This window comes from Setaria italica, chromosome III (genome assembly GCF_000263155.2).
Source record: "Setaria italica strain Yugu1 chromosome III, Setaria_italica_v2.0, whole genome shotgun sequence".
Classification (NCBI taxonomy): Eukaryota; Viridiplantae; Streptophyta; class Magnoliopsida; order Poales; family Poaceae; genus Setaria; species Setaria italica.
This window is the reverse complement of record NC_028452.1, coordinates 14477059-14538492: the sequence shown is the minus strand read 5'-3', so window position 1 is coordinate 14538492 and position 61434 is coordinate 14477059. Positions and strand designations below refer to the sequence as shown.

General features: G+C 47.7%; 5 protein-coding genes across 10 annotated transcripts in view; 2 read left to right on the top strand and 3 right to left on the bottom strand.

The window, feature by feature from the left end:
* Window positions 1-3306: 3306 nt before the first annotated feature.
* Window positions 3307-4564, bottom strand: LOC101763218 (ethylene-responsive transcription factor 8). Its single transcript, XM_004961571.4, has one exon. It carries the CDS (start codon window positions 4359-4361, stop codon window positions 3633-3635), a length of 729 nt encoding a protein of 242 aa, XP_004961628.1. The 5' UTR covers window positions 4362-4564; the 3' UTR covers window positions 3307-3632.
* A 6904-nt stretch (window positions 4565-11468) lies between these two features.
* On the bottom strand, window positions 11469-22369 carry LOC101761994 (zinc finger CCCH domain-containing protein 36). 5 transcript variants are annotated; one of them, XM_004961570.4, is made up of 7 exons: window positions 22056-22369; window positions 20071-20134; window positions 19722-19906; window positions 18306-19630; window positions 18064-18225; window positions 12474-12565; window positions 11469-12139 (listed from the first exon to the last, which is right to left on the bottom strand). In XM_004961570.4, exons 1-5 carry the CDS (start codon window positions 22195-22197, stop codon window positions 18196-18198), a joined length of 1746 nt encoding a protein of 581 aa, XP_004961627.1. In that variant the 5' UTR covers window positions 22198-22369; the 3' UTR covers window positions 11469-12139; window positions 12474-12565; window positions 18064-18195. The 5 variants fall into 5 exon arrangements, with proteins under 5 accessions (XP_004961627.1, XP_004961625.1, XP_004961624.1 ...); XM_004961568.4 differs by having other exon boundaries at window positions 12433-12565; window positions 18064-18211; XM_004961567.4 differs by having other exon boundaries at window positions 18064-18211.
* Window positions 22370-41834: 19465 nt separating this feature from the next.
* LOC101761584 (putative E3 ubiquitin-protein ligase RING1a) lies at window positions 41835-46844 on the top strand. The gene is made up of 10 exons (XM_004961566.3): window positions 41835-42233; window positions 42382-42493; window positions 44242-44300; window positions 44681-44762; window positions 44905-45025; window positions 45104-45145; window positions 45265-45792; window positions 45984-46091; window positions 46178-46378; window positions 46477-46844. The coding sequence occupies exons 1-10, from the start codon at window positions 42044-42046 to the stop codon at window positions 46513-46515; spliced, it is 1482 nt and encodes a 493-aa protein (XP_004961623.1). The 5' UTR covers window positions 41835-42043; the 3' UTR covers window positions 46516-46844.
* A 9065-nt stretch (window positions 46845-55909) lies between these two features.
* On the top strand, window positions 55910-58411 carry LOC101761197 (ribosomal protein L11 methyltransferase). Its single transcript, XM_004961565.3, has 7 exons — window positions 55910-56302; window positions 56422-56505; window positions 56623-56763; window positions 57062-57127; window positions 57258-57425; window positions 57528-57857; window positions 57950-58411. Exons 1-7 carry the CDS (start codon window positions 55976-55978, stop codon window positions 58046-58048), a joined length of 1215 nt encoding a protein of 404 aa, XP_004961622.1. The 5' UTR covers window positions 55910-55975; the 3' UTR covers window positions 58049-58411.
* Window positions 58412-58554: 143 nt separating this feature from the next.
* The window catches only part of LOC101760512 (glyoxysomal processing protease, glyoxysomal), a 5158-nt gene continuing 2278 nt past the window's right edge, over window positions 58555-61434 (bottom strand). For both annotated transcript variants that reach the window (XM_014804956.2, XM_004961564.2), the window contains 6 exons: window positions 61121-61206; window positions 60954-61048; window positions 60185-60875; window positions 59865-60066; window positions 59508-59596; window positions 58555-59311 (listed from right to left, as the gene is read on the bottom strand). In XM_014804956.2, the coding sequence (XP_014660442.1) occupies window positions 59082-59311; window positions 59508-59596; window positions 59865-60066; window positions 60185-60875; window positions 60954-61048; window positions 61121-61206 (1393 nt within the window). In that variant the 3' untranslated portion in view covers window positions 58555-59081. The remainder of the gene's footprint in view (window positions 59312-59507; window positions 59597-59864; window positions 60067-60184; window positions 60876-60953; window positions 61049-61120; window positions 61207-61434) is intronic.

Here is a 61434-nt window from a genome sequence, read left to right as displayed (position 1 = left end):
GGGCATCTCGTGTAGTAGTACGAGTATAAAATGTTTTTTGTATACTTTTTTGTACTGATAGCAGTCTGTACTTTGGTCTTGACTGCGGCATATTTTCGCCAGGTGATTCCTTCGCCGAAAGCCTGCTAGTCCGCCAGACGCCGCGATACGACCACACGGGGATGCATCATGGCATGGCTCGCTTGACATCAGCTTGCGCGAGCCTAGCTAGCTGCTACTGCTACCCCAACCATCTTCCGACCCCTCTCTCTCGAGCCTTCCTTCTTGCCGTGTGCGGCTACGCCGGCCGTACGCGTCATCTGTCCAGGCGCGCGGCGGAGCAGCAGCCGTCGCCTCGCCACCACCGTGAACCGGCGCACAGAGCCTAGACGACGATGTGACGAAAGCGGATACGACGGGTCAGGGCAGAGGAATCCGCAGCACCGGGAAGGGGAAAGGAGGACTGGAGGAGCATAGCTCGTAGCTGCGAATAGTGCATAGCATAGGGTCCGAGTCCGACGGTGGAGGAGCGCTGTGCAGCTGGAGTGGTTGTGTGCACACTACCCCATCGGCCCTAAAAAAGGCTTCGGTCAGGCGGTTATGGCGCCTACTCCTACTTCCTAGCCGTCTGGTCAAGTGGAAGTGAGGAGGGGGAACTAGTACAGTAGTAGTTAGCTTAGCGGCCATTAGGCCTAGCGTGCCGTGGGAACGAGGCAGAGGTGGGCGGCGACCGCGAAGACCAGAGCGTGCGCATGGGTGTCTCCCGCTCGTGCGAGGGGGAAGCGGCTGCGGCGCGCTGTCTTGCGGACGGGGAGTAGGCCTGTTTAGTTAAACACGCAGCAAAGCAATCCATTTCGAAAAGCATAGGCTTGCTGGTGGAGTGGTGGTCTTTTGGACCTCGTGCATTATATCTTTACATGAATATACAGTGGCCGTGAAAGGCGCGATCAAGACCTAGAACTTGTGTCATTTTCCAGCTAGATTTATGATGTCAACTAGGATAAATCCCGGTTTGAACCATTTTTGCACAGGAGTGCCACCATTTTTCGCTATTGAATGGGTTATCTAATATCCACCATTTTTCGCTGATGAAAAGGGATCGTCAATGCGCTGGACATAACAGTACTGTAACTTTATTTTCTAACCAGGGCCTCGAAAGTACTGTGAACAAATGAGTTTCCTACTACTCCCTCCATCCCAAATTATAAGTCGCTTTGACTTTTTTGATACATTCACTTTGCTATGTATGTAGATATAACAATATGTCTAGATGTATAGTAAGGTGGATGTAAAAAAAAGTTAAAGTGACTTATAATTTGGGATGGAGGGAGTACTAGGAATTGCAGAAATAGAAAAGTTAGAAGCAGCCACTGGATCAGACCGTAATCAGCGTGGGATGGACCAACGGAGCACTGTACGTACATAAAGACCAGCGGCAAAAACTTTTGACCGCCTGTCCGGCTTTTCTTAGTCTTCTTGGGATCCACGGCCCAGCTAAGTTTTTGGGCTAAGGCCTACTCCCTGCTACGGGACCAACCCAATGTAGGGCACCTCCGACTTTTTGGTGCGCATGGCATGCAATCACGTGTTGCTCGCTCTAGCGCGTAACCGTATACTACAAGGCCGCTCCAGTAGTTCGATGGGCCCCGCTCCACATCAGGCCAGCTCGAGCGTGGCCGTCCACAGGGATACAGCTCAACTTTTCTCCTTCAGATTCCCTAAAAAAAATTATATTCACCTTCAGATTTCATAAGAGAAGTGAAGCTGCAAGCCTGCACTAGATAAACCGAACATTGAGTTTGCTGCCGTCCTCAAACGGATCAGCGGTGGTGTGTCAGGGATGACGGTGTCAGGAGCAGCAGCGCCCGCGCCGCGAGTTGGTGGCGGCAGGCCGGCAGCAGCGCAGCGAATTCCCCGGATCCCCTCTGTGGCGAACACGTACAGCGAGGGAACAGCGGTCGCCGCCAGGAAAGCAATAGAAAACGCACGCACCGCGGGTGGGCGCGCAGTGCGCGACGAAAGCGGCGACCTCCCGATGGTGGCCCGGCCGCCGCGCGCGGGCCCCGCCCCCGAGAGCGAGGGCGAAACGGCCACCGCGCGAATCACCGCGGCCCGGTGCCGCCCCCACCCCGCGTGTCGGGCCCGCACCCGCGTCTGTCCGCCACGGACCACGCACACGCCAGGTCCTCCCCCTTACCTTTCCCTCCGCGCGCGGCGTCGCCCACGCACCACGGGCTCCGGCCAATGGGCGGCCGCCTCCCACGCGGGGCGGCCGGCCTCCTCCCTATCCGCGCGCGCCGCGAGGCTGGCTGGTGCGTGGTCGGGCGGGCCCGGATCCCGCCCGCGCACCCCCGGGCCGGCAGCCGGCCGCGGCAAGGGGCCAGCGTGGGGAGGGGAGTGGCCGGCAGCACCGCGCACACGTGGCCCGTGGGGGGCGTCGCCCACACGCTCACGTTACTCCCGAGATCACGAGCGGAAAGGGCAACCCCCGCCCGCCAGCCCAGCGCACGCACAGGCAGGCAGGACGATCGCGCCGTACGCGCACACCGACGGGGTGCGCGCGAAAGATCCACACCCGCCCCACCACACCACGCACCGCCGCTGCCGCCCGCCGTCCGTGCCGCCGCTGCCGCCGGCTTAAATTAATATCACCCATTAAACTAATCCAACCCTCCTATGTTTACTCGTTCGTTATCCACATGCGTCACCTTGAGAACCAGCGGCGGCACCCGCGCCACCAGCACAGCACAGCACGCACGCACGCACGCACGCCCTCTCTTCTGTCCTGTCTTCTCCACAGCACCAACAGCCTGGCTGGCGGCCATTCGTTTTCTTTTTCTCCCCATCTGCATCTGACACTGTGCAGTCCGATAACGCTCGCAGCGCCTGCGCCGGGGAAGGAAAACGACTTGAAAAGGGCACGGCGGCTGTAGCGGGCGGCGGGGTTCTCCTCTCCTCTTGTGTTACACGCGTGAAATCGACAGCGATGCCGCCGGCGGCCGGCCTCCGTCCACTGGTGGTGCCAACTACCCGGGGGTAAAAAGTTGGGGAGCGCAATGATGCGGATTATTTTTTGTGATCCTGCTGTGGATTGTGGAGGGGGTTCCGTGCTCGTTGTTCTGAAATGGACACGTACGTGCGACCTAGTCCGGATGGTGAGCGTCTACGCTGCCGCTGGGTGAGACGACTCCGCAGCTCGCCGCTTGGATAATCTGTAACCGGCCAATAAAGGAGACGTTGCATGGATCGCAAGCAAGCGCCTAGGCGAGGCCAGGAGGATGCTTGTAACCCGTACATAAATGAGAATGCCTCGTTGATGCTTGGCAGTTCGTAGTAGATCTCACTTCAGTTTCTGATAGAACAGAGAAATAAATGGTTCGAATTTTTTGGGATTTTCCGAGCCGTTTCTCATGACTATCAAAATACATAATATAATCCGGTCCATGACAACGCCGGCAGGACCTGTCTTGGGTGACAATACAAGCTTTTATCATCAGCTAAAGCTAGGTCCCCGGCGAAAAAAACTATTTACAAAAATGTCCTCGCAAGAGGGCCTAAGCGTAAACATACAGCGAATTTTTCTTCTACGGGGGAAAAAGGCGAAGAAAGAAAAGAGAAGAAACTACTGCCAGTCATCAGCTAAACTCCGGCGACTAGGCCTCCGCCTCGGCCGGCGGCGGGCAGTTCAGGTCGAGATCGAACGCGGAGGCCTTCTTCGCCGCCACGGCGGCGGGCGGCGACGGCGACAGATCCACGACCGACGAGGAGTCGGAGGAGTCGCTCGGCGCCACGGCCGCCACGGTCACAGTCGGCGCCAGCTTGAGCTGCATGTGGCAACCCGCGGCCGCGGCCGCCGCGGCCTGGCCGAAGAAATAGTAGGGGTGCGTCACGGGGTAGCTGTTGAACGGGAAGCGCACGCTGGCGCCGGCGTGCGTGCCCGCGGCCGCGGCGCGGTGGAACAGGTCCAGCTCGAGCGACGGCGGGAGCGGCATGGCCTGCATGGGCGCCTGCACGTCGCCGCCGAAGGACTCGACGGTGCTGCTGTCGCCGCTCCGGCTGCCGCCGGTGGCGGCCGCCGCCACGGTGGCGACCGGGGGCATGGACGACGACGACGGGAAGGGGAAGTTGGTCTTCGCCTTGGCGCCGCGGTACTCGCGCGCGGCGGCGTCGTAGGCCCGCGCGGCCTCCTCGGCCGTGTCGAACGTGCCGAGCCACACGCGGCTCTTCTTTGCCGGGTCGCGGATCTCCGCCGCGTACCGGCCCCACGGGCGCTTCCTGACGCCCCTGTAGTGCGGGCCGCCGGCTCCGCCGCCGCCGCCGAGCGCGAGACCCGTGGCCGCCGCCGCCGGTGTCATCGTTTTCTCCGACGTCCTCGGCGCCATGGCTTCTTCGTTCTTTCCTTGTGCGGGAGGCGCGTGCGGCGTGTGTGTAGGGATGGGTGGCGTCTAGGATTGAAGTGGGAGAGAATGGGAGGGACTTATAGCTGGGTGGGAGGAGGGGGTTAAAAAGGGAGGCGATGGCGAGAGCCGAGAGCGGGTGGTGGAGCGGCAACAAGGAATGCGCAGTCAGGGAGCGGTTTGACTGTCCGCGCCGCCGCCCCTCGTCTTTAGCGTGGCGGCATTACAATTCGGCAGGGCGCCTTTTACCCTCCACACCCCTGGAGGATAGCAAATTGCGCAGCATGACTGCTTGAGGAGCGGCCTCGTTTGAAAATGAAATGCTTCACGGCCATGGCGCGTGTGGCTCGTTCCGTCCTGCGCGGAAGAACCCTTGTCTCATAAAGCCTGCTTGCCAACGGTGATGATTCAAAATCTAACAAATTTTTGTTCAGTTTCACTAATCAAATAATTGGATGGTACAAAGTAATTCCCTCTTCCAAGCATGCATATTGCAATTTTTGCGCTGGAGGTCATTGTGTGAGTTTTGTTTGTTCAAAGTATGCATGAAGGCTATCAAGAGTCCTTATAAAAGAAAATTGCCGTTGTGACCATTTCAATGGTAAAGAATCATGGTAAATTATCCCGCAGAAGTCTGTTTTAGAAATGAGTCAAACGATTTGCTTGTCTTTTCATGGACGTTGTTATTTCCATTTCTATCGTGTGACAAGTCTACAACAATCAACTAAATTATACAAATCTAGAAAGAGATTCTACTTAGCTAAAGAAAAGTATTTGTCTTCATTCCTTCAGCACACTATTATGTGATTGCTCTTAACAACGATATTGTCAACCCAAGTATAACAACACAGGATTTTCGCATTAGAACATTGAAGTTAGTTTACATGTTTTTGTCAAGTGTGTGATCACTTACGAACATGAACTCATTGGATGCGCAGAGTAAATCCAAATATGTGCCCCTGGAAGGTTATCTGGTGTTGCTCCAAAACAACTCACAATGTCCTCATAGCCCCATGTAATTAGTACCTCCAATTGTGGAGTTACTAGTCCATCGGATTTGGCTACATAGAAGGTGGGTACTTCGTTCGGGCGATTGACCTACATTCAATCCTTCGCTTGTGTTTCATTGTCGTTCGTGGAGCTTGGATTAGAGTGCAGGGGGTCCCTGAGTCCATGGATATTGAACATGTATGCACTTCAGTGGAGTCTCCGCAAGCTTTTCACTAGCAGGCGATCACATTTTTTATGAGAATTCTCGGTACTCAGATCATCAATCTCACTATGATATTTCTGTGAGAATCACTCCAGCCTTGATATATTTTTGGTGCCTTTCCAAGCCCACCTTTTAGATTGGGTAGCTCAAGCTAGTGTTACGTGCCCTACACATGTCACAATACAACGTATGCCTAGCTAGTCGAGTAATTTCATGTACTCTTATTCTATTACTATTATACTCTATTTTGATCATACTAGCACCTTATAGTTGTGTAAAAAGCATAGTGGATGGCAAAAATATTGGTTCTACATGATATTTTTTACAACGATCTCTATATACTACATAGGTCTATATTAGATGTACATGTGACCTCCTTTTCATAATCATGTAACTCAGCTGTGTCTTGAACCTTAAATGATTTTTTAAAAAATACTTCAACTCTATGTTAAACAACTGCTCATGAAATTCAAAGCGCCTTGGAGTGAGTTTCAGACTGTCAAAGGTTTATCTGTTTCGAATTCGAGGGACTCGACAAAATAGAGTCTGGTGCTTGTAGTACAATAAACGCCGGACCGAGGTACCGGGTTGCAAAAGGCGCATGATCCCATCCCATAAACAAAAGGCATCAAAGCCGCCGCTCGCTGGCCCACCGCGGGTGCGTAGGGCGGCACGTTGTGGGAGCACGTCACGGGCGGCGTGGGCCCCCGCGCAAGGACGCATCACGATCCGTGCGTCCCGAGCCGCGGTCTGCGCGGCACTCGCTCGCAGCCGTGGGGGCAACAAACCCAACCAACCAACCTCTCGCCCTCGCCGCCCGCGTGCGCGCACAGGCACGTGGACCCGCCCGCCCGCCGCGGGAGGGGAGCGCGCGCTGGCTGGGAGTGACTGACTGGACGCCACCTCCCTTTCCGCTGGGCGCGGCACGGCACCTCCTGTCCCCCGCGGCCGCCCCTCGCGTCGCGTCGTCGTCACCCCGGATCGTATCCCCCCAACCGCATCGTCGGCGCGGCGCGGGCAGGGCCAGGGGGTCCGCGCGCGTGACGTCCAATGGCTGGGCACAGCTGCGCAAGCCGATAAAGCCGCCCGCCCGCCGCTTAGCCCGTAGTCACCACGTAAAGTGGCTGGGCGATAAAGTAAAACGACGAGTGGGACAGGAGGTGACGACGGCACGGCACGTTAGGCGGCAGCGGCCGGGCCGTCCGAGGCGCGTTCCGGGGGGTGGTGGGCCCCGCCCGGCCAAGTGTCGGCATCGGCCGGCTCGGCTCCGCGCTCGCCGTGCCCGGATCGCGTTCGCGTCGCGTCGCCACCACCGCCAACCGTTTCCTCCGCCCGCGCCCTCGCATTGAAAGCGGTGGAGGCGCGCTCTCTCGCGGACCGACAGCCTCGCGCACCGCCACGCGCCGGTCGCGACGTGCGCCCCGTGGGCGTGGCGCGGGCCGCCGCTGGGCCAGCGCGCGTGACGACGCCGACGCCCGCTCGCCCCCGCACCGCGCCACCGCACGCTCGCGACGCGATGCTGCTGCCGCTCTTCCGCGCCCGAGGACGAGGACCATTTCCCGTCCCGATCCCGCCCGCCCGCGCGGGGCCGGGGACCGGGACGGCGCGCGCGCGGACGCCGAATCCCGTACCACCAGGGCACGGGCGCCGCACCGCGCACCCTTGTCCGTTTGCGAGGTGGGAGCGGCGCGCGTCGATCTGGACCTCGGGCGGGGGAGTAGAGCTCGTGCTTTCAGACGGGGGAGTAGAAATCGGACGGGGGTTTGCGCGCAGAGCACACGCTGTCGGTGATGGAGCTACTGAGCGAGTAGAATTGTGTCATTGTGTGGTCTCCTGGGACAGAAGAATTGGTGCAGACGTAGTTGCTCCTGTAGGCTGTAGCTGCATAGAACGCGATCTGACTGATCCAATCGTTGAACTCAGTTGGCGGCGGGGCGCTTCAGTGGCATGGCACAGTGGTGCATGAACCAAAACCTGAGACTCGCAACCATACAGTGCGAGTTGCATAGGAATGGTGGTCCAGCGAATTTAGCCTGGATCGAATCTACGGAAGACTTTTACATGGAGCATTTCGAAGCAAAGACACGATACCCTAAAATTTACTTTAGAGGGGACGTTTTCTTTCACGTATGTTCCACTCTTGCACGAGATGGAGCCTCGTGCAGAGTTTCTCCATCTTTCTTGAAAACATTCTTTCCCCATGCGTTCCTCTAATTCTCGCTCCATTCATGCTAAATATCTCCTTCATTTGCATACTCCTCCGTGCTCTTTTACCCATTATTTAACTGGAGTAGACTGCAGACATACATTCAAAATGGACTAGTACTTGTATTATATTAGTGCTTATTTACCGTAGAGCCGTTCCAAGACACAGCGTTTATTCAGTACGAGTGCTGTGCTTTTACATGCAATGATTGTTCCTCCTGACAGTCTCCGTACGTAATTTAGTACTGCCATGGAGACTGCACAAAAGCCGGCACCCGCTGGCAGCTGCCGCAGCGTGGAACTTTCGTGAGGAGGCGGGCGGGTGTGTTTGGTAATCAATCCCCCGGCCGACACACTTGCGCCTAAAGAAATCACGACGCCTCCGCCAGGTGACACCAACCGGCGGGAGGACCGAGCGCCGTGCGGGCACGGAAGGACGCGGGCCTCCCGGCGGCGCATGGTTGGCGGATCACGCAACGGATCCGGTCGCGGGAATGATTCGTGCGCTGCCGCCTGCCCGCTGCCCGCTGCGCGCGCCGTGGAGAAAAAGGAGGAGGGGAAAGCGGTGGGGACCCTGGACCTGGACCCTGGAGTGGAGGGAGCGAGGGTAAGGGGGAGACAGCGACGGCCCGCGTCTGCCGCCTGCGGCGTACGTGCCTGCGTGCCGCCCCGCCCCCATCGAAACCAAACCCCGTCAAAATCTCGCGTCGGGCCGACGGGGACGGGGCGTCAGGCGGCCGCACCCCGCACCGAACGTGAGTGCCGGCGCGGCGCCCGCCTTCCGCTGGTGATGGGTACAGGTGGTGAGGTCTACGCGAGCGGTGCTGCCGATTCAGTGGGCGTCCGGGCGAGGGGGGTGGAGAGGTGAGTGGGTCGTCGCTGCCGTGTCTGGCACCAGGTCGCCGCCGGGTCGCTAGCAACTGCCCGTCCTCTCGACGCGTACGACGCGGGGTCGTCGCGCGCCGGCCGGCCGGCGTTTTCTGCTTGGCGGGCGGGCCACGTCTGAATTCCGGACGCCGCAGCTGCGGACTCGGTCGCGAGTCCGCCCGTGGCACCCAGAATTCAGACCTCCGGGTTCCGCGGATAATCCGTGGAAAAAAAATCGTGGCACAGGTCATGTTTGAGGTCCGTAGCATCCATCCCCATCCCCAACTGTTCTTTTTTTTTCCCCCGGTTTGTGTACTGTAGACTGTTTTCAACTGGACCTGACCTTTTGAACCATGGATGCGCCCGTACGTGTCGGCCCGGGGCACCGTACCGTGTCGCCGGGAACGTTCGTTCCTGGCTGCGATCACCGACCGGGGAAGCAGTAGTTTACTGTGTGGAGTGTTGACTAGTGGCCATGAGCCCATGACGCTAATACGCGTAGTAGTTGCGATCGTGTGAACCCGGCGAGTCCAGCGCGCGGGGGCGCGGCCGAGCCGGTGCGCCTGTTAACTGGAGGCCGCCGTGACGACGGCGGGGTGGGGGTGTGGGGACGCACGATCGCAGCGGGAGGCAGCGAAGGATCGTGATGGGCCCGGCGGGGTACGCGGGTGGCCAGCGGCTGCTGCTTCCACGACGTGGTGTGCGTGTTGTGTTGGCTAGCGCGCTGGGTTGCATCTGATCCGAGGCACGTTGGAGAAAGATTCGGCTTGTATCAGAACACGGCCCACCCTCAACGGCCATAGTTCGGAAGGCGCCATGTGGTCGCTTCCCGTCCCGTCTCGAGAAATCGGATTTCCCGATCGCCCATGGCTTCCCGTCGTTCGAACCTTTTGCCTGAAAACATGTGACCCTTCTTCGTTTCGTCCGGCGTCCGCGCAGGAAGAATGCTGGGCTCTCAAATGGTCCATGAACCCTGATGCCGTGCCACGAGCACTTCGCGAACGGGCTGTGCTTGTTTGCGCGAGACCGATCCCTGACGGATGCAGGACTACCACCACTGTACAAAAGTCGCGATGAAGCAACAACACCCGCGCGGCTGGAAGCTGGATGACGAGTGACCTACGTTGGCGAAAGGCGGGCCGCCTGCTTGTGCTTGGGCTCTAGCAAGCCAAGGTCAGCTTGCTCGCACTGACCCGACAAGAGATAACAGGCCGGCCATAGCGACAGGTTCCATGACCCGGAGGATGTAAAAGCGTCATATATGCTACATCAATAAAAAGACCACCTGGTGCCACAACAGAACCCAGCACGCACTGATCTGTGCCATGTCCAGATACAAAATAAAAATCATTAGAACGCATTATACCATTTGATCTGATGTGCCAATGGCAATGTGACGGACCACAAGCATCGGGCGCCAGGTCCACATTAGATAGTAGTTTCCAGTTTATAAATCCATGAAATGGTACCAGGTTCATAAATTCCTTCTTTATGCAGATGGGTGACTATATTCTCGTCCATATGAATTGTGCACAGATTAGCCCCATCTTAAAGTTCACATCTTCAAACTAGCACTGTAACATGGAGATCCTCACTCTGTCAATGGACACAATCTTGACTTTGGCCAAAAGAATAGTAATCAGCTAGCTGTCATGGGAAGCATGACCATTCAGGAACTAGTTTCAAACAACACAGGAGAGCTGCACATCTTCATATTAAAAAAAGGTCCAAGTACAAACACACAAAGGGCTTGAGGCACTGGGGTTAACAATGCCCCGTTGGGCAAAACAAACCTAACAAACTCAAAACAGTAAAGAAAATGACCGAAAGAGAGGGCAGCGCCAAATCTTCCAGAGACTACCCAATTCTTTAGTGCCTGCTCCAATCCGTAGTTAGCTAGTTACGCCTCAGTTTCAATCTCTTGGAGCATCACCCTTGGTGAGGCGCCCTCAAGACAGTCGTTATGGTAATACGGTGCTTCCACAGTTAGCTCCAGTAAACTAAAATGTAGAAGATAGGCTAAGCAGAACACAGTAATAATCATATAAAGAAAGAATAAAATAACACATGAAATAAGATAACGCCTAGATGGTTTCATAAATTCTTACTACAAAAGGTTGCAAAATCACATACATGGTTCAAAGTTACACAGGAGAAAGAGGGGGGGGGGGGGGGGGGGGGAAACCGCCAGAGTAACATAAGTTTTTTCACGTATGTAACTAGACTGACGTTCCATCAGGCCGCCGTCTAGTTAGATTACTAAATGAAGTCATGGATTGAAAAGGAATTGAAACGATAGTAGAATTCCGAGCTTTTTGATTCAGCAAGCAACAAATGCTGCCAAGGCGTTTACCAGAATCAGCACCCCATCAGTGTAGCTCTATCACAACAACAATTACATCCTGGAGCACTAATAGAAGTATCCAGTAAAAAGACAGTAAATCTGCCAAATCAACGTCTTAAAGAGCCTTTAGAGAACTATAAGTCAAAAAGTTGATATTTGAAGCAAATTTACATGTAAAAGATAAGGCTATGAGGCAGGGAAGAAAGGAGTATAAGTCAGAAAGTTGATATTTGAAGCAAATTTTCAAGCAAAGCAAGGAAGAAGAGATGCTCTACCCGTAAATAAAGTCAAGAATAGAAAAGAATTAATTGATACACCATACAAAGTACATCAGCTACTCAAAGAAAAACCGCCAATGTAATCCAGGCAGCATTCCTGGAGGAAGTTGTAACATGAGGAATGAATTGTCAGGACCTGTGTGACAAAGAACAATATTCTTAATGGCTAGGCCTAAACAGAATGGTTCACAAAGCAAGAACAATATTCTTAATGTATTAAACAGAATGGTTCACAAAGAACAATATTCTTCATGGCTAGTCTGAACAGGTTCACATACACAACAGAATCTGATTACTCCTGAACCGTTCTTCCTCTTGTGGAAATAACAAGGCAAAGTACATTCGGTACTAAATGCTAGCGATCTACATTTGCTATAAGTTCATGCATCCCGCTAATAAGTAAATTCTGTACCTAATGCATTTTATAAGAATGCGCATTCAATTATCTAAATTCTAACAATTCACTCAACCCCGTCACTGCAGGAGAATGGACCGTCACTGCAGGAGAGAGTGTGGACAAAGTTTACTTCAGTTGAGCATCCTGGGAGCAAAAGTTTATATGCAAATATCCATCTGAACCACAGGAATCTGAAGTTTCCATCAATTGCCACATTGAAATCTTTGGGAAGCACAGTGTGCCTGTACATACCATCCAGATCAATGAGCACGATTAAATGGGTACAATTCACTCAACCTCGTCACTGCAAGAGAATGGAGCACATGAGAGTGTGGACAAAGTTTAATTTAGTTGAGCATCCTGGGAGCAACCAGTTTATATGCAAATATCCATCTGAACCGCAGGATTCTGAAGTTTCCATCCATCGCCACATTGAAATCTTTGGCAAGCATCGTGTGCCTGTACATACCATCCAGATCAATGAGCACCATTAAATGGGTACGTTGTAGTTGGAAACAGTTACGAGCCAAATTTATTCAATACTCCATCTATCCATCTTTGTAAGGTGTATTTCATTTCGTTAGGACAAGGCTTTGACCGACAGTTACTCCATTAGAAAGTCATTTATGTGATACGAATTTAATAACATCAAGTTTGTGTCACAGAAATAATTATGTACAATAGAGAAATTGACGGTAAAAGGCTTGTCCTAACAAAAGGAAATACGCCATGAGAAATGAACGGAAGGATACCATTACTGAAGGGGGTAGAGAAGCAATCAATCACTACTTACACCAAGTATCAATTGCTCTTTCCTATGGCAGCTCCCCTGAGACTTTTTGGGCTTTTGCATCTGTTGTCAATTAAGAATGCTCAATCTTTTTCCTGTGAGGAAATAAACACATTAGAGCACAATATCTTTTTTTTTCTATATGAATTAACAACACTAGTACATGATGTAGATGATAAACTGTGATAGAATGAGATTGTAAAATTATTAAGTAGAATACAAATGATATGATGGGCCCCAGAGTAAACAAATCAATGGAGGTTGGTAGGGAAACTATCAAATGTGTTGCAAATAGAAATGGAAGGTTCAAGGTTCCACTAAACTTGCTAACATTACATTTGTTTTTGGTAGATAAAACGCATAGTAAATGGCACCTAGAACAATTCACCAGAGGCTGCATAGTGGAATTCTTCAATAGAACGTGAAGCTATATTAACATGAAATGTTCATAATTGGTTACAGTTGTAAGGTAATCTGGAAATGAGCTCCATGCAATAACAACCACCAAGCCTTTCAGTCCCATGCAAGTTGGGGCAGTGTATAGTTGGGATTTCACAGTGGAATTTCAGTGTCAGAATCTTTTGCAATAATTATTGCCTAAGGCTCACCAACTGTATGACGACAACAAACTCATGCCTATAATGCCCTGCTTATGATCTTATTCTCCCATCAATAATCGCAATTATGATACCTGACTCATAAATTTATGGCACAGTTGGTCTAGATAAGGAAGTAACTGAAATGTGAAAAGACAGGTTCAAAATGCTGTCCTCTAAAATTACTGGCATTATTTCCTTTTTTGGAGTCCAAAATAAAGTACATTAAATGCTGTATAGGAAATAATTAGGCAAAATTAAAGGTATAGGGGACCCACAGGACACATGCATAATTTAGTCTGAAAACGAAGAGGCAGGACTTAAAAGGGTAAAATCAATATGTATACTCTTTCTTGTTCATGGGCTCATAGCACAATCTCTACTTTATATGCTTCCCGGTTATCGCTAATACTCCATCTAAAATGCAGGTCTTTTTTCTTGGGTAAAGCCATTTTCCAACATACATACCCATGGACAAAATAGCGAATTTTATTAGTTTATATGTTTTCCATATGATATCAAAGGAGTATACATTTGGGTGGCTGATTTTTATGAGGTAAGAATCACAAATAACCAGAGTCCATGACTTGAATTGGAAATCGTCACCAAAAAATTGGCTAACCACCATGAGGGTAAAACTTGTCAACGAGAAAGAACAAATCATGAGGACTATATATGCTCCAATACAATCTCATGATTCAGATGAACAAGAAACAACAATATGCTCCAAACCAGCACTTTCTTAGCAATGAAAACTCCAGATAATTACTATATTGACATTGGAAAGTCCAAAATTGAACCTGAATTATTAAAATTCAATTGACGATCACCTAGCCAATTCATCGCAATGATTTTATAGTGAGCAGGGAACTCGACATGGTATTTTAAGAAGCTATAGTAGAATGATATATCCTTATATTTTTTTTATCTTTAACATGTTACGTAAGAGCATGTAACTATTTATTGCCATACCACCAAGGAGCGTGTAAGCAAGACCAAGAGACATTTACTCACTAAATATTCTTAAATTTAATTTTCAATCCTTATCCATTGAAGATAGATTCATGCAAGTAACCTTTTCAAGCAAAAGCATTCAACATATAAAAAATAGCTCGTGTTAGGATAGCAACAAATAACCCATATGATGAGAAATAGGATGAATTACTTGATGACAAACAAAACCAATCAAAATTCCTTGGCCATGGATAACTTATTAGATGTCTAATGGTAAGGTTTTGTGATATTACCAAGGAAATTATTTTTAATTGGGAATAATTTGTATATGTTGAATCTTGGTGCCCTTTAAATCCTAACTCCCTCATACACATGTACAAAGTTTTAAGTGGAAATTTGGATGTAGTTGCTTGGGCACTAACTAGTTGACTAGGCGTGATGAGTATAGAGCTAGTCGATCAAGTAGATCGGTTGACTCAGGGCGAGCTATGGCCTTAGTTAGTTAGCTATTCAGAGCATTAACATCTTGCAAAGCATGGAATAGAGAATAGAAAGAGTAGAACACAATATATTGGTTTTGGTTTGAGCCCAGCATGCTGTTGTTCTATGTGAGTTTCTTTGCTTAAAAAAACCAAGCTATTGTGTGACATCCTTGCCCAATTTGAATTAGGATCATGGTGGCCCATATGCGTTTACATGTGAGGTTGTGGTTCAACCTTGCTAGTTAAGGCCAAGTTACACCAACATATAAGGTTCCTAGAGTTAATGTCGATTAGGAGGTAAAACCTTTTACACAAGGAAAGGACGAAAGCATAAGCAGGATGGTGAGAGTGTGTTCACTCAGCGTGCGAGTTGATTGGAACCATATGGACTCCGATATCATGGTATCAGAGCCGACCCTCCAGGTTACACGGGTGCTTGTGAGCCCATGGTTGAGACATGTTGTGCATGTCGCTTGTAGGCCCTGCATGGCACGTGTACCAGGAGTGGATGCATGAACGTGCCCCAAGAAGGAATGTTCCTAGTGATTTGGTCGGTTATGAGCGTGTCGGGCCAACGAAGATGTCATGCACTTCAGGGGAGGGGAGAATCTTGGCACATTTCGATTTAGGCCCTCCCCCGACTAGACTTGTCCTACTCATGACTAGTCAATGATAAATTGAATGATCGGCCGACTCGAATCGATCCGCCTAATTGGTGTGAGGAATCGATTTCTCGATTAAACAAACAACTCAAAAACATTGCACATGTCATCTATCTCATCTCATGTCAAACCTAATGAAATCTCAAAATCCTCTGGGGAATAAAACACACCAACAATGCCAAAGATTCCTTGATTATAGCATCCGCTCAAGTACAATAAACATGCATAGCAACAATAACGCACAAGATTATTGAGATGCATCACAAGACGATCATTCGACACATCATAGAATATGTGATTGTAATATCAATAACGCACAAGATTATTGAGATGCATCACAAGACGATCATTCGATACATCATAGAATATGTGATTGTAATATCAAATTGGCAATGAAGAGCTTTATACATGCCACCAAAGAGGAATGGTTAGACCATAGAGTGAAGATAGGTTTGTATATAATCACTTTTGCATGATTATTTTTGCAACAAACCTCTAAAAGTTTTTATGTGAGATATAAGAATGATGTTATATACAATGGTAGAAGCAGTCGCATGACAAGGATTGGAATGAAGCACGTCACAAAGTCGGACAGAGCAAGGAAGTTTGGCCGATTTATGAGCCTAGCGTCCAAGATTTATGAGGCGTAGCATTTATATTGGTTATGGCTATGACTATGAGACACAACATGACCTTATACAAATGACGGTTTTGCCCTTCAAGGTGATCAAGAAGTTGACCAACGATAAAACGGTCAACAAATGCGACGTCATGACTCATGATCATCTTGCCTCAACTTGCCAAGTTCTAGCCCATGACAAACACACTTTCCTTTCTTTAGAGTCCTTCGAGACCATCAAGGGTTGTGTCTTCGTGATAATACATCGCCAAACGGGCCACCCGACACGGAACGGGCCACCCGACACGGAACATAACAGCCCACTTGGCACGGAACAGAAAGTGCCCGTGATGGCATGGCTATGATATCGGTCCGTGCCGCCTCATTGGCCCAGGCTTGGCTAATGGAGACCTTAAACGTGTCGGGCTGGCCCGTGAGCCCAACGAGCCTGATAGGTCGTGCCGCCCATCAACGCACCAATCACATTCACATGCATCACAAATTCATCTCACATTTTACAAGTTCATCTCACAAATTACACATCACACATCACAAGTTCATGCATATCTCATTTCTCAAAGCAGTCATACAAATCAAAGCACATCAGACATTCAGATCACACCGTTCATCGTTACTTACCTCGCATATCCAAGACATCAACTTCGTTAGTGATGCGGGACTCATGGGGTTAGCCACCATGGTGCCGCGCACTAGTTGCTTCACTTCAACCTTCGGCTACTCATCCTAGGGGGGGCACGCACAAGAGCGGCGACGAACGATGCAGCGAGAAGAACAGTGAAAGCTTGTGGGGGATGCTTCTAGGGAGCAGGGAGTAGCGGGAAGTTGTTGCCGGGAAGGGGGAAATTGATGGGCTAGGATTTGGGGAGCCGATGGGATGGGAGCAGGTCGTTGGTGGGCTGCCGGTTAAACGGGCCGTGCTCGGGCCGACATGATGTGCTAGACTTGCCGCCAACAAGCACGACAAACCATACAGGCCGTGCCGACCTGGACCGGTCCGTGCCAAAATGGGTTGTGCACCGTGCCGAGAGCCCTCTTGATCATCGAGTCCTTAGAGCCCGACTTGGGTCTACATAGCCTGGAGAAATATCTCTTGCACAAGAATATTGCATATTGGTTATGCTTATTGATTAAGGCAAGGAAGGTAGGGAATGCAATCATGCAACTTACTAGCTCAAACCATTCAAAAGCTTTGATAATAGGGTCAAAGGGTAAGTGATATTGGAGAAAGTAGATTATGTGGCAGCATGCCAATTTGATGAATTTCGAAGTGGTGATCACAAGTTTAGGAAGCTAGATAGAAGGATGCAGCTACAGAACAAGGATGGGAACACGGAGAACTGCACCGAAGCAAAAGCGCCAGGCCGCCAACAACACCATGATGCCAACAAAAGAAGGGTAGCCGAAGCACATGACAATGTGGGTGGGAAAGGAAGCGATATTCACTCAACACAGACTTGAACTATGATAAGACTCATTGCCTCATTGGAGTTAAGGCAATGAAGTGGTTACAACGCTCTAGTGAGGACTTACTGAAAGAGATCTCTATCATTTTGCTATTCGTATTGCTAAAATCGACACGACAAAAATTGATCATAAACAATTAGGTCTTGATCTGATGTCGAGTTGGGTTCAAAATGAGGCTAGATATGCATTAACAATGTATAAGCTAGGTTATCACATGGATAGGTCATATCCTCTTATTTTTACATCCTGATTTGCACTAGTGCTCCATGTCAAAGTTTGATGCTCCCCAACCTGTTTACTTATGATATTGAGAACTATGAAAAGGTTGCAAATAAGCTCCTGCTATCGCCCTCTTCCTGTATTATGTTCTATAATTGTGCACGTGTACTAAGAAAATGAAAAATATGGCCTAATATATCACTAATAATGTTGTTTCTTTACACCATATTAAACTATTTTATGCTTAGTAAATCTAACAGACAAACAATCATGTAAGAGCACTTGAAGAACATGTCTTCTTTTCAAATCCTACAGCACCAAATACGAAAGAACAATTGACCAAACAAAAAAATGGAGATGGTACACCAGGCAAGGGGGAGAAGAGTAAGCACCATCCATATTCCACAGATTATCCAGACATGCAAAAAGGCTTGTCCTTAGCTGCATTAGATGCTAACATGCAAACATAAACTAAATGTCTACCATGTCAGTTACTATTTGGGAGTTCAGACTGAAGTCTACAAAACCAACCAGGTTCAAGCAACAAAATATCTTATTCAGAAACAACTACCATACCAATAAAAACTTCTTGCACCTACAAACGTAGGTCAACCAGATTGGCGGGACATGAGGCTCAAGCTCCCATCGACATCAAGTCTAAGCTCCAATCTTGGTCGAGCAGTAATTCAACATTTAGAAGCTTGGATCTCATGCTGTACGATGCCTATCAACATATGCCTGTGATGAAATCGACGGAAGTAAATAATGCGAGGCTAATGGATAGATTTGCCATTGAACTGGAAGTTCAAGATATTTACCTTCACAAGTTTTTCTATCTTTGATCCATTGGTGGTAATATATTTGGCAATCATCTCTTTAGTAGTTGGTACTTGATTTGGCTCAATTGAATCAACAACTTTTTCAACACTTTTTTTCACTACCTGTTTATGAGCATCTTTACTCAGATTACCTTCCTTCCATATTGGTTTGATCAAGTCCTTTATATGTTCTGCCAAATGAAAACGAAAGTCTCTTGCTTTCTCATCGCTACTACCTACATTATTTTTTCTGTCACAAGCTTTCACCCTGTTATTAACGTCCAGGCTAGAGCTGCGTCCTCTATCAGATGCAATCAAGCATGCAGGTCCATTTGCTCCTATGGCAGACATATTCCTGGTTAACTTGTCATCGCGATTCAGTGATTTATCAGTGATGACATCCGGATTTGTATGCTGACTTGAAATACTGAAGGATATATTGGACGACTTCAGATTATCTGTATTCCCAACTTTAGGAGGTTCAATACAGTCAACGAATGGGTCATATGGACTTCCTGGAGGTGTTGGAAAACTAAAAGAAGGTACAAAAGGCACTGACGTTTCCCAGACCTCATCCTTGATTGGAGAAAGTGGCCCAGCTGATATGATAGAAGGGTCAAGTGAACTGCTTGAAAGTAGTGCAGGTCTAGAAGTACCACAGCCCTTGTCAACATCAATATGTCTATGGAGATTAACCTTCTCAATACCAGTTCTGAACAGATGATGGGACTGTATTCCCAGCTGAGAAGTTGCTCGGAGACTTGGGCTTCCTAAGGAAATTTCAGAGGTAGCATAGCCTAGATTTCTGAATCCTGTTAAGTTACATGAACTATATGAGGCATGGCTTGAACGATGTTCTTTCTGATGTGTGTTGGGAAGATTATCTGTTGTTCCACCATAAGCTGACAGCTTCTCACGGAATTGGAGAGTATCGGACGAAATAGACATGCCAGATGATTGAAACTGGTGGTCTGAATTTAAGGTGTTCACGTCAAGGTATCTTCTTGTTTCAGCAGCCAAACCAATAGGGTGTCCCATGAAAGGTTTGTGGTTCTTCTCATGAACTACTAGACTCCGCACCAGCTCATTTATAGGAGCAGTCGGCCTTTTAGTAAATGAATCATCAATACTGCCAGGGAGCCCTTGTGAAACCCCTGGAGTGGTAAGGTTTTGTTTATCAGCAAGATGTGCCAACCTCTCATTATCTTCACCATACACATGAACAAGGCTCCGATATAGCTCATGTTTCGATGAACCCTCTGCATACTTGAACTGAGGCACTTTCAAGTTGGATTGATGTTGTACTTGGGATCCTTCTTCAGAACCTAAGCACAACAGGGAGCAATAAGAAGTTGGGAGGGAAGTTTGTGCTAGCACGTTGCTGCCCACAGATTTTCCTAGTTAGGAAGCTCATACCTCGATGATTCCCAGAACCAGCTGGTGCAAGCAGACCAGCCTTTGCAGAACCAAAACCCTCTCTGTCATGAAGAAAAGTGCAATTCTTTCCATTCTGGCACCAACCTTGAGCGTAAAAGGTACATATTTTGGTGACCCTTTTTGTTTTATTCTCCGGATATTCACCAAGAGAAGGGCTACTCAATCTATGTTATGAAATGAATAAAGCGAGTTAGATACAAATTTGGTTGTTTTAAGTATGTAACAGATAAAAACAATATGTTGTTCATCAAACAATACAATCACCAAAGTTCTGTTCAATGGTTGAGACTCCGACTAATTACAGTAGAAGCGGCTATAAATAACATACCTCAGAGCATTAACATGAGGTTGCAACATTGGTTTCTTCTCGGCAGTAGTCACTCCATAAAAACCTAGACGATGTATGGTAAGAAGTCAGAACAAAGATCCAAAATTTCAATACTTGAAAACATTACATCTGAGAATTCTTTGGTGAAGATTTGCACCTAAAGTCCCCTTAGTCCCACAATGTTATATTCTATCAACCTGTCAAACCACTCCAAGTATTATATGTGCCAACACATATACCACGCAGCTGGCATCTCGGCTAAAGGATTTTTTTTCATAAGATTGCAATTAGAGTATCTGTATCATCCATGAAATCACTTAACGGAGATTTCATGTAAGATCTCCCAGGCACGCTTAGATTTGAACTTGGTGGTTTCACTATTTATTTCGAATTTTTCTGGGTGTTAAACCTTCCCCAGCACATCACATCCAACAACACACAGAAAAGGGAATGGAATATGCCTTGAGTAAGCAAAGAAGGATTATGGATATAACGGCCAAGATAAAAAAAGCAATGTGGATCATTCATTCAGTCTGATACCAATGATCCAGAAAAAGGATTAAAGCTAAAGGATGGATAATAGTAAAGGCTTTAGTAATTACAATAACATGCCAAATTTGATCTGGCATAATAGTGCTTGTCATAATACTCTGTTCTTAAATACATGACATTTAGGCATCTTATCCTAAACGCCATATATTTAAGAACGGAAGCAGCACAAATTATGCATTTCAAACTTAAAATTCCCGCAAGGCAGGCAACTTTTCTTTCTTGCTGTAGTGCAAGAGAGGTTATCAAATTTGTCCATTTCATCAAAGTATTTGTGAACTACAATGGGTCAATGGAGTGAACTAAATCAAACATAACCAAATAAACTTCTGATGAAGGAACAGTGACTCAGGATTCAGGAACTTAACATGCTAATCTACTGAACCTCTGTAACCAAGCCAGGGGACATGCCCATTTTCCTGTCAAGTACCTAAGATGTAAGGAGCACAAGTAACACTTTCCCCTCACACCAGCATATCAGGATCATTTGATTAACAGGAGAACAAAAGATGGCACTTCTGACCTATCAGATCAGTTGGTCAACTGGTTAGTCAAAAAAAGATGATGCTCCTTGAAAGAAAAACAACAGGAGGGTTTTCCTACACCTTTTTCATGCAAAACGGTTGGTTGATTTAATCAAGAAAAGCTGGTTCATTATTGAGAAAACTAAAATAACAAAGGTAAACAGTTTATATTCAATAATCATTAAGACCCTCGAGGAAAGGTATGGTTTTAAAAACAAAGTGCATGTCTCACGTACGTCATCACTTAGACCAACTAACGAAAACTAACGTGATGGCAAAACTGGCATAATCCGGATAATAATGGGAAACCGACAACTACATGCATCAAACATGCCACATTGCTTCATGCACACATGGCTCACAGACTACTATCAAGCCCACTCTCCAAGTTACCAGAACAGCTTCCAGCTCCTCTACCATTATGGAACTAGCAATACCGACAGCATCACCGGTAAACAGTCGTTCAATAAATCTAGTTATTACTGCTCAGCTGCAAGGATTTATCCAGATCCACCTATCAAGACAGTATAGCACGCAATAAATGGATCGGCTACGCAACTCAGGTCAGCATGCTGGGCAAACCCTAGACAGCTGCATACCGGAACTATAGCCGCTACCCCTAGGTATACTCCACAGCTTCAAACCCACATTGCAAATCCCCAAATCACCCACGATCACTCCTACACACAACCAAGACAGGCCCAAAACCGAATCGACGCCAACAGCCATAAAGGAAAACAAAAAAAGCAAATTTCTTACATTCGCACATCCCATCCGCATCGTGCTCGCGCGAGCCTACCGCAACCAAGCCACAAGCAATCCATACCATGCTCGCACAAAGCCACCGCAATCACCACAGGCAACAGATGAGCAAGTACAGCATGCATGCAAAAGCGGAGCACGGAGCCATACCGTAGGAACCCAGGGCGCTATGCGGATCCCTAACCCTCTTCAGGCCGACCCGCCCCGGCTCCTCCGGCGGCCTCTCCACGACCTCCATATCAACCTCCGGGATCTCGCCCGTCGCCCCACCCCCACCGCCGGCGCTGGCCATCCGGGCGGATGCAACGCCGCTGCGGCGGCGGCGTTGCCGGATGGGAGAAGGGTTTGGGCGGAGGGGGAGGATGCGGCGGCGGAGTCCAGGCGAGAGGGGGGGATTGGGGAGCAAAAACCTCACCGGTCGCTTCGGTTTCTCTTCTCTTTCCACGCTCTTTTCCCCCTGCCTGGCCTTTGCCACGCCGGCGATGTCGCCCCCTCTCGCCTAGTTATAACGAGGTGGGGCCCCACAGACGCCCCGGCCCACCTGCGCTGCGCGTGTCCGCACCGGAGCGTGCGTATCGGCGCTATATTTTTACCACCAAGCCTGGTCTAATAGCGCATTAGTGTGCGTAATGACCCTGTAAATATACTGTTAAGAGAGATCATTACAACACCGGGTAATAAGGGCCAGTTTGGTGGAGGTCCTAGCGGCTCCGGCTCCGGCTAACATGATACTCCCTCCATCCCAAATTATAAGTCATTCCAAGAATTTTGGAGAGTCAAAACATCTCAAGTTTGACCAAAATTATAGAAAAAATTATAAAGATTTATGACATCAAATAGGTATAGTATGGAAATATAATTGATGAAAAATCTAATGATACTTAGATGACATCATAAATGTTATTATATTATCATATAAATTTGGTCAAACTTGAGATGCTTTGACTCTCCAAGATTCTTGGAATGACTTATAATTTGGGATGGATGAGTATTATTCATGCATTGTAGCAACATTATTCACGAGAGTCGATTTTCTCTATCCTCCTCCTTCCCCACGTTGGAGAAGCTGGTGGAGCCAACAGTGCTGGCGTCTCCAAACGGGCCCTAAGATATTATGCTGCAGTGTCAACTTCCTAATCATAAGGGCATGGATGACAATATGTGGTTTCATCGACTTTGCTAGGCTTCACCATTTCAACTATTCTCATGATGAATGAGTAAGCTAAAGATTATAATCCTCATGTGGGTAAAACAGAAGCATTTGGTCAAAGTACGAATAGACAGAGAAGGCTATGATTTCGAAGGGATTCTAAGACCGAGTACGTTGGTCGAGAGGTTAAAAGATGATAACAACGAGATCATGTGCTGAGATGTAGACTTGTGATTAGTATCATTTAGGAGTATATATGCCATGATCGGAGTCTGAACTCTGATGCTACGATAACGGTAAGAGCAACTCCAGTGTTCCAAAAAATCGAACAATAGTCAATACAAAACGAACAGAGCATACAGTAAGCATCGAACCGTAGCGTCTGACACCAAAGATCGAATACTATTCTCTATTCGAACCATGCTAAATAAAAAATTCAGCTGCACAGAGAAAAGCTGTGCAATGCATAGAGATAAAACTGTCCTTTTGCCCGTTTTTGTTGCAGTCCAGGTCCTGCATATCGATTTAGGGCCTGTTTAGGCCTGGTTTGGTTTACGCTGCTTATTTTTAGCACCCGTCACATCGATATTTAGATACTATTAGATACTAATTAGAAGTATTAAACGTACACCAGTTTCACATGCTTATGCATAACCAACTTAAAATAAGCAAATAAGTTACTTATGAAACCAATCACTCTTGCTTATGGGGTTGCTTATTATAAGCAAATAAGCAACTCTTGGATTGCTTATGGTTGCTTATGGGGACTAAAAGGTGCACTTTACACCTCCTGCTCTCATTCAATGCACCCTACCCCTCTCTCTCTCCACCTCCCCCGTCACCACTCACCAACGCCGCCGCCCTCCGCGCCACCCGCCGCTCGCCGCCGCTCCCGCCTGCCACCCGCCTCCGCGCAGACCCGCTGGCGCTAGATTTACAAGAGCGGCTGCGTCGAGCGCCCGCTCGTGCCGCCACCGGTCGGGCCCGACCTGGACGCCACCATGGGCGTCGACTCCAGGGACGTCGACCTCGGCTCCTGCTCCATTCGCCTCTACCTGCCACCCCAAGCCGCAGCCGCGCTCCGCTGGGCACTCTCCGGCGCCGCCCCAACCAGAGAGAGAAAGCGGCCGCGGGGAGCCATGCGCACGACGCGATGTGGCTCGGCTGTCATGGCCGCGCGCCCCCTTTCGCCGCGCCGCGATGCTTGCCCCGGGCCCCCTTTCTGCGCGTGCCCGTCGCACGACGTGCGTGCGGCGTCGCCACCGTGGCACGGGTCGCCTTCACTTCGCCGTGCGGCCGCGACAGCCGTGGTGCGCGCTGCCGCCAAGCATCCGGATGCGAGTGGCCTCGTCACTGAATCAGGGCGCCGAGTGATTAGTTAGGGAAATTAGCATCGCGGCATCCTCGTTTCGTGCGGCCCGTTCGTTCGCACGGGAGATGGATGGGTTAGGTCCCAACACACGCCTGCCTAATTGGAGGGGTAGCAACACAAGGGGCAAATATGACAATGTCCATCTCATTCATGCTCATAAGCAAGGATATCCAAACAGCTAGACTAAAAATAAGCAACTTCAAATAAGCAACTTTAAGTTACTTATAATAAGCAACTCTAACCAAACATGCCCTTAAACACTGCAGCCATTGAATTGAATTGAAGTTGTGTTCGCATTCCGTGGACGGCACAAGTCGAACAGGCATTGGAGCTGCCCTAAGAACAGGCTAACACTGTGTATGACCATCTATTAAAGCACTCCCTATATGATAAATGCTTATGCTAGTACCAAGAACGTGTATGGCTGTTTTAGTGTTAGATCGTCTAAATCCTCTATTTTAACAAAATCTACCTCATTGAAAAACGATTTGGGCTGAATAGTTTATTGGGCCTGACCATATGCGGTCCAGCTTGATCTGACGGGCTTAGCAAGCTGTAGAGAGAGAGCCCATAAAACGGAGTCCGCCAAGGAGCCCAATTGTCTTATGGGCTGAATCCGATCAAGATGCAAGTTCACACTTCCTTCACAGCCCCGTTGAAAACCACTTTTCTAAAATTTCGTTCGAGAAAACACCTTATGAAGTCTCAGGTCTCAGCCTTTCTAACGAGATCTATTCAGCTTACGTGAGAGATTTAAATCTGTTTTTTCTTCCGGGTTAGGACTAGCACCCCGTGGTTGCCTATGTTATGTTAGTTGCATCCTGCATCTTCCTCGTCATTGTTGCATGCTATTTTTGTTTTTTGAAATGAACGTGGTAGGAGCTCTGCCTTTCAATTAAGAGGGAAAGAGAGTACTTATTTACAGATCACAGTGGACCTTCTGCCCAAAGAGTGGCAATACACACATGGATGCGCCAAAAACAAATTCACCCGGGATTGAACTGAAGGCATGCTTGAATTGTTCTATGCACTCTCTGGTCCTTTCGGCCACCTGCATGGCAGTCGAGTACACGTTGTCGAAAATACGTCGGTTTCTCTCTTTCCACAAGTTCCACATGATGTAAATAGCTATTCCATTAAAAGCTCGCCTCTGGTCCTTCGGCACCCTCATTGCCATCGCTTCCCACCACTCACCGATGCTGTCGTAATTGCCGGGCTGGTTGTTCTGGGAGAGCGGGAAGTTTTCCCAAGTGGAAACTTGGTTCCATACGCCTGGGAGAAAGGGCAGAGCAAGCAAAGATGTTGTCCCTTTTCCAGAGGGCCATTGCATAGCGAACAGCTATGATGTGGCCAGCCGCGCAATGCCAGGTTGTCCGATGTTAGGATTTTGTTTTGGATTAGGATCCAAGTGAAGAGCTTGCACTTATTTTCTGCTCGGGCTTGCCAAACGAGAGAAGGTTTGAGTTGGCGGTAGGATCCAATGAATTGTGCGCAGTAAGCTAATTTTGTGGAGTATTGTCCGTTGCTAGTCCACCTCCAGGTGATTGAATCAGATTCCCCTGTATGCAACTGCACATCCTGTATGCGAATCCAGAGCGAGACAAATTCCTCAACATGCGTCGTAGACTTGATCTTGTCACGCAGAGATTTGACCCAGGCATTGTTCCTTACTTCTTGTTCCGCCGTTTTGTTTTTTCGTTTCACTAGCTCAAAAAGGTGCGGCCCTAGGTTTCTCAGTGCCTCGCCATCTAACCAGCTGTGGTGCTAGAATTTTTCCTTCTTTCCATTGCCAATGGTCACTGTGGTGGATGCATTGAAGAGGAAGCGACCTGTCTCGTTGCATGGGACCTCCATGCCGACCCATGCTTTATCATCCTCTTTCCATTCTTGCCAGAGCCAGCGCAAGCGTAGAGCCCTACCGAGTTTGTCGAGGTCAATCACTCCAAGACCTCCCATATCCTTGGGCTTGCTGACCGTCGGCCAGTTTACCAAGCAATGGCCGCCGTTTGTATTGCCGCTCCCCTTCCACAGGAAGGATCTTCGAATTTTGTCGATTTTCTTTCTTGCCCAAGCTGCTAGAGGGAAGATTGTCAGGTGGTAGATTGGCATGGATGAAACGACTGAGGTGACCAAGGTCAGTCGTCCAGCTTTGTTCAAGAGGCGCCCCTTCCATCCAGGGAGGCGGCTAGCAATTTTCTCAATGAGCGGCTGCACATGTATTTTTTGCAGGGTTCTTGTGTGCAGCTGCAGTCCAAGGTAGCGGCATGGGAAGGTTGAGCGGGCACCTGGAAACGGCTGTAGCACAATGTCTAGATCAATGTGTTCGCATCTGATCGGGTGTATGGAGCTCTTTTCAAAATTGGTAACCAGGCCCGTCACATTACCAAAGGCCTGTAGGATGTCTTTTACTGCTTGTATTTCATTTTAGTTTGGGTTGATGAAGGTCGCAGCATCATCGGCGTAAAGCGAGGTCCGAAGTTTGGTTGTTGCAAGAGGGAGAGGCGTGAGGATTCCTTGCTGTGTTGCTAGGTCCAGGACCTTTTGGAGGGGATTGATCGCTAGAATGAAGAGCATAGGCAATAGCGGGTCACCCTGTCGCATTCCCCGCTTGTGGCTGAATCTGTCTCCCTGTTGGCCATTTAGGAGTGCTCTTGACGATGCCATGCCAAAGAGGATAGAGATCCACCTGCGCCAGCGAGCTCCGAAGCCAAGTGCCTGAAGGACTTCTAGGAGGTAGCTCCAGTTTATGGTGTCAAAAGCTTTTTGGATGTCGAGTTTCATGAAAAGGGTCGGTGTTCTGGTTTTCTGTAAGCGCCTCACCGTGTTCTGAACGTAAAGGAAATTATCTTGAATGCAGCGTCTCTTGATGAAGGAGCTTTGGCATTTGGAGACCAGGTTATTAAGGTGAGGTGCGAGTCTGTTTGCCAGCATTTTGGAGAAGATTTTTGCAATACTGTGTATCAAGCTGATTGGCCTTAATCCCCCACTTTCAAGGAATCTAGCTTTTTTGGGATGAGGATTATATTCGCCGTATTCAGTAGGTCGAAGTGCTGGTCATTCATGTTGTAGAGTTGAATAAAAGCAGCTGTAAGGTCATCTTCGACAATTTCCCAACACGCTTTGAAGGTGGCTGTGAACCCGTCGGGCCCTGGGGCCTTGTCACCCGGCATGGAAAAGATGGTCTCTTTAATCTCCTCCTGGGAGAAGGGGGTTTCAATGGAGGAGAGGTCCTGGAGCTGGTATCCAAGCGTAGACCAATTGAAAGTTGCTGGCCTATTAGGGCAGGATCCGAGGTGTTGTGTTCTGTAATAACCTTTTCCTTCTCTTCATGGGAGAACACAATGCCATTGTCAGTCTGCAAGAGTTGGATGTAGTTTTTCCTTGATCTTGCATTAGCTCGAAATGGAAGAATTTTGTGTTGGCATCCCCAAGCCGGATATTCGTAATCCGGGATCGTTGGCGACTCCTTGATTTTTCTATGAGGGCCAAACCCACCGAGCGGGAATTGAGGCGTCTTAGCAGGTCAAGTTCTTCTGGGGTGAGGTCTCTGTCCTCTTGCGCAGTTTCAAGCTGTAGGATGACTTCCCTGACCACGGCCAATTGTAGTCTCGTGTTGCCGATCTTTGTTTTTTCGCCAATTCTTGATACTCTTCATGGTGCGTGCCATCTTGATGTGTAGGCGTTTTAAGGGCTGGGTTGAGTGCACTGGCTTGTTCCAAGCCGTATGTACTGCCTCCTAGAAGCCCTCCATACGGACCCAAAAGTTTTCGAAACGGAAGTGGTTGTTTGGCGCTTGGCTAAGCTCTCCGTGAAGCAACAGAGGTGTGTGGTCTGACATTTGGAAGGGGAGAGAGTGGAGGTAGCATGTCGGAAAGATGAGCTCCCATTCTGTTGTGCAAAAAATCCTGTCAATGCGAGTTAGAGTTGGGTTGTCTTGCCCGTTGCTCCATGTGAACCTTCGGCCGTTCAAGCGGATTTCCTTTAGATGCAGTGTATCTAATGTCGCTTTGAAGGAGCCCATCAGCCGAGGGTTTAGATTGGAGTTATTTTTATCTGCCGCTTGGTATATAAGGTTGAAATCGCCGAGTACGAGCCATCGTTCATGACCCTGGTCCGCGAGGTCCTTTAGTTCTTGCAAGAAACAGATTTTATCCGCATCAGTTTGGGGGCCATAAACCACAGTAATCCACCAATCTAAGCCGTCAGCCTTCATTGTGATCTTTGCAGTGATTGTGTTGGTCGTGGTGGAGGAGTTTGTTAGGGAGAAGTAATCCTCAGAGACAGCTAGAAGGATGCCACCTCTAGTTTGTGTAGCTGGGAGAGCAGCGAAGTTGTTCACAAATTTTGCACCCAACGTGCGCGCAATCGTAGGCTGATCCACCAGAGCTAACTTTGTCTCCTGGAGGCATACAATAGTGCCTTTTGTTTCACGTACCAGGTCCTGCACCGAATCTCGACGGGCGCCGTCGTTCAGGCCACGGACGTTCCAGTTGAGGATTTTGCAGTTACGTTGCGACATCAGGAACCAGAAAGGACCCCGGAGAGGAGAGACGAGCCATACAAACGTAGGAATACATTGCAAATTTCAGACGTGAACAGCAATACTTAAGCACAGTTGTCGCAACGATCGGTCGTGGCCTCGCGAGCTGAAGGCCGCTGGCGGCGAGGGGATGCCGAGTCGTCGATGACACTGCTGAGGCGACGCACAGGAAGCCAGACGTGCAGACTCTTGGTGGCTGGAGGCCCCTGGCTGCCACCAAGAGGCTGGGCGCCTGGTTACAGAAGCATAAGCAGCAACAAAAGTAGTAGCAGACATGGCGACGGAGTAGAGAACACTTGCTGGAGAGGACGCGTCCTTGGCGTTCGGAAAAAGGTTGTCGTATCATCATCCTTGGACCTTGGGGGACCCTTAGCTTGCGACAAGCGTCTAGGCTGCTCGCACCTGAACTGCCGTTGCTCCATCTAGCCCGCAGAGTGCCACCAAGGCCTTGATTACCAGGTCAGTTAAGGGACCTCTAAACAGGCTGATGAAACGTTGCAGGTCCTCTTCTGGTGACTTTTCTTCATCCGGAGTGATCCCCAGGCGCTTCATGAGCACTTGCCGCGCCCGGCTATGCGCATCCCCCAGCGGCCAGGTCATGGCAGCCTATCTCGCACTCTGGCGAGTCGGCTCCTTAGGAGTCTTCTTGGCTCTGTGCGGCGTAGCTTGCTGCTGTTGGTGCTTTGGGAGCAGCGGCGGGTCGACGGGGCGGGTGATGCTGTCGATGAATGATCCTGTCGATGGCGCCACTACTGCTTCAGTCGCCAGCCGGGGCAGCTGATCCTCACTCACCAATGCTGGTGGCAAGGCTACCACCGCTACTTCAGTCGCCAGCCGGGGCAGCTGATCCTCATTCACCAATGTCGTTGGCGAGGCCGCCGGTTCTGGTGGAGTTGCCAGTGAAGGCGTTGTTGTTGCAGCTGTTGGAGATAGCAGTGCAGCGGTGTCGTTGCCGGCTGCTTGATGCCGGGGTGGAGTGCGAGTGGGTGATGTCGGCAGTCTGGTGCTCAGGGGAGAAGTGGTGTTCGTCGTTCCTCATTGCAGGCAGTATGGACCGCAGCTCTGAGTGTACCTGGTGGGTGCTGAGATGAGCGGTGGTCGTTGTCTTCCCCAGCATCATGACCGGGCGGCTTGCAGCTCTGACGCCCCTCAGGTGTTGCTTCGCGTGGACGGTGTCGTGGCTGCGGTTCAGAGCGTGCCCGCCGTTCAGCGGGACGGTGCAGATGCCGTTCGCGGCTGCGGCCGCGTTCTCCACGCGCCGTCCGCCATGCCGTGCCGCCGGCGCCAAGGAGCGAGCCGTGCTCGACGGCCTAGTCCTGGCTGGCCGGCTGGTTGTCATCATACCGGCGGCGTCCGCCTCCCGCAGCGTTCCTGTCATGGTACCCGTGCCTCGACTCCGAGCGGTCACGGTCCCGCCCTTTGGGCGCGCGCGAGAGGCTGCGGAAGAGGCGCGTGCTCCAGTTGTCCTCTTCGCGGCCGCGGCGGTCGTAGTCGTCGTCGTCTCGGTGGTGCCTGCTCTAATGGTCTGCCGGGGGAGGGTCGTGCCGATCCCGTGGTGCGCGCTCCCCGTCGACGACACGGCAATGCCACTTGTAGTCGTGGAGCGTTGCCCGCCCGTCTCTGTCCGGGGGGTCCTCCCTGAGGTCGAGATGCACAATCACCTGGAAGGTGAGGCCGCGCCGGCCAGGACCCGAGCTCGGAGGAGGTACCATGCCGTCATGCACTGCAATCCCACTATTGGTCAACGTCAGCCATGTTACCTTAGGGATGAGAGATGGATTCTTGGTCCAAGCCCAGAGGTTGAGGGCTCGTGTGTCTTCCCGAAGAAGTGAGTTTTCCTCGACGGAGGGGTGTTTGGGAGAAGGAGGTTAAATTTAGCCCCCGTCACATCGAATGTTTGAACTATTAAACCTAGACTAATTAAAAAACTAATTACACAACCTCTAGGCTAAATCGCGAGACGAATCTATTAAGCCTAATTAGTCCATGATTTGACAATGTGGTGCTACGGTAACCATTCGCTAATGATGGATTAATTAGGCTTAATAGATTCGTCTCGCGATTTAGCCCAGGGGTTCTGCAATTAGTTTTGTAATTAGCTTATGTTTAGTCCTTCTAATTAGTATCCGACATCCGATGTGATAGGGCTAAAGTTTAGCCCCTGATATCCAAACGCCCCGTAGTGCAGGTGAGGCAATATAAGGTGAGGCAGGGACCCTCTCCAAATCAATTCAATCCAACCAATACACAAGACGTAGAGTATTACGCTATTCAGCGGCTCGAACCTATCTAAGTCATGTGTCTACATTTACCTTCGAGTTCCTTATCTCGATGAGCTTCACTAACTAAAACACTACCTCGAGCACCCCCTTAATAGGTTGCCAGGTCTAAACACTGATTGCTGGTGCGTCAGGTAGGGGCTCTCGCTGAGAATCCACTGGCGAACTCGATGTCACAAGTCATCATCAAGCTAATTGTCGGGTTTGAAGCAGACACGACATTCGTCTTCGATTCCTGGGTATGCGTCGCAGACAACGCTGGAAATTTCCGCCGCCACATTGCGTCAACCCTGGAGAAGAAACAACAAACCATGAAGCTCCAGCGTCAAGATCCAAAGGATCTCATCAAGAATTTTGGCAATTTTTCAATTTCTGACCTAGTCAGAGGTAGGGGGGACGGGTCTGAGTACAACTCGACTTTTTTCACCGGTCGAATTAAACTCTATGAGCCAGCGCATAAGCCATCGTGTGAGTCGGATTACCACCAGAATCAATTCCCGTTTGGACTCCGCAACACGACTAGTAGTTATCACGCTACCCTGTCTAGATCACAATCCGATACGGATACGATCAAGGACTTCGAGTACTATTCAGACTTGGATGAGAAAACTCCTTTATCAGGTCCACAACAGGACTTGGTAATAATATCAATCCCCAAGACAGATTTGTTTATTGGCCCAACATGAAGCCACCTGCTCTCGTCAAGAATGACAATTCACGCATCATCGCCTACCTCGACACTCTCCCATACCAGGAGGGAACTCCTCTGTCGCCCATCTATGAGGAAGGCGACACCACACAAGTCATCACTTCAAGCTCGGGAAACTATTTCTCAGAACGAGAACTCTTCGCTTTCATTACTGGACAAGAGGACGAAGAAAAAGAGCAACAGGACAGAAACCCACGACATGAGCGTCAACCAGATGGCATCTTGGAGGATGAGCTCACCGCCAACATTGTCGGAGAAAAGACTGAAGCTCAAAGAACTCGATGATGAGCAAGGAATGTCGCAAGAGCAGAGGGCCGTCGCCGCCTTGCAGCAGACCTACCAATCCAGAACTTGGATAACACCTTTGAAGCAGTTCAAACGCGTGACCATCATACTCCCCTAGCTACCGTCGCATCTATTGATCTCATAACCCGCTTGATGCCTCAGAACAAGTACACCAGACAGTTGGCTCAACTGACAGAACTCGCGTATGAACAACTTGATCAGCAGAATTCGATACAGTCAATCCAACGCTCCCCATCCCAGCGTAGTCAACATGGCAGCAGCCATGGAGGCCTTTCGTCAAAACCAAGAACTCGGAGGCGCCAAACAAATCCAAGCTGGAGCTGAAGGTAGTCAGGCAGGACCCTCAGGTGGTCGTGGCCACCATGGGGCTAACTCAGAACCCGAACACCTAGCAGAAGACCTCCGCAACAAAATCAACGCCAGCCACGATGCCTGTACCATCATCGACGGACGGCGCCGCGAGCGTGAGCAAAAAATCAAACACCCAGGAGATGATTCTGACGGGTTCCCCGTCTTCTCAAGACATGTGAGGAGGATAATTCTACCCAAAAAGTTCAAACCTCTGGGTATCACCAAGTACGATGGCAAGCAGGATCCAGTCCAATTGCTACTGTGGTACTCGCTATCAGTACAAGTAGTTGGGGGAAACAACGACACCAAAGTCATCTACTTCCCTATCTGTATGGAGGTAACACCACTCACATGGCTTGAATCATTGGATAAGAACTCTATCGACTCGTGGAAGGACCTCAAGATAGCATTCACTAACAACTACGCAGGGGTAATGCAGTGTACTGGCAATAGAATCGACTTGTCCCAGGTCAAGCAACAAGAAGGTGAGACCCTGCGGAGCTACTTACGTCATTTTTTCGACAAGAAGGCCACAATCGTGGATATCACCGAGCGTGACGTCATTGACTGTTTCCAGAACGGCCTCCACGATCACCGGATGTTCCAGGACTTCGGCAGAAAATGCCCCACTGATGTAAAATCCCTCGAGATCATGATATAGATGTGGGCATATGAAGAAGACAAAGAGATCGAAAGGTTTGAGTCCAATCGCAACAAAGGCCAGAACAACAACAATCACAACAATGACCAATGCAACAACAAGAACCACAACAATCGCCCCAACAATGACAACCGAAATAACTACTCAGGAGGTTACAACCGCAAATGCAAGCCAGACAACATTGTCGCTGCAATTTCGTAGTCGTCCAAGAAACGTGACGGCAGAAATCAAGACAAGCCCTTGTTCAACGAGCTCTTGAAGAACTAATGCCCATGGCATTCATACCACAAGCACTCTACGATAGATTGTTTCAGTCTACGAAGAGTCATGAAGGACCTACCAGAGCCATCTGGTACCAAAGATAAGGGCAATGCCAAGGAAGACGAAGATGATGGTGACAATGGCAAATTCCAGAATCCATCCAACACCATCAACGTCATCTTCGGCGGAACTTCGGGTACTGCTACTAACCGGTCCCGGAAGCTCACTCTTCGAGAGACAATGTCCATTGAACATGCAATGCCAATGTTCCTCAAATGGTCCGAGGTGCCAATTACCTTCTCCAGGAAGGACCAATGGAATAGTTTCTCAGACCCATGACGGTATCCCCTCATCTTGGACCCAATTGTCGCTAGCTCTAGACTTACTAAAGTACTCATCGATGGCGGTAACGGTCTCAACGTACTGTTCGCCAAGACACTGAAGAAGATGGGCCTCGACATCATCGACATGCTCACCCCAACGAGGTCTCCGTTCTATGGGATTGTCCCAGGAAATGCGGCTGTACCCATCAGATAGGTGGTTTTGCCAGTTACCTTTGGGACCAAAGAACACTACCGGACAGAATACATCCGTTTGAGGTGGCGGATTTTGAAACATCATACCATACCATCCTCGGAAGATCAGCATTGGCTAAACTCATGACCATCCTGTACTACGTATACTTAGTACTCAAGATGCTGGGACCCAAGGGAGTACTCTCCCTGCGGGGAGACTTGAAGAGGTCATATGACTACGACACCAAAGCTGTGAAGCTAGCAGCAACTATCCAAGTACTAAATTTGATGATGCAAGTCTTCGCCACATCCAAGAAGCTGTCCCTGACAAAGCTCGAGATCGCAAAAAAGAAGTCGGGTACAACCAAGGTCAAGCCGACAAGTGAAGTAGACGTCAAAGCCATTGACCTTGAGACTAGTGATAGCTCCAAGACAGCCCTGATTGGCATAGGGCTGGATCCTAAATAGGAAAACGCGCTCATCAACTTCCTTCGGGCCAATCGAGACATCTTCGTGTGGGAACTAGTGGACATGCTGGGGGTGCCCAGAGTGTTGATCGAGTACTCACTCAATGTGAATCCAAAAGATACACCAAAAATATAACGCCTACGATGATTCGCCCAAGACAGAAGGGAATCCATCAAGAAAGAGTTGGCCAAACTACTCGTGGTGGATTTCATAAAAGAAGTCTATCATCCAAAGTGTCTCATCAATCCTGTCCTGGTGTGAAAGAAAAATAACAATGAGTGAAGGATGTGTGTCGGCTACACAGACCTCAACAAGCACTATCCAAAGGATCCCTTCGGGCTCCCTAAGATTGATCAAGTCATCGAATCCACAGCTGGATGCACCCTACTCTGTTTCCTCGATTGCTACTTGGGGTATCACCAGATAGCGCTCAAGGAGGAAGACCAGATCAAGACCGCGTTCATCACCCCATATAGAGCTTTCTGCTAGACAACAATGTCTTTTGGGTTAAAGAACACATGTGCTACCTATCAATAGGCAATCTAGGAGTGCTTCAAGAAGAAGCTACACCGCAACATGGAGGCGTACGTGGACGATGTGGTTGTAAAGATGAGAAATCCCGATGACCTGATTGCGGATTTATCTGACATGGAGTTATGGCACAGGACGATGTAGTCTCGTGGAAAGACAGGAACTAGTCGAAGATTAGAAAAAGTACTCATAGTAATAAGAGTAGAACTCGTTTAGTCGAATCCGACTAGTTTTCTTGTAACCAACCGACTTGTAACCCTGCCCCTGGCAATATAAGGTGAGGCAGGGACCCTCTCGAAAGCAATTCAATCCAACCAACACACAGGACGGAGGGTATTATGCTATTCAGTGGCTCGAACCTATCTAAATCGTGTGTCTACGTTTACCTTCGAGTTCCTGATCTCGACGAGCCCCACTAACCAAAACACTAATTCGGCCACCCCCTTGGTAGGTTGCCAGGTCTGAACACCGACACCTCCTGCACGGTGAAATGGGAGGAGAACACCCTCTCGATGACGTCAGTGTTGACCTCTGCCCTTGCATAGCCAGGCAATGACCGCATTGGCCGAGAGGCACTCCAGCTTGCGCTCCATGTTGTGGGTGGCAGAAGCCACCGCAAAGGCCTCCCCAAGGCGCGTTGCTGGATCTCCTTGCCGAGCCATGGCTGGTTGCTGTAGCGGCGGGCATTTGGTGGCGTTCAGTGGTGGCGGAGGGGGTGGTGGGGTGGGCTGGGCAGTTCTGCTTCTCTGGGGGCACTGTCGTGCTTTGTGGCCGGAGCGACGGTAGTAAAAGCACTTCACCGGGTCTCTGCAATCAGCAACAAGGTGGTCTCTACCAAGATAGTGAAAACATTTACCATTCAAGCTTACCGATAGGTTGCTGATGCTTGTGGCCGAATGACTTTGGCGCTTGGTGGTTGGGCGAATTGAAGATGGTGTCGCATTGAATTCCTTCCTGCGCCACCAGTATGGCTGTCGCGCCGGCCTCCACCCTTCCACCTCCACTGCGTCCTCCTCCTCGCTCTGGCTGGGGAAGCGAGGTTCAGTAACGGCAGGGGAACGGGCAGTGCCGGCCGGTTGGGGCAAAATTGAATGCCCCCCCCCGCTCCATCGACAGGACGTGAACCGGTCTCGGAGGAGGAAGCAGTAGTGAATGCGGATGTAAGGCAGGATTTGCTGGGCTAGCTCTCTAGCAGGTGGTAGGGCGAGTGATGCTCGGTGGGTGGGGATGCAATAAAGCAGAACTGCACCCGCTTGGCAAGTTTGAAGGTAGCGCACGGCACAGCTGAGAGGGGCAGTGAAGGGCAAAATGAAGGGTCCTACGTGTTGACGAGCAGTTGGATCTACCCCACTATGATGGATTTGAGGCGGGGGCGCAGCGGGGGTGACAGCGGTACAGGGCAAAGACGGTGGCCTCCGGTGGCGTGAGATCCACGGGGGATGATTTGTGGGGCAAACGGGAGCGACTAGGCTTGGCGTAGGCAGATCTGGGTGCAGGGAAGGTGTCCTAGCCGGCGGGGAGAGGGAGGATTTGGGCTGGCGGCGAATCTGGGCTCGGTGGCCGTGGGGGCGAAGCGAGAGGTTGGGGAAAGAGAGGCCATCCTTGTTGCATGCTATGCTAGACTTAGCCCGTGCGATGTATTGCCAATAGGTTTTCAAGATGAGCGTGAGAAGTTCTTATTAAAAAAAGGCGCAGGGTGAGAAGTCAATATAAAGAGCTCTATAAAAGGAGATCCAACATTAGTTCTTACTGCGATGGGTGGATGAAGAGCAAAGAACTTACCCATGCCACCTCGGATCACATTCCAATCAATAAAAACATCTGGGCCCTTGTGTTCTCTTCTCATTTTTCTGATGTACACAAAAGAATTAAGGGACATTCTCGATTCTTATTTTTTTTAATTTAGGAATAGAACATTAGCACCTCATTCCTCATATGCACATAATTAGTATAAATACAGAGAGGGATAACTCATGGTCCATCACCTTATCAATGCAATTGCTAGACTAGATACTTTTATTAATGTTCAATCCATCTTGAAATGTAAGATATTCTAACATTAGACACGTGTTTATAAGTGGTTGAGGGTAAATTAGGACTCATTTTATTAATTAAATTGTTACACCTCCTTTTTCTCTCATGGCTTATCTTGGGATTGGTTAGTTGATACCTCTGGTGACAATATGCATTAATGGCCTAGATAAATGGCTAATCAATTCTGTGACTTACACCAATCAAAGACTATCCACTATGCTTTAATCGTTCTATAGATTATATTGCGCCATTGATACTGAATAAGGAAATCGATATATTATATAAAAGATGAATTTAACATTTACTCCCTCCATTCATTAGTCTCCGTCGTATTTGGCTTGGGCACGGTGACCAATTTCGCGAGCAAGGAGTCCCGATTGACAATAAATCCGAAGCTTTGTTTTACTGTGCCGGCGTCGGTTGATTTACCGATAAATTTGCCGCTAACCGCGCTCCAAATGTTGTTACCGTGCTAACAGATCACGTTTCCTTCTTTTTTTCTTTTTGCCGCGTCCTCCATCGGCCGCCCATCTCTTTCTTTCTCTTTCTTCTTTCTTTAGCCCACCCGCGATGAAAAAATTGGCCTCCATGCCTCCAATTTTTTGCTCCTGCATTCAAATTTTGTAGCCAAATTTTTTTTTGCCACCATTGTCTTTCTTTTTCCTCGGTGTGCCATGTTCTATATAAGCCGGTCATGGTTGGCATCCTTCCATCTCTCTCTGTCTCCGATTTAGAGATTAAATAAAACCAATGGTCGGGTTAGAGATCGACTTAAACGAAGAGCCACTAGAATCAGTTGTGCCCATAGATTGGGATGATATAGCGGAGTGGGATGGCCCTGCTCATGAACTCGATTATGACATGGTTTGGGATGAAGGAAACCAAGGTGATCGGTTAATCATGATCTTCGATGTGCTAGGTGCTTCCTTCTGTTTACCATCTCTAATTTTCTGTATATGTGTTTTATGTCATAGGTGATGAGCATGAAGAAACAAAAGTGGAAGTAGATGTCGATGCCCTGCAAGATTTAGTAACTGGTGCTGGAGATGGTGACCACGTGGCTTCAGGGGCTGCTGATAAAAATGAAGGATCAGGTGATGCCCTGGATCATTCAGTAAACCGATTATGTTTTTTTTGAATTGCAGTCGGCTTCAGAGTTCATGTTCCTGCATTTGTTTTCTGTAAAGTGCAATAGAGTTCATGAAGGTGATGCTGATGGAGTGCAGTTACCTAAACCTGCAGCCGATGGTGTGCAAGCTTCAGGTATGGTTATTCAATCTGCTTTTTCAGTTAACTGTAATAGGGTTTTAGTGAAGTGCACTAGAGTTGTAGTGACCTGCATTAGGTTGATTTGTCATACATGTGTCAGTGCTATTCCATACAAGCTTTAGTAATTGTTTTCGTACAACTTTTAGGTTCCAATGACAAAAGGAGGAAGTACTATCCGGATGATCTAAAGATCGCCATATACATTGACTTGTTGTCAAAAACTAATCCACCTATTCTTTGCCATGGAGTTTCAAAATCAGTAGCTGAAAAATTTGGTGTCCCTTTAAGAGTTGTACAGGCCATTTGGAAAAATGGTCAAGATGGTGGCATACAAGGAATTGTGAACAAATATTCTAAGAATTGTGGTAGGAAACGAGTAGAAATTGATTTGGAAGCCATAAAAAACATCCCTCTCAAGCAGCGGTCAACCTTTCAAGACCTCACTAATGCTTTAGGAGTGAAGAAAAGCACTCTTTATAATCGTTTCAAAGAAGGCTACTTTCATCGTCACACTAATGACCTTAAGTTTAGTTTAACTGATGAGAACAAAACTCGGGTAAATATTGTTTGTCCATGATGAATGTCTATCTTTCAAACTCATGTACAATGTTGTTTACATTGATGAAAAATGGTTCTATAGGACACGTAAGAACCAGAAATATTATCTGGCCAATGATGAGGAAAGACCACAATGTACTGTTAAAAGTAAGAATTTCATAGAAAAGGTCACATTTCTAACTATGGTTACAAGACCTAAATATGATGCAAATGAAATTGCACATTTGATGGTAAAATAGGGATTTTTCGTTTTGTCAAGATAAAACCAGCAAAAAGAAAGAGTCCAAATAGGGAGAGAGGTGCCTTGTAACTAAGGCAATGGTGTCGGTAACAAAAGATGTTAGTTGAGACTTTCTGGTGAACAAAGTTCTATTAGCATTGAAGGCAAAGTGGCCAGCGGAAGAAAGAGGGATGCCAATCTTCATCCAACAGGACAATGCAAGGACCCACATCAACGTAGATGATCCAATGTTTGTGCAAGCCGCCGAAGCTGATGGTTGGGACATTAGGCTAACATGCCAACCTTCTAACTCACTTGATCTGAACGTCTTGGATCTTGGATTTTTTTTTCCAGCAATCCAAGCATTGTTTGAGAAAGGTACACCAAACAACATTAAAGAAATTGTCCAAAAGGTGGATGAGGCATATCAGAACTACCCAGTGGATAGATCGAACCGAATTTTCCTAACCCAGCGGGGTTGCATGATGGAGATCATGAAGCATAATGGCAGCCAGCAAAACAACATCTCTCACATGAAGAAGAAGACTCTGGAGCTGCAAGGATGTCTTCCCATTACTTTGAAGTGCCCTTTGCAGCTTCATAATCAAGCCATGCAATTTGTCGGTACTTAGAATTGTTTTAGGCTAGATAGAATTAGGATGGAGTTGCATTGTCAGATCAGGTTCAGGAATTAGACTTCATACTTGTATTGTCGGATTCATCATAAGACTTTGCATTGATCTGCTAATCTCAATTTAAACTTGTTTGCACTGTTCATCATCACATAACAAGCACTAAAATTGATCAAAGTAAGAATACTAAAATTACAGCATCCAGTAGCACCACTTAACATACATTAAAATTGATCAAAGTAAGAATACTAATTATTGCTGTACATGTCAGATTTTTGTGCAATCCAAAACAAAGTTACTGCGGCATCATTGACATCCTGTTCATGATCTCCATACAACCGAGGAAGGCAGACAGGGAGCAACAACTTAGAAAACTTGTCCCTCTCCTTGTCAGATTGAAATTTGCTAACCTCAATGCAAGCCAGCTCCAGTAGGGCATCAACAACGACATCAGGTTCATCTCCTTCGGCCACGTCTCCTTCGACCATGGCCAGTTGGGAGTCTCCTTCAGTCATGTCTCCTTCGTCGCATGAATCCGGCGCCCTGTTCACACCACGAACAAGCTTCTTTACCATAGGTGATTCCTGTTGATCCTCTTCTTCTTTGTCGCATGAATCCGGTGCCCAGTTCACACCAAGAAGGATCTTCTCATCGGCGGGGCCGACCTGACCATCCATGGCTCAAGACGCCACTATGGTGCTGAGGCTCGACGATGGCTTGGGGACTCGATGGCGCTGTGTCGCAGTAACGGAAGAGGCTAGTTGATGGGCAAACAGAGGAAACGTCGGATACGTATAAGAGATAACGGAAGGAGCGGCGTACTAACGACTCCGCAGATGAAATGCCCACGCTACCAAGAAAACCGGGATGAGAAGCTAATATGACGGAGACTAATGGAAAAAAGGAAAACGCTTAGGCGACGGAGATAAATGAATGAGGGAGTAATATTTACAGCCATGAAAACAACCTACAAATTATATGGTTAAAATTCGCAATCCACCTTAACATGAGAGCAAAATAAAAACAGAGTTGAAAACTACAAATAAAGTTCAGGATAGAGGGGACGGTTTTGCTTTGAAGTCTCGACAGATAATGAAGTGATGAATAAGCAACTACTCCGTGGAGAACATGATACAAAAGCGGCGAGGCTACCGTTTCCACTGGGCCGGGGGAGGGGGCGGTGCAGCCTCAACGCCTCCCCCGTATTTGGCAGCTTGCGCCGGTCATCAAAGCAATCTTCTCGTGTATGCGGTTTTGGTCGATACAACTTATTACTTGCCTTTTTCTTCGTAGATTAAACAGAAGTCAAATTATTATTAACAAGCAAAATTCATGACCTTAACAAAGCAAAGTAAGCATATCATGCTCTTGCACCACAAGTTGTGCCAAACCAAGCAACTTGCATTATTGATTCAACACACAGAAAAAATCATGCAGTAGATAGATGTAGCCATCGCAATAACAGCAGTTGAGATCTTTGAAACAGTGTCATAGTTGCAGTAAATCCTGAGACCAGACCATGATCCCCTGACACTGCCTCGAGGGAACGTTGCTCTCTACTCCGTCGAAGTAGAACTCCTGAAGCTCGGCGCGCCGTCGCCGTCGCCGCCGCCCCCGCTGACAGGTTGGTCGTCCAGCGGGGCGAAGGCCGTGATCGCGCCTCCCTCCGCGCCGGGACCTCGTACCAGGCGAGGCGAATCGAATGCGAAACCGGCGAACCGCCCGTTGGATCTCGCTCGAACGGCCCGCTCCTGCCCCATCCCATCCGACGGTTACGGGGCTCGGCATCGCGCACGCCAGTAGGACGGGGACGCCGGGCCGCGCACCGGGTGCCCCTGTGTGCGCTGCGCACTCGCGTCGCGCTGCAGCCCCACCTGGTGGCCACCCTCTCGCGTACTCGGCGAACGGGAACCGGGCCAAGGCAGAAAGCGCCCGGGAGCGGCGGGCGGCAGAGTCCGAGCCGAGCCGAGGCCCAAGCAGTCGCCGCACGCGGCCACGCGCATCGGCACCAACCCAAAGTTACACGACATAGGGGGGGTGCCCTGGCGGGGGCAGGGCACCCCCCTTCCGGCCTTCCCCTGCCTGGCGGCCTCCCTCCCCTGCCTCGTTCGCGTTCGCGTTGGCTTGCCTTTCTTTTCCTCTCGCTCTCCGCCTCCCTCGACTCGAGCCGCTTCCTTCCTCCACCCACCACCTGACCTCCCCCTCCTCTCCTCCTCCTCCTCCACCTCCTCGCTCTCACCCCCGGCACGAACGCCGCGCGCCGAGCGAGGCCAGCGGCCGGAATGCCCGCGCAGAAGCGCCCGCTCCCGTCGTCCGCCTCGCCCGGCCCCGACGCCCACGTCGAGGATGAAGCCCCTGCCGCCGACGCGGACGCCTGCGGCGGGGGCGCCCGCCGGTCCCCAAAGCTGGCGCTGAACGGACCGGAGGAGCGGGTCGGCGGGCCGCGCCAGGCCAAGGACCGGCGCCACGACGGTAGTACCGGGCTTCTCGACCACGCGCCGCGGCCCGCCGACGCGGGCCGGCCGTCGCTCCTCGCGATGCGCGTACGCATCGCGCGGTGCTGTTTGCCTCTCCTGTACGGGAGTCGCTGAGCGCGTGCTTGTCTGGTGGGCTTTGGCAGATTCCGACGCTGACGACGAGGAGGAGGAAGGAGACGGCGAAGGCGGAGCCGGCGGCGGGGGCGACGACGACTGCGACAGCCAGTCGTCGCAGAGCGACGGCGAGATGGACGAGTAAGTGAACCGCGAACCGCCCCCTCCCTTCCTCTCCTCCGCTCTCCCCCGCCTCCTCCGCCGTCGCCTGCTGCTCTGCCTCCCGCTGCGATTCGGCGTCGTCGTGTCGTCACGTCCCCGTGCGGGGTGATGGGCTGATGGCTCGGCGGGGTGTTCGCTTGGGCCGCCGCCCGCCAGCGGGAGGTGTCTGGCGCAGCCGCCAGCGCTGGCGGTTGGCGGCGGCCGCTTTCTTCGCATGACGTCGGCTCGAGCGCTCCCTTCGCCTCCTCGGCGTGGGATCTTCGTGCTGCGTGACTTGCGTGCCGGCTCGGGCTCGTCGTGGCGGCGGCGGCGGGCCACCCTGAGTTGTTCTCGTCCGGTCGTGCCGGTGGCTCAGGCGGTGGACGCCTCGTTCGTGCGGCGGCGGCGCAAGTGGTCCCATCACCGCCACGGCCTGGGATCTTTCCGTAGCATGCATGCTTTCGTCATGTCGCACGGCTCCGGAGGTGCCGTGCTCGTGATGGCAAATGGGGGGCGCATCCAGGGTGGATCGTCGCTTGCCCAAGCTGTTCTGCCGGAGCCGCCAGCCACAGCTGAATCGGCACTCTTGTTCATCGTGGTTCAGCCGCGCACTGGAACAGTCGCTATTCTTGCTTCTGAATCCTGTACGGCTACGGCGAACTCTTTCCTGTGCCTTGCTGCTAGCCTGACCTCCAGGATCGCAATGTCTTGCCATGCATAGGCGACCGTGTGAGCCTCCTTGCCAGTCTGCCACCCGTGCACCCGTGTTCGTCATGTTGAATGGGTTTCGTGGAGACGCCGTTCTTTTAACATCTGGTTCTGGAGTGGCATTCAAGCTCATTCATCCCATGTAAGATCTTCTCGTGGGGGTTATCAATCATATCACAGACGCCAGGGGTCTGTTCTTCATGTTTCCAGCTGTTCATGGCTTGAGTTTCGTTTTTTCAGTCATGGATTGTGCCGTCAAGCTCTGAATATCTGGTATCTTGTTCTACTATTGCTATCCCCACCCCCCATGACTGTGATAGGACTTACCCTGTTTCGGCGCCTTAACTCATGTGGTGCACAAGCTTTTCTTGTTCTTTTGATATGTAGCTATGACGACCTCTCCATCAGCTGTTTTCATGTTTTTCCTTGCAGCTGAATTTCATAAAGTTAACTGTATCAGAATTCTTACATATTTACTTACCCTTTTCCCCATTTATACCCTACATTTGATACTTGATTACTGTTATAAGGTGCAAATTAGCTCCTCAATTTCTGTGAGATCAATGCGGTTTAGTCACTAGCGAGTCTCTTTTGCTATACATTATTCAGTTCAGATAATTCTGTAGCACATTTCTGGTGATATCCTATTTACCGTGGTTGGCTCTTGGATACTATTGGTTTATTGAGTCCACCAAAATATATACTAGAACACATTTTCTTCTGCTTGTGAAGTATGAGTCGGCAAGCTTAAGAGCCCTCTCTGGGGTCCAATTACTGCTTTAAGTGCTAATAGTTTCGATTGCCTGCAAATAAAGAAGTGCTAATAATTTCCAGCTCTTTTCATCCTGTCCTGTGATTCTCTTGTCCGATTGTGAACATCACCTTCTTCATGTCCTACCTGTGTAAATGATCTTTTCGTGAACTTTGTTTTGCATACATTGCAGATACATAGTTGATGTGGAAATGTATAATAAATACTTATCCTCACTATTGTCAAAAGCTTCATACTGGTACCTAAATGTTTTTTTTTCTTCATACAGGTTTATACTTGTGAAACTAATGGATGTTCGGAAGGAAGTGCAATGCCCTATATGCTTAGGTAACCATATGCTTCTCTACTTGCTTTCAGATTCAGAGTTCTTCTGACAACTTCACTTGCAATTGGATATAGATGTTCCTGTTATCTAGATGTGAGGATATTAATAGTATTTGCTACAAAGATGAAACTAATGAATTCCACAGGTTACATGTATGCAAGTATGTAAATTGTTAAATAAGGAGATGTATGTGGAACCTCTTTTCTACTTTCAAAAAAGCCAGAAAATTGAATCGTGATCTTCGCATTTTATGATTTCTTTTCCATAAGTGGCACCTAGCTGGTCTACATTAGGAATTTCATTTGTGAAATTGTAAGTAGCGTCTTTGTGCAAAATATGCATACCTGATCATCTGTGTCCCTCTTATGGTCCTATTTTGCAGGCATTATTCGGAAGACAAGGACAGTCATGGAGTGCTTGCACCGGTTTTGTAGGGACTGCATAGATAAATCCATGCGACTTGGGTATGGTCCCATATGTTATTTGTCTAAAATGTCCTGTGCCAGTGTCATTTCTTAAAAAGTGGAAGCCTAACATGGCTTCAGTGTCAAGCCTAAAAATACACTTTATTTTTATGATAACTTGAGTGCAACTTTCCTTTTGCAGAAATAATGAATGTCCAGCGTGCCGCACTCATTGTGCAAGCAGGCGTTCCTTGAGGGATGATCCTAACTATGACTCTTTAATTCTGGCTTTGTATCCAGATATTGATAAGTATGAGGAAGAGGTATAAGTTCTCCAGTAATCGCACTTTGCTTTCTTTGGTTATTCTGCTGCAGTGCTTCTAATTTGTTCGATACTACAGGAACTTGCTTTCAGCGAACAGGAAAGAACCCGTAACAAAAAGGTAGGCCTATCTGTCTGTCAATCAGCAGTTCATTTGAAGCTGGAGGGAAATGATTTCTCTTTGTTGTTTGGCATTTTTGCTCTTGTTGTTATTTACATTGGCTTCATGTCTCATGGAAGATTCAACAATCCATTGCTGAGACATTTCGGAGACAAACAGAAGCACTTGTGAAGAAGCGCTCCGCTGCAAAAGCACCAGATGCAGCTTCTACAAGAAAGACTCGACGGAATATGCGGTCAAGGAGGAGAGGGCGAACTAGTTCTCCTGACATTGTCCCAACTGATTTTGAAGATGAGGATAGAGAAGAAAATGGTAATGATGGAAGCAAGGAGTCATCTTCTGTTGATGACCGCTCCCCAGAAGTAAGGCCGAAAAGAGCTCGGAGGTGGCCCGTGCCACGGCGTTCCCCTGCTAAGACTATTGGAAGCATGGACAATGGCATTGAGGATAATGACGACTCAGGAGGTGCTAGAGACTTGGTGACTGCTGCTCCGCTGCGCGGAGAGATGCTCGCATGGGGGAAAAATGGCACCCGCAGCCAAACCCGGCATGGCAATGCCAGTGGGTCCAGTGGAAGGATGGCCAAAGGTGGCCGTGTTGCCAAGTTGGTGGATCAGCTCCGTAATGCTGATGACTTTGATAGTAAGGTAAAAAGAAAGTACATTACATGCATGGGCTTCTAATTTCTGTTGCAGTTTCCAATTTTGCTTCAGAATGTTCATAATACTAATGGACTGACAAAAAAGTTGGTTAGAAAGGGTGGCCGAGGTAGAACTTGCACGAAAAGTCCATGATTAGTCGATTAGGTCTGCTGAATACTGTGTTTCTTTCTTTGCAGTTGAGCTTGTATCTTGTCCTGCTTCCACTTGATGGACAAAGTGTGCCTAAACTGGAAAAGCCCTACCTCAGTTGTCAGCCAACACTATCTGTTCAGCATCTCTGCCAGGTATTTGCTTCCAGAAACTTGTTAGTTCTGAGCAATTTTAGTTTACCAGATGAATAAGCAAAGACCCTGCATCTGGATCTTTGCAGTTTGTTGCTCTTCAGCTGTCTCGGCAACCCAAAGAAGTTGAGATATACATTAGGAAAAGCTCCATGGATGCATCTTTGTCAGCCAATAACACCTGTAAAGACGAGATAAAGCCGGATCAATCTAATGGTTTGGAAAGATTGTGGGAAGAGAAGTCTCTTTCAGAGCTGTACCCTTCGCTCACCACCTGTCAAGGAGATCTGGTATACTCAATCTCCAAATTACTGCCCAACCACTCTTGCATCTATTTCATTGCTGCTTCTTTTCTAACTCCAATGCATTGTTTTCCCATCTACCCCAGGAATTGCTATACTCCCTGAAAGCACAAGGACAAGTGTAGATCAAATTTCTTCACCAGTTTTCCTGCACTATCTGCTTGATCAATCGCCTCGGATACCATGGTCTGCAAGGATCTTCACCTGGTGGAAGCTTTGTACATAAAGCATTCGATATAGAAAAAATGGCGCAAAATAGCCTTTTATTTACCGTTGCCTGTTTTAAATCTGCTCTGATAAGTTGTGAGATATGTAACCGGCTCATTGGTTAAGAATGTATGGAACTGAGTAGTGGCAATCTGAAGTTACTGAACAGGCCAGACAAGTGCCTTGAGTATTTGTTGCGCCCAAGTGGAACTGATTTAAGTAACCGAGCAACTCTCTTCCCAGCTAATCTGTGGCTTTGCTGCCGTCATCTTGTGTGCTGCGTTCGCGTAATCCATGTTGTCACTGCACGTGTCAGTGGATTAGATTGAGTTGTTAAGGTGACAATGCTAAATTACACGGATAGAGGTATAGCTCGTAATATCTGAAGCTTTGTGGGGTTAATATCGGAATTTTGTATTTTTTTTTAACGCGAATAGACAGTAGAGTAGCATCGGCCCTGAAAAGTTCAGTACAATAAAGTTCACGGTCGTTGCTTGACCTGTGCGAAGCTGACAGAGTATATAACAGGTCACGTTGCTCCGCAGTCCACTAGCCTTTCTTCGATGCTGGCGTTTCGGTCAGCAAGGCCAGACCAGACCAGACCAGACCAGGGCGCCCGAGTTCAAACTGTCCAGTGGGGCCCAGTACCGCGCAGGCCACGGTACGCCGAGATTTTTTTTATTTTTGTATTTTTTCTTTTATGATTTTGCAGAAATAAATAGCCGATCCAAAAATTTGCAGAAATAGACCCCTATTGAAACAACGGTAGGTAAAAAAAATGAAGTTACCGCCAGTTCAAACGGCGGTTGGGTGATGTGGCAGCGAACGGGTAGCTAACGGTGGTAGCCGGTTACCGCCATTTGAGATGGTGGTAGCTACCCCCTCTCACGATTTCGTCGGTGGGAGATGGTGGAGCCAGCTATAGCCAGTTGAAACGTCTAACCAGCTATAACTTCGAGTATTTTTTTATTATTTTATTTTCGTGTAATTTTTTCTCTGAGTTAAAAAAATATGAAGTTACATTGCAAGTACTAAATATTCAAATTTGTCAGTATTGGTTGCAATATGAAACTTCCTAATTTGAGAAGGATAGAGCGCTTCGAGGAAATAATTAAAATTGAATTGCCATTAAATACATAGCTGTTTCCAGCGAAATTACAACATATAAAAATAAAATTCGTACATAACATACGAACACCAACGACTGTAAACTGAACAATTAATTATAAATTGCAATGGCATGTGCGGCACAGATGCTATCCTAAATATGTGCCGTTGCTAAACCTAACATGCCTTAGGTAATTGAAATAGCTGGGGATAGAGCCATCTCTACTTTCTAGTAGAACTGGCTTTGCGAGAGCTAGGAGGCCCAGCCTAATAGTAGCCAGCACCCCCAGAGGAAGGCGGAGACGGTGGGCGATCCTTATTGTGGTGGTAGGGGCACTTGCACCATGGATCAATACAAATCAAGTCACCTGCGATGTTAACCACCCAAGGATTTGCATCAATTTCGGATTGAAGATCCTCCACCCTATGCTCGAGGTCAAAGATCTTGCACTTGAGGTAGTGGATGTATTCTTGGGTTGGCTCAGGAAGTGGAGGATCGACCCACTTCGCATAGCGGCAGTTTTCTTCATTGAGATAAGACTGAACGTGATGTTAGTTTGTAGCACGAAATCTTAGCAAGAGTAAGGAAGTAATAACTTAACTCACCAAGCCATACGGGCATCGAAAGAAACGCCGGCTTCCATCACCATAGCCATCAAACAGCTGCATGGCGCAAGCCATGCTATGGTGACACATTAGCCACGCATCATGGCGGTTGTTATAAGACCTAAGATAGTTTGGAGGGGCATAGTTAGCCCTATCATATAGAGGGAAGTCATCGAGGGGTGTCATACTCCGTTGGATCAAAAGAACCTAGCCAAGTGATGGTGGGAATAGGAGCATCCCCTCCTCTTCCCCTCCTCCCACGACCTCTCTCTCTTGCGGATGCCATTGTTCTTCCTCCTACTCAATGGTGTGGAAGGATACGGGAGAGGGAGGTCCATATAAGGAGTGTTGATATGGAGATGCATTGTGCCCCCATGTGTTCAGTACCCTGTCGTGTTCAATCATCCTGAAAAAGGTTAGATATAGGCTTTGTAGGTGTAGGAACGTAGGGCTCAGTGTGGAGTCCCATATGCCTGAGAAGGCTCACGTTTAGAGTTCTTGCAGTCGATTGTGTAGGCTTTTCATTGATGGTTCATATCAATAGTGCATTAGCACTATTTGATTACTGGCAGCAGAGCAGTATAATGGCAATAGTGTGGAATCTAAGTACTTGAAGCATGAAGGTGAAATGTTATAATAGTACAAAGAATAGTACAATGGCATGTGAGGCGTCCAACATGACAAACCTAAACAACACCTTGCTTAGGATAAAATGCCTTAGGTAATGTAAATTGGTGGATCATAACTAATGTTCTACTGGGTGAATCGGGGAAGTTTCCCCATCCTCGTTGTTTTGGAAGAACATTCTCCCTCTTCCTTCTTCATCTTCTTTTGTCGCTCTTCTTCCTGGAGGAGTTGCGCCTGACGAGTTTCGAATTCTTCCTCCTGCCGTTTCAGTGCTGCCTCTCGAGCACCTAATTGGTTGCGCTGCCTCTGCAGGTCATCCTCCGTGCTCTTCAAATGGATCTGTTGTTGGCGGATGCGTCGCTCTTGCTCGAGCCGAGCAAGACGTGCTGCGTCTTAAGCTGCTTCCAGTCTTCCATAGTATTGGGCTTTGGTCTCTAGCACCATTGGGATTATGCCCACCTCCCCTAAAGGCCTAGTGTCGATCCATTCCATAAATGTGCAAGCCTGCATGTTGATTCGTGATTAGTTCTAGGTACCGATACGTAGATAACATATTTAAAATGCTTATGAACGGATTGACCTTGAAATCATCGTCAATGTCGGGACACTTGAAGTACCTACACCCCTTCTTCCCCCTAGGTACTCGATCCTCCCAGACTTGCAACCACACACGGAAGCCGCAATGGCATTTGGGGTGCTCATTCCATGGTGGAATCCTATTTTGCTCATCCCTCCACGACGACATTTTTTAGAGGGAGAAGCAACCTCACTACAAGCGTTTCATTTGGGTTGGGAAGTGGTAGTAGTGCGTTTGAATGTTGCGTGGATGTCTGATATATAGAACGCTACAAAGGCGGCTCGGTCTTGCTCTAGAAAGAATTCAAAACGATGCGGAAGCAAAACACAAGCAAATAGCCGGCCACAAGCTTGCACTAAGTTACTGGACTATTATGCCTCATCTGGAATCAATAACACAGCAGTACAATTTTAGTTGACAAGCAAAAGCAATTAGCAGTGCTGAAAAGGAGAGCTAGTGCAAGCAGCAGAGCACCTTCACCTGTACCAAGATCCAAACGCAGGCAAAAGAGAAACTAATACTCCAAAGATTAACTTAATACTTGGCCATGAGATTCATCCAAGTCAAACCGAGGTAAACAATATTGAGGTTAAAATAAAAGCTCCTGCATCCATATCACTCAACATGCCACAACAAGTAATTAAATAAACCGAGGCAATGATTGTATACTGAAGCTTGAAAGTTACACACCACAAATCTGATGTCCAAAGTATTGTGGAGCTGAGGTTGATTATCTGCACGAGTTAAAGACACGAGAAGATCACAAGCTGCAGGAGGCAAACAAATTAGAGAGAAATAAAATTCCAAACTGCAGCTTTATCATATCAGGCAAGCAGAGACTTTGATCTGGCACTGAAACAACAATATGAAAGCAGCACTGGAGAAAGTCTGAACCTTCGTCACCAAAAAAATTAGATAATAGCAGGCTGCAGGGGCGGATCCAGAACGGGGCTGCGCTCCAGGCTGAGCTGTTGTTCACACCTCCTGAGCCTCCTTTTCTCTAATTGAGATCATAGTTTTTTTTAGCTAAACACCACATATGTTACAGGGCTACATGGGCTTGCCCCGGGCTGCAGCCCGGGCAGCCCGGGCCCTAGATCTGCCCCTGGCAGGCTGCAAAGGCACTATACACAGAGGCCAATCTGCAGAGCCAAGATCAACAAAAGAAATTGTCTGATGCTTCACCCAAGAGCACAGAAAAAGAGAAGCAGATGGTTGAAAGGTCCAGAGTCTAGCAGACCAAGAACAGGAGGCTGAACTCCCTTCAAACTGTCATCACTTGATCCCACCAACTTTCATGCAGACTGCTTATGCAGAAATCACATCAGTCAAAGCTTATGCAGAAAGGAGTACAAATGAACAGCAGTGGTGCATTAAAAACCAGCTGTAAGAAGATTGTAAGAAGTCATGAAAAAGCCCAAACATTGCATGATCAATTGATAACAGAAGTGGGAAGTCACCAGCAGCTAAAACATTGCATAATCAATTGAAGCCAAGTCATTCAGCTGAAAGAACACAACTGTACCCTATACTGAATAATAGTTATCTATTTGAGACATTACCCAATCAGAGGCCTAAATATTCAGGCACCAGAACACATCTTTCAACCTAGAAGCAAAAATCCTGTGGCTCCCCGAAAATTGCATGCATTTGACAATCGCATTCTGGTGATCAAGATTGCAAGGTGTGGGAAGTCACCAACAGTTAAACTTTTCTGGTGAAAGAACACAACTCTACCCCATGAAGGGAAATTTTCAGATAGCCTATACTGAATAATAGTATTTTAACCTGTAGCATTGCTATTTTCACAGGAAGTAGTATCCTGATTGATAAAATATGGATGCTACAAAAGAGCAATGCACCTTGATTGTTCAGAGCTTATGGTCCAGGCCTATAACTTATTGTTCAGAGCAATTTGGAAAACAATAGTTCAGGCGCTAGATTGTCTAAATGAAGGCATCATCAGAAACAATGAATTACTACTTCATGCTAACATCTCCTTGCTTTGATCTGATGCAATCTTATAACTGTAACTAAAAGTAATTTGGGCCCTGGAATCACCTTGGATCAGCCTGTACATTGTCAATCTTGTATTATTCTTTTCAGCTCTTTCTCACAAAAAAAATAGGTGTGTTCAATTAAAATATTGACATTTAACATCTCCTACCAATCATTCCCTTCTACAGTCCTGGTAGCAAAGAGATGCAGCAACTATGTACGAGTTGGGTGTTTGCTTCTGGGAAATCAAATAAAAATGCTAATGTTCAGCATTAACATGTCAGAAGCTATAACTATCAATTGTGTGCAAGTCAGAACATCTATGATCTTGTGATAATGGTACTTATTAAATAAACAAAGGGGATACGTTCTAATCAAACAGAAACTTCCAATTGTGTCCAAGTAGCACCTGCATTCTAAGAACCACATGATATGTCTTGCCTAAACAAAGGGGATACGTTCTAAGAAAACAGAAACTTCCAATTGTGACCAAGTAGTACCTGCATTCTAATTATGATATGTCTTGCCTAGAAAAAAAATATGTCAATGCATCCTCATTGGATCAGTTAAGCATCATATGAATCTTGTTGGTGACAGAACTACATAGAACCACCACATTGACATCCATGGACTGGCTGAATTTCCTGTCTAGCTCATGAACAACTCTACCCCATGAAGGGAAATCCAATTCAGAAGCCAAAAAGTTCGGGATAAATCACTGCAATCCACAGGATCAATCACCCGGCCAACCTCCCAACGAAGGAAACCCATCAGACAACCCTAGAACTGCGGTACTGTAGATCATCGGACAACAGGATCTAATCAAACTGTGGTACTGTAGATGGCCCGAAAAGAGGAAAGAAACTAACCTGCCTCGTCGGCGGTGCGGCAGGGCCTCGACAACGGCATCACGACGGCCCGGCTCCGACGACAGCGGGACGACGGCTCGTTAGGCAGGCATGAGGAGAGGGAGAAGGAGGGTGGGTGGGCGGCGATGGCGCAGGGCGAGCGAGAGGAGGAGGAGGAGGAGGAGGGCAAGCCGCGGCACAAGGCGAGCGTGGGGCGTCAGGAGGGCGATCACGTCGCGTCTGTTTTGGGGCGTGGGAGGAGGAAAACCGTCGAACCTCTTCCTAGCGGTGGATAGGCGTCGTGCGACGGGGGCGTCGGATGGAGGGGAGGGTTGGACGGCGCGGAGATGGCTCGTATGCCGAGGACACCGATCGCACGGCGCAAGATCGTAGGTGGCGTAGCGAAAGATGGTGACGCCCGCGGTAACACCAAAAAATCATCCGACTTTTGGTTTTTTTTAGAGAAGAGAAGAGAAATAGAGATAGAGACGTTATCATCAGACGTTCGGGCGCTAGCAGGTCCGTATGTCGGTGTTTTATACCCGACAACCTACCAGGTATTCCGAGGTAGTAGATTGGTTGGTGGAAGGTCGTCGGATCTGAAATTCAAAGGTAAAAGTGAGGACACAAGATACAGAATTATACAGGTTCGGACCGTTAGTGTAGCGTAATACCCTACGTCCTGTTTGATGTGTTGTATATTGCGCCCTGCGCTTGGGTGTTATTTTACCTTGGTTTAGGCTTAAGGATTTTAGTCCTCTATTGTGATTATATGAGGTTTTTACCTACCGATCTAGGGACCCCTGCCCTCCTTTATATACTCTAGGAGACGGGATTACTATTCGGTTATAAGGAGGAGTCATAGTAGGATTACATGGTATGAGTCCTAGTAGGATTACAAAAGAATCCTAGTAGGAGTCCGTCTTCTTCCTTTCTTGTGGGTACTGGGGATCTATCCCCGATAAGCCTCCGAGCGCTTCATAGTCGAATGCAGCAGTCTTCGAGTACTTTTTAGATTCTCACTGAGTAGTATTAGTACTTTTTGAGTAGTTTGTCTGGCTGATTCTTCAAAGTTCTTCAAAGCTGCCATGAGGCTATGGTGTGCTCAATCCCTTGATCGTCTTGATTTTGTAATCTTCATCTTTGCTGATATGGAGAGCGGCGGAAGTCGCACTCCATATGGAGTAACCCGCCTTAGGTTGAATCGAAGAATCAAGCTAAGGGTCAATAAAATCTTGAATCTTCTACCTCTATCTTGAAAAAACAACCGTTGGATATAGCTTACCAGCTCACGAGTCTTGGATTGATTAAATAATCAATCCGGGGGTCTTTATTTTTCATGCAAGTCATCTTTCGAGTAGTTATTTGGTATCCGGCCCCCAAACTAATGCGGCAAGTGAGCCGTAGGAGCCACGTCGAGTAATTATTTGGCACTTAGTCTCTGAGCTTGAAAGCTAGATGAGCCATTGGAGATATTTCAAGTAGTAATTGGCACTTATCCCCCGAGCGCCATTGGAGGTACGCTGAGTGTCCTGGAGAGTCATCGCTGAAGCTTGACCTGCAAAAAGAGATGCATACATTATGTAGCATATTGTAGAATTTGGAACTACAAATTTATTCGGTGATGAATGTAATGTAAATATTGTGTGTTATGCTCTTGTTTCGGCTATATTTTTCCTGAGTAGTTACCTATTATGTTTAGGCTCTCAGTCCCTGTTTAGTCATTGCCACTGCGTGTGAAATCTTTCTCTCATGTACGCGTACTGGCACTACTGCTACGCGTTTGATATTTTTGTCTCGTGTACGCGTCCTAGCGTTTAGGCATGATAGAAAATCCAAAATTTCATGAATTAAGGCGTGTTCTGCTTAAGTAGATTAGTGACCGCTTAGAGAAGACATTTAAAATAAGTAGTCGACAATGCGATAAAAAACAGCGCGATTGCGTGTAAGTAGTAGTTGAGACTTCTCTACCTTTTGGTGAGTAGAGCGTGTGTTGCCGCGCATAAGGTTTGTGCCTCCTTGGGGTGTAGCCGCTGCGAGCCTCCAGCACTCAGTGCACCAAACCCATGGCCGTAGCCTCCAAAATTTGATGTACCAAACCTGTTAGCGGAGCTTCCGGAACTTAGTGCACAAAACCCGTGGCTCTAGCCTCCGTAATTTGGTGTAACAATCCATGCCTGTCAGTTAACATGCCCCAAGAATAATTGGCAAAGTGTAGCTCTGGAGGATAATTTTCGTCGAGCGATATACACCAATAAGTACTCGATGCGTTGCCCATCACGTGGAAAACAAGCCAGAAAAAATATATGAAATAATTAAAAAAGTGACTTAGTTTGATTCGTGAACAATTGTTGACGAAGCCGTATCGATTGTTGATGAAGCCAACTAGTTGGAGTCGATTCCGACTAGTTGTTGATCACGTGGAACCCGCCCTCGACTAGTTTTCTAATCGAGACAAATAGTCGAAGTAGACCGTCCTTGACCAATCTTCTAGTCGAACCGAGTAGTCAAGCAGACCGTCCTCGACTAGTTTTCTAGTCGAGACGAGTATTTACTAGTGAGGCGGGGTAGACGTCTTGCTCTTGCAGAAATAGTCAATCGCATCATCGGAAATTTGTTGGTGCAAGTTGAAGTCTTTCTGGTAGTTTTTTTATATGCGCATAGCTGAATACACCATTGATTTCCAGCGCCAGAGGAACAACAGCAATTGTTTCTTTATTTTGATGCTTGGTGTGCTTTTCCATCTTCGATCAACAAAGCTAGTCTCCGCTTCGGACTCAACTAAGAAAATCGATTCCCTATAGGATTCGGTCTTGACACCGTCCAATTCTATTCCATCTCGATCTTTCGACTAAGAAAATCGATTCCCTGTAGGATTCTGTCTTGACGTCGTCCAATTTTATTCCATCTCGATCTTGATGCTTGGAACGATCATCGGTAGATGAATTGCTCCACTCCACACTCCGTTTCGAATTCCAATTCGGCGAGAGCATATGCTAGCTTGGAATTAGCCTATTCGACGACTTCGCCTCGGACTCCGACATAGTTGCACACAAAGTCGTCCATTGGATAGAGGAATAACGTTCTTGTCTTGTAGAGTAGATTAATCTTAACAAGGTCATTCAAGCTCACCCGATGATCTCGACGATCACCCTACCTATAGCGTCAGCTATCGGTGTTTTATACCCGACAACCTACTGAAGGGTATCATTGGTTGGTGGGGAGTCGTCGGACTTGAAACTCGAAGGTAAAAGGAAGGACAGAAGACACGAATTTATACATGTATAATATCCTACGTCCTGTTTAGTGTATCGTATATTGCGCCCTGCGTTTGGATGTTGTTTTGCCTTAATTTAGACTTGAGGATTTGATCGTCTGTTATGATTTTCACCTACCGATCTAGGACCTCTGCACTCCTTTGTACACTCGGGGACACTCGCGGGCGGGATCACTTGTTACAACTTTTACTTCCGATGATCTATCCCGACACCGTACGGTTTTTTTTTTGGAAACGGCCAAAATAAAGTCAAAAAGGGATTCTGAACTCGTGCGCATAGCCTTCAGAAACATCACCAGGTCTGTGCGGCGCGCGAGTGTGCCGCCGCCGCCGCCGAGATGCTGCCGTCGCTGGCGCGCGCCGGCCGCGCCCCTCTCCGCCGCCTCGTCTCCACCTTCTACTCGCCCCGAGCCCTATTGCCTCGCGTCCCGTGCGCCATCAGCAGTGGCGGCGGCGGCGGCGGCGGTAACCTCCCGCTCTACGCTTTCTCCTCGCCGTCCCGCGACAGCGCGTGCGGCCCGGCGCCCGGCGCCCGGAGAGGAATGAGCTTCCGCACCCGCGCGGTGGACTTTGGCGACGAGACGCCCTCCAGCTCCGCTGCGGCGGGCTCCGACCTCTCAGCGCCTTACCTATCCGTCCACATCCGGTGCCGCAGGCAGGACGCGGTCAGTACTTCACGCTCTCTAGTCTCCGCACTTCGTAGTTCGTAGACATTTCGATTCCTTCACCTGCCTCGAGTGGTTTCAGTGTCTCATGCGATTTTTCCTATGACATTGCGAACCAGGAAGTGCTCTCCGAGGCGCTCTTGTGCTTCGGTGCTAGCTCTGTGACCGTGGATGACATTGAAGATGCTGGAAATCTCGATGAAGTGAGTGAGTACTTTTCTGCGCGTGTACATTTGCAATTTCCATGACTACTATGCTGCTCAGATGAATTCCTGCAATCTTTTGGGATAATTCGAGTCCGCAAAATGTTAATTACGCAGATCTCCATAACCTCCATGTATGCTGATGGGGAAGACGTGGACTCCAGTGTTTCAAGTGCCGCTAGCTCAGCTGGTTTGAACTACAGCCCAGGGTATGAAACCACTGTTGGGAAGCAATGCGATTGGGTGGCAACTGTGCAGGTTCGGAGTTTCGGACTGGATGTTGTACACTTTTCCTGTTCATGACCTTTAAATGACAATGTTGCTCTTTCTGTTCCCTAATTGTCACATGCAGTAGTAGATAAAAAAAAGGAAACTATTCAGCCATCAGTTTTAGACTGTATGCTTTGGGTAACTTTTGACTTTTATAACTAGGCGTATGGTCTAAGACTGGGGTTGGCCGTTGGCATACTAGGGATCCGTTTTTCGTTAATCTCTGAGTTCAGTGCACGGTTTTCACTTGTCAATTAATTGAAAATATTACTTGTGGTTGCTGCAGGAAGCATACGAGTCCACTGAAGTGGCTGATGGTCTTTGGGTTGTTCCTAAATGGAGAACTCCCCATGTATGTATTCACATCATGCTATACCCATTTAGTTTTTTAGAGATTCTAAGGATGCTGCTTGTTTTTTTCCCCTGTATGTTGATAATCTTCGTGAACTGAGAAATTTCTTCTCATCCTGTTCCATCCACAGGATCCGCAGGCCACAAATATAATCATCAATCCAGGTTTGGCTTTTGGGGCGGGGGAGCACCCGACAACTAAGCTGTGCCTTCTACTTCTACGAGAAGTTATTAAAGGGGGTGAACATGTCTTGGATTACGGGACAGGCACTGGAGTTTTGGGGATTGCAGCTCTGAAGGTATCATGTCTTTGTGTGTTTGTGGTTCGCTGCTGCCAAGTGTCATGATAAGAAGGCAGTTTTTCCCTATTTCATTCACTCAATGTACGCTTATGAATGCAGATGGGTGCTGTTCTAGCTACTGGGATAGACATAGACCCTCAAGCCATAATATCTGCTTCTGAAAACTTGTTACTGAATGGTTTACGTCCCAACCAAATGCCTGTTTATTTGGTACCAACGACTGACCAGCCCTCATCCTTCCCAAGTTCTGTTGACAAATCAGAAGAGAACAAATTAACCAATAACCATGACTTGAAGTCTTCAAGGGGAACATATGACGTAGTTGCAGCAAACATACTTCTAAATCCCTTACTGGAGCTGGTCGAGGACATAGTTGGTTATGCAAAACCTGGTGGAATAGTTGCCATTTCTGGAATTTTAGAAGAGCAGGTAAAGGAATAAATTTTATAAAAGTTTCATGTCTCGCAGATATCTTTGTTTATTTATATGTTTCTTTTTGTATTTTTGTCTTATAAATTCAGGTGCCAAAAGTCAAAGAAGTTTACTCAACGTACTTGGCCAGCATATCGGTATCTGAAATGGATGGATGGGCCTGTCTTCAAGGAACAAGGAGAGTCTAGCGGCAAACTTTTTCTCTGCCGCAGTCAGGGCGTTTGACCATACAATTTTCCGACCATCACGAGAGCTTTTCCTCCAGAAATCAGAAATTTTATCCTAACTTAACTCTTTTTGGTAGGATTACTTGAATATCATAGAACAAATGTTCTTGACGAGAATAGGCTGTCGAGTGTATGTTCCCCATACCGGATTAAATATGTTTGAAGTGATACGATCTACATTAGTCCTTGCATGCTTAACCATTGTTGATTTTTACATTGTAACGACAGCTATTGAGATTGTAAGTTTGGTTGCCCCTTCGATGCTTGAGAAGTCCTATTTTACTGTATTTGACTGACTGATATATCAATTTCTGGGTTTGAGAAGGCGTGTAATGATGAACAGATCTGATCACACGCTTTTTCTGTGTTGAGCAAAAGGTATTCAAAGGATGACAAGAAGTGATGAACAGATCACATGCTTTATAACCGCCAGTATTAACTGGGATTTCCAATGGAGTCCATGCCAATGTAAAATGTGGCTTGTAGTAAAATATCAACATCCCAACTTGATTTTCTTAGTTACGCTATACTATCAGCCTTGATGAACGAACACTTTACACTGAAGGTAGGATCACAGGAAACCTCTGAAAATTTCCTTTTCAGTTAGTACAAGAAATGACAGAAATACTAGTCCTTTTCAACTAGTACTTAAAAAAACCCTGGTTCCAATGTAAATCCGATTTTTTGACATTCCCGTAGGCATAATATCTTTCTGCTCACACTTCAGGAAATATAAGCCCACTGTTCTCTGATAACACATTTCTGCTCGGAAATCTAGGAGCAAACTATGTATATATTGACACACAGTGTTTCTCCTTTACAAGGCCTTTGCCCTCAAAATCATAGTAGAGCGGCATGTAACAATCTGGGATTTTGTTAGGTAATCTCAATCCCTCAACCAGTGTTTCCTGTCCCAAAAAAGCAACTTTTGCACTTTGCCATGACCAGGGAAATATTGTCCGTACCCAATCCTACTTCCATTTGTTGATCCAATCTACATTTTGCTGGGCATCATACGCTTAAAGAGTTCCTTTAGATCTGTGCTAGATTTCAGAGTTGCTTGCTTATTACTAAGAAACTTTGAGAACTCCATAACCTTTTCCTCTCCGCCCTTTTCAGGGGGGTTGTCGATAAATTGGGATGATGATGGTGCCAGAGCCCAAACCGATGAGAGCACTTTATTGGGTTTGTCCAACTGCTCCAAAATGGCTGGCTCTTCATTTTCTGCCAAGAAAGGAGATTGCATTTCTTATTTCATATGTTCAGAAGGGTTTTGATATCATCAATGCTGACTAAAGTTGAGAGAATAAAGCAGAAAGGAGATTGCATTTCTTATTTCATATGTTCAGAAGGGTTTTGATATCATCAATGCTGACTAAAGTTGAGAGAATAAAATAAAACAAGCGTACTTAATTAGCACCTGAATACTTGAAGATAATTTCAAGTGATTTGCAGGGGATGCTGAAATTCAGATGAGGTATTGTGCTTCCACCACCATGCTTAGCATTACTGGATATGGGAACAAAAGAAATAAGTGGTGGGGGGAAATGAGCTTTTTGAAAAATGCATAATTTCACCATTCCTCTAGTCACTAAAATGGATGAAATATTGGAGGCAAGTTAGCTTGCGAGTAGCAGGAACACTAAGATGGTTTTAAATATATTTCCTAAGTAGCACATATCCAACATAAAAGATAGCAAGTTGATACTGTCGACGAAACAGTAAATAAAGTTCTAGTTACTTTCTGAAATAGTGCTTCAGAAGTCTTATTTCATACCTTGTTACTATCCCAACCATTAGCCCATGCGAATTAACAAGCATACCGCCACTGGCCCCTGGATGAACTGCTGCTGTTGTCTGCAGCATTACTGGCATGTCCATATTGTGAGCCTCCACAGTACCAGAAGGATGAGAAAGTTGAGTTGATGGGATTTGGACAACCTTTGACACAACCCCAGAGGATAGAGAGGAGCATAGGCCTATATTCAACTCAATTATCAGTTCCATACTAACAAAACTCAAAACATTCGAAATGGCATGCACATCGATCAAAAGAAGCATCAAACTGCTTAAGCACCAGATTCTAAGATTTGTCACCTGATCGAGGTCCAAAAAGGCCATGTCCAACTACGTATACAGATGATCCTGCTGTTGGACAAACAAATTCTGGTCTGATTGTATTTAACTCAATTGGAACCTCTTCCATTTGAAGCAATGCAACATCAAGCGGACCCTTTGAGATAAAAACCACACTAGCACTGCACCACACCTGTCTCTCCGCATGGTCCAAACGAACTGATATTCTCTTCTCTCTTTTGAAACCCAAGTTAAACAATGAAACCTCATGTTTGACAGCATCGTCGTTAGAGAATTTGCATTGTTGTGGCTGCAATGATCTGTTTTCTCTGGCACTGAGATATTCTCCAGCAGATGAGGTTTGTGCACCTAAAGGTGAAGTTCTTCCAAATCTCCAAGGTTCCAAGAGATGAGCATTTGTCAGAACTAAACCCCCTTTGTTTAGTACAATACCTGAAGCCCAAGATGAATCACCAACCGTGACAAGAACAACTGCGGATATAGCCTCTCTGATTGAAGGGGATGAAATGCAATACTGGTTAATTTTGTTGACTGTAGAAGAGACAAACCTCCCATAGTTATCTGGATGCTTTAATTCCATCATTTTACTCTCTTCATTTTTGTCATTAGGTAGCTTACTTGGTTCTCGCTCAATTTCCACCAGTTTCATGTTGTTCCATCCAGTGCATATTGCATCCCAGGTAATAACGAGCTGGTATGTAGATTTTAAGTAGCTAAGTTTTCATTTATTCGATGTGCAAAGGTATCTTTTTGAAACCAGTGGACTCACCTGAACTTCTACGCTGCTGCCTTTCTGCCTTAATGGGTTCATCAGCAACCCCACAAGGCAAGAATTTCGGTCAAACACTGGAGCACCTTCCATACCTTAGTCAATTAAGAGATTATCAATAGCTAATGTCATAATATATGAGAAAAGAAATACGGAGTGACATTTACCAGGGAGACATTGGATGTCAGCCATCAGCAACGAGCACCTCACAGCGCATGGAGGAAGGAAATTTGCAACAGCACCAACTGATATGCTGCTTAAAGAACACATATGTTTACAGATGAATATTACACTCTTACTCCGTTTTCTAATAATGGCGGCACAAGAAATTGTGAACAATAGCATGTCATATGTCGTTCCAGTTTCAGAAACATCAGTATAGTTACACTGAATATGCTTTCAAGGTCAATAAACATACCCAGAACAAAAACTAAGATTGTTTTGGAAGCTCTAGTGTATAGTGATGACATGCAAAGCAAAG

Excerpts from the sequence above, each read along its gene's own strand:
- LOC101761994 (XM_004961568.4), bottom strand. The coding sequence starts at position 22,197 with ATGGCCAGCGCCGGCGGTGGGGGTGGGGCGACGGGCGAGATCCCGGAG. Across the intron at positions 19,631-19,721 it reads TGGTTCTGGGAATCATCGAG|GTTCTGAAGAAGGATCCCAA; the intron begins GTATGAGCTTCC and ends TGTTGTGCTTAG. Across the intron at positions 18,212-18,305 it reads AGATAGAAAAACTTGTGAAG|GCATCGTACAGCATGAGATC; the intron begins GTAAATATCTTG and ends ATATGTTGATAG.
- LOC101763218 (XM_004961571.4), bottom strand. The coding sequence starts at position 4,361 with ATGGCGCCGAGGACGTCGGAGAAAACGATGACACCGGCGGCGGCGGCC.
- LOC101761584 (XM_004961566.3), top strand. The coding sequence starts at position 42,044 with ATGCCCGCGCAGAAGCGCCCGCTCCCGTCGTCCGCCTCGCCCGGCCCC. Across the intron at positions 45,026-45,103 it reads TTGATAAGTATGAGGAAGAG|GAACTTGCTTTCAGCGAACA; the intron begins GTATAAGTTCTC and ends TCGATACTACAG. Across the intron at positions 45,146-45,264 it reads AAAGAACCCGTAACAAAAAG|ATTCAACAATCCATTGCTGA; the intron begins GTAGGCCTATCT and ends GTCTCATGGAAG.
- LOC101761197 (XM_004961565.3), top strand. The coding sequence starts at position 55,976 with ATGCTGCCGTCGCTGGCGCGCGCCGGCCGCGCCCCTCTCCGCCGCCTC. Across the intron at positions 56,764-57,061 it reads ATTGGGTGGCAACTGTGCAG|GAAGCATACGAGTCCACTGA; the intron begins GTTCGGAGTTTC and ends TGGTTGCTGCAG. Across the intron at positions 57,426-57,527 it reads TGGGGATTGCAGCTCTGAAG|ATGGGTGCTGTTCTAGCTAC; the intron begins GTATCATGTCTT and ends TTATGAATGCAG.